Raw genomic sequence first — 72089 nt, forward strand, 5'->3', positions numbered from 1 at the left:
TGTATTTGGATCTGACATATATCAGAACTGAATCTCACAATAATGATAATAATCTACTCACATGTCTGAGCGTTTTTCGCTGTTCTCTGGGGAACACAATGAAGATGACATAGGCTTCTCTTCATTGTTCATCATTACGGTATTGGTGGTAATTAGCTAAAAGAAGCAGAGAAATATAAAATAGGTATATTTTATAACTTTTTTCTAATTACAGGTTTTAGGCCACATGCACACGTTGAGTATTTGGTGAGTTTTTTTACCTCAGCATTTGTAAGCCAAAACCAGGATTGGGTGAAAAATACAGAAGTGGTGACGGGTTTCTATTATACTTTTCCTCTCACTGTCCCACTCCTGATTTTGGCTTACAAATACTGAGGTAAAATGTCATCAAACGTTCATTGTGTTCACATGGCATTATACATTTTATTCATTACATACTTACTTTAGAAAACTTTTCAGAAGATGATACATAATTCTGGACATCTGTCCAGTCATTCTCTCCACTTGTGTCGCCCTCATCTGAATCAGTATGTTTGTATGTTCTGGAGCGAGCTGCAAAATACAATTGTTATCAGAGATTATTAGTATAAGACCAAGGTCAGACAGTCACCATGTTATCACTAATAATGATGGATAATCATTTTCACATAAAATGAAAGACAAGACACACGGCAGTTTCCTGTAGATGTAGATGACGTCTCATTTTACTTACTGGTAAAGTAGCGAGTGTCCTCATCTGACTTTAGATCAGGAACAAACAGGGGCTTCTGAGTTAGAAGGTTGTCAAAGTCTAAGTAACGCAGAAATTGATGAAATTTGACCTCATTTGCTCCTTCTGGAAAAGGAAGATAAGAAAGAAAGTGATAAAGGGATTGTAAGAGAAACTCCTCCATATCTGTATAATTTATGCTATTCTAAACTGAAGATGTAACGGAAATGTACTGAAATTAGGTAGAGTAGGGAATCTCAGTGCTGATCCCAATGGACTAGATAATTTTTCTGGTCACAGAGGTGTAATAAGTCATAAAGAATACTATTATAATATTACCTGTCCCAAGTCTATGTGTTGGATTTTTTCTGAGCAGCTCAGTTATGATGCCCCGAGCATCGCGGGGAGGAGAGTATTTATCATATGTCCAAGTTATGTCATCTGTTATATAAAAAACAAATATTACAGAAACCGTCTTCATTCATTTTCTTAAAAATCTATTTCCTTATCAAAGCTAGAACTAAACCACAGAATCAAGCAAGCTAAATAACTGTGAGATCACATAGCATTCCGATTATTTTACTTACCCCTAAGGATACTGTGATAAATCTCCTTTTTGGAAGCTCCATTAAATGGTGTAAATCCATAAAGAAATTCATATAGGATGATCCCTACTGACCACCAGTCAACAGGCCTTCCATATCCTTTCATTAAGATGACTTCTGGAGCTACGTATTTAGGGGTGCCAACAGCCTGGAAACCAACAGAACAATGAGATGATGATCAATAAATATAATTGCAACAAATACAGTAACATCAGAGGAAATATTTTCTAGCTGAGAAATTATCAGAGAAGGAGAAAGAGATGAGATGAAGTAGAAGATCCTGTAAGTAAAACCAACCTCATTATCAAGGAACTCGCTGGTGATGTCCTCAAATGGAGCCTGGTAGATGTCAGATGTTGGTCTCATGAGGCCGAGTTTTGAAAGCCCAAAATCTGTGACTTTAATATGTCCTGTTGATGTAATCAGGAGGCTGTGAAAGAAAAGATGGTGTCAGCCCCAAGTAATAACCCACAGGCTATATAACGAACTTAAACTTTCTTCCCCTGTATTATCTTACTTCTCAGGCTTCAGGTCTCTGTGCACCACACCATAGTTGTGCAGGTATTCCACAGCAAGAATAGTTTCCGCAATATACATACGGGCCAGGGGGACAGGTAAAGCACCTCTGTAATTTAAAAGCTTGCCACAGTCTCCTCCTACAGGACAAAGCAAATATGACATGTGAGGGTTTGTTACAATGTAAATTACACAGGATGAGGGTGAATGAGAAATAAACAGAGACATTGGGACAGGATCTGTTACATAAAGATATACTGTATACTGCAGAGTGACCCTATACAAAGAGACACAGCCGGGCCTCATCTACAGTACAAGCTTTTTTTCCATAGTGGATTTGGCTTCCATGCTCAGTGAGGACATACAGGGGAGATGTTCACAGAGATCACTGACTTTTCAGGCATCCTTGCAACAAATAACTCATAGTAAATACAGTGAGGACATGTACCCGTCCATGTGGGCACATTCTGGGTATATAAGGTGCTAGGATTAAGCTGGCGTGGGCTGGATATAGATACGATGGATGTGTCCTACCTGGTAAATACTCCATGACCATACACAGATGAAGCTTAGTAGGAAAGGAGCAGAACATGGAGGCCACAAAGGGACAATCAGCAAAGATTGAGATGTCCCTCTCCAAAAAGGCTCGTTCCAGTTCCTCTGGGTCTTTCAGGTTCTGCTTGTCCATTTTCTTCATAGCGCATACTTGATTTGTGTCTTTATGGCGCATTAAGTGGACGGCCCTGAGAGGAGGAAAATCCAAGATTTATTATGAATTCTTATTAACAATGAGTCTATAGACCTCATCAAGTGATCACCTGTATTAATGGTCGATATAACATGTTGGGCGTCACTAGAAATCCAGGTCTAAAATTATATAAAACAACACTCCTCAAATGATCACCTCATCCACGTCACATCCTACCTGACCTGAATAGTGATAGATGTGGACAGTGATGTGGACTCATATAATTTGTCTATGGGAACATTACATGGGCAGGTCACAGAGACATAGACATCATCATAAGGAGCCCTGGGAAATACATATTATACTAAAATAAAGCTCACCCAAAAGATCCAAAGCTGATCAGTTTGATCAGTTTATAGTCGTTCTTACAAGAAAGTCTCAAAGGGTTTAATGATCCGATCAATGTCTAAAAAGGAAAAAGAAATGACAATAAGACATTGAATCTTCAGGAGAATAAAAGCCCCAGATGCAGGAAGGTCTCACTTCTATATGATGTCCTCACTGATTACACTGCAGCAGATGTAGAGGATGCGATACAAGCCGGACTCTCCGCAGAAACTATTATATTATAGGGGGATATCCCCCATACACATATATCATTATACTGCAGGGGAGGATAAGGTACATCACACAGAGGAGGTAGAATAATAATAATGCATCATCACATACAATAGGTCTGATCTACATGAAGAACTGTGCTATCCCATTATCATATGGGGTATAATATGGGATGTGTAACTCACACCCGTCATCTGATGATCTACAGACGTCCCTCTGATACTTACACTGGCAGATTCCTGGATGATCTCTGGTGTCTCACATATTCCACCATCAGAATCTTCCGGCTCAGTTATTCCTAAAATAATGATAAAATAATGAAGAGACGTCATGTATTAGTCTATATCAGCACTTACTATATAACACATCCATGTAATGAAGGAAATGACGAGACCCCTGTACATGGAATAATACTGGGTATATGGATATTCTACACACTGTATATAATTATGGCATATCCATATATACTGTACTATAAATGTGTGATTGTTCAGGATCTGATCGAGTCACAACAATGACATGAGAAGAGCCCAGAGGAGAAGAGCAGAATTACATGAGCCCCTCCATTATAGTCTATAGGGGGCTCATGAGCCGTCAGCAGCCTCATACAGAGGATGAAGAGTAAATCTCCATATTCTCTGCCGTTCTCTATAACTTGATATCAGAATGTAGAATATTAGCTGATCGGCTTACCTTCCATCAGATCAGGGTTTAGCCCCGGCTGACTGGTCTCGGGGTCAGCGATATTTAGGTTTTTCCCCTCTTCGGAGTCGCCTTCTGATGTTTTCTGATGGATATAATATATACAATTAATATAACATTTCACAAACACTAAATTACCACAAGGCAGGATGGACTAATACTGGATGGATTTACATGATAATTTCAGTATAGGACGGCCAATACGCAGCCGCTCCCTCCAGTAAATCCACATTCATATATAAGGGACTTGTATCTACCACTGTTCTCTAATATCTTCTATCAGAACTGAAGCATTTAACAGAAGGAAGAATGTGATGATCGAGTGAGACAGAGGTGGAAATACAAACTCTGCACCGCTGAGTACAGACTGTCATCACAGGTGATGAAGCCGCAGAGACAGGCGGCCATAAAATGTCCTGTGTCTGCCTGGAGTGGACAGGGAGGCCTCTAACATCACACATCTGACCTTCTGATATATGACGGTAATCTGGAGAAGATCAGACAACAAGGACATGAGATATAGAAGATGGTGGAACCTTACCAGATGCTCCAGTGAGTAGGCCGGATACTCCAGTACAATCAGGACATTTTGGGCCAGTTGTTTAATAAAGGCCAATTCTCCACTTTGGGATTTTTCTTTGGCCTATAGAGATGAGAATAAAGAAGAAAGGAAAATCATTCGAGAACGGGCAGAATGGAGGAGGCCATTTATATCACCAAACATGTTACTCCTGCCATCTGTACAGCAAATACTAGTAAGTATCTGCACAGCAACTAATGTAGCCTGTACACCCTATTACCGCTCCCCGGGTATTCTTATCTGGGTATATGGTACAGGTTAATCTTAAACTTGTATTCCATTAATATTGCCTATTATTATTATTTTTCTATGATTTGTTCAGATTTTCCGCTACTTACCTGCTGTACTAATGTCCAAATGTTCTGCTGTAAATGCTCAAGATATTCTGAGCTTATTCGACCTTGATGGTATTTGGTCAGGCAATGTCTCACTAGCTCCATTACTAGCCGGTAAGTGAAGCTGAGGACGCCATCGGGTAGTGGTAGCACAAAGTCAGGGTCATAGGTGGTAAGAATGCCCTGGAGTAGTGCTAACACCTGAAGTCTGCCTGGAGGAATTCCAGACATTTCAACAATCCAAAATAAATCCAAGCGTAGTCAATATGTGAATAGCTATGCAGCTGATCACTGACAACAATGACACCAGGGTATCAAAGTGACGATGGGAGTGTAAACACTTGTATAAGTTCTGATGTTTAATTGTGATGTCATAATGATGTCAGAATGGAATCTTGTGTTCTTACCTTAAAGGGGCATATGACCTTATAAGGAAGTTGCCTAGAAACCCTTAAGGAGGCAACAATATAGGCTGAGCATCAGTACATGATGCAGATATGGAGGAAAGAGCCATGGGTGCTATTATTTTTTGATCAGTTAGGGTTTTGTTCTGCTGCAAGAAAAATTATTCATATCTGTTATAGATAATAAAAGTTGGGCATTACGGAAACCTGGCTGGACAAAAGCCATGACTGGGTTACAAATGTAGACAAACTGCATTCAGAAAGGGCAGGAAAGGTCAAAATGATGGAATGGTGAGTATTTTTGTTAAATTGTACTTAACCCCTTCAGCCTCCAAGCCTGTTTTCACCTTTATGATCAGGCCAAATTTTACAATTCGGACCACTGTCCATTTATGAGGTAATTACTCTGGAACGCTTCAACAGATCCCACTGATTCTGAGAATATTTTTTCGTGACATATTGTACTTTGTGAAAGCGGTAACATTTCTTCATTATGACTTGTGTTTGTAAAAAAAACAGAAATTTAATGCTAATTTTGAATATTTAGCGATTTTCAAACTTTTAATTTTAATGCCCCTGAATCAGAGAGATATGTCACACAAAATAGTTAATAAATAACATTTCCCACATGTCTACTTTACATCAGCACAATTTTGGAAACAATTTTTTTTTTTTTGGTAGGAAGTTATAAGGGTTAAAATTTGACCAGCAATTTCTAATTTCTGAAATGGCATCCTTTTTTCCGCCAGTTTATGATTATACCGTGCCATCTAAAGCATTCTGAATCTTTGTACTATTTGGTGACATAGATATGGCTGTTTTTCACGGAGGACACCTAGCACACGAGCTGTTCCTGGTATATAAAGAATGGGCTTTCTTATTATTTTATTTGGGTATTACAAAGCCTGTTATACCTGCTAAAACTATCCACATGTACCATAGCATACTGCCTCTTTATATACTCTGTAAAAGAATGGGTTGTTCTGCGCACATGGCGGTTCCTACCTTGCCGGGCAGGGACCTGTTATAGTGCGCCAGCGTTACATGGCACATTAGTCCCTCATATAGAGATTAATTGGGCTACAGAGAGGTTGTACAACAAGTCCCTTTTAAAAAGGAGAATGAATAAAAAGAAAGAGTGGCAGCAGCCCTGGATGTTCTTTTATCATGTGAACTTGCTCACCTTTGCAACATTGTTACACTCCTCCAGTTTGAAACATGTTGCCTTTCATTTCAATGCAATTTTTTTCAGCTCCTATGAAATAACAGTGGTATGTGGCTTTGTCAGCACAGCATAGTCATATTTACTGGCAAATGTGATGCTGGGGACATTGTACCCCATAGATATATATATGCATTTATGACCTAAAAAGCCTCAGGGTGCCCATCCCTTTTGGGCCTGACTGTTCAGTCAAACTATACTAATGGGGTTATATTTGAGCACAGGAGTAATTGCGCTATAAATTTTGGGGTCTATTTCCTTACCTCTCTCTACTATGTATGAAAAATTTGTCCTAAAAATGACACTTGTGTGATAAAAAATTAAAGTTTATTTTTTCACACTAATTTTGAATTAAATCCTTTAATAAAATGTGGGCTCAAAAGACTCATTAAACCAATAAATTAATTCTTTAGGGGGTGCAGTTTAGAAAATGGGTTAGTTGTGGAGTTTCCTTTGTTTTGGCATGTCAAGAACTCTATTTCAGCCAAATTGTGCTTCAAAATTCAAATAATGCTCCTTCTATTCCATGCCCTGCCGTTTGTCCAAACAGAGGTTTCTAATGACATGTGAGTAGTGTTGAGCGAGCACTAAAATGCTCAGGTGCTCGAAGCTCGGGCCGAGCTCGCTGTAATACTCGGGTGCTCGACCCGAGCAACGAGCCCAATGTTAGTCTATAGGAGACCCGAGCATTTTTGCGGCGGCACCCCCGCAGTCTTTTAAAAGCCTAACAAGTGCCCAAAGCAATAGTGACAGTGCTCAAATGACATGGGGACAGCATGGGGATCGCCCCAGGAAGCATTTCTGACTCCCAGGTTACTGCTGTCAACAACGTGGTCAGAGGTATTCAGCCACTTTTAAGGGCTCACAATAAAACGTTCAAAAACGAAACTGAAACTGCTTTCCTGTGAAATATGTTAAGGAATTTCCTTTCCAGGGTAAAGACTTGTGTATAAGGTAAAATAAATAACCCCCCAAAAAAATACTCCTCCACACCTTGGGCTATGTTCACAAATAGCATTTTTTATACGGTTTTGCACTTTTGTATTGCTTTCAACCGTGACAAATGAATTCAACGGGAAATGTCATTTTAACATTTTACAACCTTATCTGGCCATGTGCTGTGTGACACATGCTTACAGTGCTGAAAAGACATGGGAACAGCATGGGGAAGACCCCTGGAAGCATCTCTGACACCCAGGTCACTGCCTAAAAGTGTGCCCATCAGAAGTGATCCTTGCCGCATCAGAAGATGCAGACTTGCAACTATCCCCTTGCAAGTTCTTGTCCCAGGGCAGTGTTTAATTGTACCTCCCCCATTCCTTGCAATGCAAGCGCAAATATGCAGCCAACCACCCACCCATCCCCAGGCTGCAATACCATACGGCTTGCTTGCACTTGAAATTGGGCCTTTTAGGCATGTGGAGGTGGAATCTGGCCACCACGTCATGGCTGTGTTGGCGGCCTGGTATCTATACTCAGTCCCCAGCCGCCCGGCGACCGGGTGCCCACACTGGGTCCCCAGCCGCTAGGGGGCGGCCGGGTGTCCACACACGGTCCCCAGCCGCCTGGGGGCAGCTGGGTGTCCATAAATGGTCCCCAGCCGCCCCTATTTCTCCTGTCAACTTCCCCACACACACTTTTCTTAGCCCGGCCTGCTTTAGGGCAGCATTGGACGAGCCCACCAGAGAACCAGACTCCTCCGGTGGGCCCTGGCTTCTCCATCAGGGGAGTTGAGAGTGCCAAGGTGAGGACCATGATGATGATAATGATAGAAGTTATCATCTGCTTTGTTTTCTTGGAATGCAAGCGTAAGTGAGCAGCCTGCCACCCACCCACCTACAGGCTGCAATACCATACTGCTTACCTGCTTGCACTTGAAATTGGGCCTTTTAAGCATGTGGAGGTGGAATCTGGCCACCACGTCATGGCTGCGTTGGCGGCCTTGAATCCATACTCAGTCCCCAGCCGCCCGGCGGGCGGGTGTCCATACTCGGTCCCCAGCCGCCCCGCGGCCGGGTGTCCACACACGGTCCCCAGCCGCCTGGGGGCAGCTGGGTGTCCATAAACGATCCCCAGCCGCTCCCTATTTCTCCTGTCAGCTTCCCCCCACACACTTTTCTTAGCCCGGTCTGCTTTAGGGCAGCATTGGACGAGCCCACCAGAGAACCAGACTCCTCTGGTGGGCCCTGGCTTCTCCATCAGGGGAGTTGAGAGTGCCAAGGTGAGGACCATGATGATGATGATGATAGAAGTTAGCATCTGCTTTGTTTTCTTGGAATGCAAGCGCAAGTGTGCAGCCTGCCACCCACCCACCCCCAGGCTGCAATACCATACTGCTTGCTTGCTTGCACTTGAAATTGGGCCTTTTAGGCATGTGGAGGTGGAATCTGACCACCATGTCATGGCTGCGTTGGCGGCCTGGAATCCATACTCAGTCCCCAGCCACCCGGCAGCCGGGTGTCCACACTCGGTCCCCAGCCGCCAGGGGGCGGCCGGGTGTCCATACTCGGTTCCAAGCCGCCCCGCGGCCGGGTGTCCACACACGGTCCCAGCCGCCTGGGGGCAGCCGGGTGTCCATAATTGGTCCCCAGCCGCCCCTATTTCTCCTGTCAACTTCCCCCCACACACTTTTCTTAGCCCGGCCTTCTTTAGGGCAGTCCACCAGAGAACCAGACTCCTCCGGTAGGCCCTGGCTTCTCCATCAGGGGAGTTGAAAGTGCCAATGTGAGGAGCATGATGATGATGATAGAAGTTAGCATCTGCTTTGTTTTCTTGGAATGCAAGCGCATGTATGTAGTAGCGGCTAGGCCTGAGGTGGTCAGCGTTTTGGCGCATATCCTACCTCCTCCGAGGATTGCTGGATGTTTTCCTGCTACTATCCCAGTTCTATGACTCCCGTTAAAACAAAGCTTCAGGTGATAAATGATGGATGAGGTAGTGGCAAAGGAGAAAGAGGAGGAGGAACAGGGACCATTCACATCAATATCAGGCCAGTCAACCACATATGTCTTGTAGGATATGGTTCTGTAACAAAAGGAGTGGTTCGGCTACACAGTTATAGGGCATACAGTGAGTGCAATGCCTACTAAAAATTTTGAGGCACTCCAATGCCCCTTAGAAATGACATGGAGGTCAGAGGGCCTTAACTAAACCGTTTTTTCCATTTATAGCAACTGGGTCTCCTGTACACTGTTGGCCTAAGCAGTGAATGGAAGGCTTTCCAAAAATTATGAGGAACTGCAATGCCCCTTGAAATAGATGTGGATTACAGCGTACTACAAACCTTCTACCCACTCTTGGGGAGTGGGTCTCCCTTAGTTTTCACCTTTGCATTGAAAAGCAAAAGCTGACTAAAATTAGGAGGAAATGCAATGCCCGTTGGAAGAGTCGTGGAGGTTAGAGGTAATTGAAAACAACATTTCAATGCCCCTTGGAAGAGCTGTGGAGTTCAGAGTGGCTTAACAAGACGGTTTTAATGCCCCTAGAAATAGACGTGGAGGTCACAGAAGCTTAACAAGACGGTTTGAATGCCCCTTGGATGAGACATGGAGGTCACAGTAGCTTAACAAGACGGTTTTAATGCCCATCGGAAAAGTGTTGGAGATTGCAGTTGCTTAACAAGAAGGTTTTAATGCCCCTTACAAGAGCCATATGTGTCACCCCAGGCCTGGATGCCACAAATATAATAAAGCTGTGTCTGAGAGCAAGGGGGAGGTTCTCTAGTCAGGGACAATTATCATGCAGCACCTCCTGTCCCAGGCCAGTAGGGGGAGCAGGCTGCCCCTATAAAAGCTGGAACTGGGGGCAGGGTTAGAGAGTGTCTCTGGAGTGAGAGGTGTCCCAGAGAAGGGAGAGTCAGTTCAGCTATAGCTGAGGAGGTCGTGTGGCAGCAGAGGAGCCACGAGCCAGGGACGGAAGGCGAGGGGAGCCTGTCCTGGCTGAGAGAGAAACTGATCTACCGGACTTGGTGTCTGAGGCTGTTAGGATTCCAAGTCCTACAGCAAATAACCAGCCCGCAGGGGACTGTATGTCCAAGAAGCCCGGAGGTTCCGCCACAGCAGAAGGGACCAGCAAAGCTGCACCAGGCCAAGAGTAGAAAGGGACCCAAGTTGCAAGCCATACGGGCGAGAAGACACAGTGAGCTCAGGAACGTGAGCTGTTACACTACAAGGAGGGAAATAGCCAGAAAGAGCGCAGAGAATACGGTAGGCCTTCACCCTCGCCCTGACCAGGGCCAGCTTCCCACTTGTTCTCAGACATCCAGGCCCCCTGCTAGCCGGGACTGTTTTTGGGTCGTCTCACCTGTTCTAATAATGACCCTGAACTGAACTGTTTAAGAGGCCTCCGTTTCTTGGCTATTACGATCGGAATCATCCCCTCCACCATCCATTTACATACTGCCCTGGGGCCACACTCCTCCCATGGGGAGTTATACTATTTAGTGCTGCACACCTACATCTGCCCCAACGGTCTGCACTGCAGCGGCGGTTAACCCTGACCACAATCCACGGGTGGCGTAGTCGGACATTTAAAACCCTACAAATAGACTGCCACAACGTTTGGTCTGACCACCATGAGCCACGGACCGGGTTGCCATTACTACTCCCATTATTGCCCTGTTGCCCGATTCCGAGTGCCCCACGACCCAGAGGGCGAGTCAGCTTTGGCGTAGTCGGCAGGATTGTTACCAACCCGCCACAAACGGGTACTGCGTGCCTGAAAAGACTGTCTGCGTACCTTGAGAGGGAGGTTTCCCGTCACCCAGAGCCGTTTCCCGCCATTTTCAGCCGTCTCCCGCCATCTTCAGCAGTTTCCTGCCATCCTCAGCTGCTTTCTTGCCATCCTCAGCCGTCTTCCCGCCATCTTCAGCCATTTTCCCACCATCTGACGCCATCTGCAGGACGCCGCGCGGGAAGAAGAGGGGCGTGGACGTCCAACCGCGCGAGACCTGGAGCCCGCCCTACGCACCGACGCTGCGCAAGGTCCTGGGGGGGAGAGAGCGACGCTGACGTCACCAGGACGCGACGCAAGGTCCTCGCATGGAGCAGCACCAGTGGAGCAGCGTCCTACGGAAGAGGATCAACGGAAGGTAGGCCACGGTTAACTAAGGGGGAAGAAGATGACGGACGCGGAGAGACCCTCGACCAGCAGTGTGGCTGCTGCAGCGGTGATGCCGTTCTCTATGCCCTACATCCCCGGAGCAGCCTGGCTGCCCCAATACTCAGGGGAATCCCATACATTGACTGATTTTAAAGAAAGACTGCACAGTCTATTTAAAGTTTATCCCCTGACAGAGGAACAGAAAGTGAGCATTCTGACGGGGCAGCTCACCGGTGCAGCACAGCGGGAGGTGAAATCATGGTCAGATGAGGAGAAAAGGACAATAAAGGACATTCTGACCCGGCTGCGGAGTACCTTTGATACCCGTACCTCAGCAGAAATTAAAATGCGGTTCTATGGCTGTAAGCAGCGAGCCCAGGATAGTATCAGAGACTATGCCTTGAACCTGCAAAAAGCCCTGAGATCTATCAAACAAGCTGACCCTGGTAGCGTGCAGGACACCGATAAGCTCTTAACTGACCAGTTCATAGAAGGTCTGCTGTCCAGCGCCCACAGGACCCAGCTGCGCCTCATGGCCCTACAGAACCCCGATTTGACTTTTGCGCAGTTCAAGGATAGGGCCATCCGGGTGCTCCGAGAACCCCCACCAAGTGGCACTGTAGCTTCCCAGCGCCCTGTCATTACTTACCACCAGGGGGCGGCGCCCTACCCTGCAGACCTTGTGGGGGCTGATGCGCAGGTCTCAAGCCCATCCCCGCCTGCAGACCTGCACCATCAGGTCCAGGAACTAACCAGAAGTGTTGCTGCATTGACCAGGACCATACAGTCGTTACAGGTGGACCTTTCAGGACCCATCAAGCTGACTTCCAGTCCGGAGGATGTCCCGTGGCGTCGACAGAGGAGGATCCCGTCGTTCAGAGGGAGGCCCGCCGACCGATACACTGAGGATGGACAGCCGATTTGCCGCCGTTGCAGTCAGCCGGGACACCTAGCAAGGTACTGTACTTTAAATGGGCCCGACCTGGGGCAGAGGGCCAACCCCCAGGCATAAGGTCATCAGGCCCGTCTAATTGGCGTGATAAGTACGTGGGGGGACGCCCGGTCTTACCCGTAGTGCTGGACGGTATCCCCATGAGTGCACTGCTGGACTACTATCCCCTACGTACTTTTCAAGCGGTACTGGAATGACGCGGATATAACCCGTTTTCCAGACGATGACTTAGGCATCATCGCCAGTAATGGCCAACCTGTGCCGCAAGTGGGGTTCAGAGAGATGACCATCAAGATTGGTAACGTTGAACTGCCGGCACAGGGAGTGATCATTGTGGACATTGATCGCCGTGAGAGTCACCCTAAAATAACTGTGGGTACTAACGTGATTGAAAACTGTCTTTCAGAAGTAATTATGATTTTGCAGCAGGTGGCGATGAATGCGAGCTCCAGCCAACAGAGGGTCCTCCAGAAAGAGATAAGAGCCCTGATGAGACGGCAACAGGTAGAACTGTCTGGTGGTGAGATCGGTAGCGTGAGGATGAGCGACCCATTCCCCATTGCCATGCCTCCCAAAAGGGAAATGATGATCTGGTGTCGGACTGCAATCGGGTTAAGAGGGAGAGACTACCAAGCCATGGTAGAACCCGTGTACTCAGACAGCAGGCCCACCATTTTTACAGCCAGGGGGGTGGTTGATGTCCACCATGGAAGGGTGCCCGTCTGGATCTTAAACATCGGGGAAAGGGAAGTATACTTGCCCCGGTACGCTACACTAGCTAAATTGTTTGCTGTCCAACACAATGCTATCAGGGTCGTGGAACCCTTGCCTCCATCTTCCCCGGTGGAGAGTAATGGCTCACAGAAACACAAGGAGGACTGGTGCCAGGAACTCCATGTGGGTGCTGACTCCACTCCCCTGCACCAAAAACAAGGAGTCTACCGGGTGGTACAGGAGTACGAGAGAATCTTTAGTAAGCACCCGCTAGACTTCGGTAGAGTAAGAGGGAGAGAACACCACATCCCCACGGGGAGCCACCCATCAATAAAAGAGAGACACAGACCTGTACCCCCTGCACATTATCAGAACACAAAGGGCATGCTGAGAGAAATGAAAGAAGCTGGGGTCATTAGAGATAGCTGTAGCCCCTGGGCAGCCCCCTTGGTTCTGGTAAAAAAGAAAGACGGTACCATGAGAATGTGCGTGGACTATAGAAAGGTCAGTCGTATAACCCATAAAGACGTGTATCCGCTACCTAGGGTAGAGGAGTCTTTAGCAGCCCTAAAATCAGCTAACTTCTTCTCTACTTTGGACCTTACTAGCGGGTACTGGCAGGTTCCTGTGGCAGAGGCTGACAAGGAGAAGACCGCCTTCACCACCCCGATGGGACTGAGCGAGTTCAACTGTATGCCCTTCGGGCTCTGCAACGCACCAGGGACCTTCCAGAGGCTGATGGAATGTTGTCTAGGGCACCGAAACTTCGAGACGGTCCTCCTTTACCTGGACGACGTGATCGTCTATTCGAAGACTTACGAGGACCATCTAAAGCACCTGGCCGAGTTGTTCGAAGCCCTGGCAGGCTATGGCCTGAAGGTGAAACCCTCAAAGTGTCACCTGTTGAAACCGAAGGTCCAGTGCCTGGGACACGTGGTGAGTGCAGAGGGAGTAGCCCCCGACCCCGACAAAGTGACAGCCATCAAGAGCTGGCCAAGCCCCTCTAACATCAAAGAAGTGAGGCAATTCCTCGGGTTGGTAGGCTACTACCGAAAGTTCATCCCCGGGTTCGCTAAGATGGCAGCCCCTATGCAGGTCCTCCTGATAGGACAGTCTAAGTCCAAAAGCCACCCTTCAAGTGGGACAAGCCGGAAGAGGAGTCCTTCCGCCAGTTGAAGATGGCCCTCACAGTTGATGAGATCCTGGCCTACCCCGATTATGGCCAGCCTTTTATCCTCCACACAGACGCCAGTAATGTGGGGCTGGGAGCCGTACTATCACAAAACCAACAGGGCAGAGAAAGGGTGATCGCGTACGCCAGCCGGAAGCTGAGGCCCACCGAGAGAAACCTGGAGAATTACAGCTCCTTGAAGCTAGAATTCTTGGCAGTGGTGTGGGCCGTAACGGAACGTTTCAAGCATTACCTGGTCTCTCCGAAGTTCACTGTGTACACGGACAACAATCCATTAACGTATCTGGACAATGCGAGACTTGGTGCCCTAGAGCAGCGGTGGATGGCCCGTCTCTCCAATTATGACTTCACCGTGAAGTACAGGGCAGGCTGAGCCAATGCTAATGCAGATGCCCTATCGAGAATGCCCCACTTGCCCGATGAGGGAGAAGATCCGGACGAGCTGGAGGAAGTAGAGCTCCCTGCATTCCACCGGTATGGGGCCACTCAATACTCCCACCGCGTGAAGGAGGAAGACTTAACAACCATCATGATCAATCAATCCCCTACCTCACCACAGCTGGGCCGAGACCCAAGATAGTGACCCTGCAGTCCGCATGGTGAAAGACCTGCTGACCCAAGAAGACGCCCGTCTAGATCCGGATGCTCCAGAGGAAGCCAAGCAGCTATGGAAAGAGAAGAGCAGGCTGTTCCTCTATGAAGGTAAGCTGTGCAGAAGACTCGTCAACCACCGGACGCACGAGCTGAGCTGGCAAGTCATGGTCCCAAGGCGAGATGCAGCTATGGTCCTGGAGGCTTACCATGACAGAGCGGGGCACTTCGGCTGGAAGAAACTGGAGTTCCTGCTAAGAGGACGGTTCTTCTGGATCGGCATGAGAGGGGCTGTAGAGAAGTGGTGCAGAGACTGTGGCCCTTGTAATCTAAGGAGGAAGGACCGCACCAGCCAGAAGACACCCTTGAGGCCCATCGTCACCAAGCAGCCTCTTGAGCTGGTAGCTCTGGACCACGTCAAATTGGTTCCAAGCCGGTCAGGATACGTTTATGCCCTGACAATCGTGGACCACTATTCCCGATTTCTAGTGGTGGCTCCGGTAAAAGACTTGACAGCTCAAACGAGGGCCAGAGCCTTCCAGCAAAACTTCTGCCGCCCACACGGGTATCCGGAACAGGTCCTGACAGACCAAGGTCCAGCGTTCGAGGCTGAAATCTTCCAAGAGTTCTGCAACCTCTATGGCTGTAAGAAGATTCGGACAACGCCTTACCACCCACAAACCAACGGGCTGTGTGAGAAAATGAACAATATCGTCATTGATCTCCTCAAGACGTTGCCCCTGGAAGAACGCAGCCTGCGCCAGAGGAGCTGCCAGACCTGATTGACTTGTACAACCATATCCCGGTGAATGCTACAAACTGCACCCCAGCTTACCTGATGTGAGCCAGACCAGGTAAGCTGCCCATAGACCTGGAGATGGGAGTCCTAACACCCGAGGACACCTTCCCAGATGCGGACTGGGATACGGAAAGGCGACTGCAGTACAAGAAGGTACAGGAGAGTGTGGAGAAGAGCCTGGCCCAAGCGAGAGAAAAGCAAGAGAGGCTCTTCAACCAACACGCCCCTGCTGGTCCCCTGGAACCTGGTGAGCAGGTCCTGAAGCGAAAGAGAAGGCTACACAAGCTGGATGACCAGTGGGAGAGGGAACCATACACAGTACTGCAGTCTGGCCACGACAACCCAAAGGTGTGCGTGGTCACTAAGGATAGAGGAGAAACCACTAGTACCGTCTCCAGAGACCACCTAAAAAGGTGCCCCGAGCAACTACGGAGTGCAGAAGAGGATCAAAGTGACCTTGAACCCGCAGAGGACAAGGAAGAAATGATCAGCACCGTTCTCGGAGAGTTCCCCCGGACCTGGACTCGGATAAACGATGCCATAGTGGTACCCGTCCTGCATTTCCTGCAACCGGCTCAGCAACCACCTACACCAGAGCAGGAAAGCGAGGAAGAACAAGCAGCTCCAGAGGCAGAAGAGCCTGTACCAGCAGCCCAGGAGAGTCAACCCTCTGATGACAGTGAGCCTGCCATGCCTGCGGTAAGCCAGAGGACCCGCAGACAGCTGCTTGCCCTGCCTGTGAACCCAGCTAGTAGCTGTACCCTTAATACTAGTGGGGAAAGCCAGGTTAGACCACCACCAGACAGTGGGTTACGGAGGTCAACCCGGAGCACTAGGGGGCAAATGCCAGCTCGCTGGAAGATCTAAATGGATAATGTATATATTTAATGTGTTATGTTGTACCCTGGTTATTAATTATGTTTTTCTAGCTTTTCTAGCTCTTGGACTGACAGGTTATGGACGGTGAATAACCGGAACTACCATGTAGATAGTTGCACTTGGTGCCTCTTGCGAAGATGGCCACGGAAGAAAAGCCTGTCTGGCGTGGCCCCGTGTGGTCCAAAGTAGGTAGTTTCGCCTTGCAGCCACGCCCAGGGCCAACGTTTGGGGTTGCTTTGGACAGGTCCCCACATCGCTCAAAGACTTTGCCTTGTTGGATGAAATGGACACCCGGTCGCGGAAGCGCCGTGGCCTTAAGGACAAAATGCACTTGTACATATGTTATGTTGTTGTTTATAACCTGTATTTGTGTTTCCTGTTAGTCCCGGAGTACTAAACTTTACTAGGGGGGAATGTGTCACCCCAGGCCTGGATGCCACAAATATAATAAAGCTGTATCTGAGAGCAAGGGGGAGGTTCTCTAGTCAGGGACAATTAGCATGCAGCACCTCCTGTCCCAGGCCAGTAGGGAGAGCAGGCTGCCCCTATAAAAGCTGGAACTGGGGGCAGGGTTAGAGAGTTCTGGACGACCTGTCTCTGTAGTGAGAGGTGTCCCAGAGAAGGGAGAGTCAGTTCAGCTGTAGCTGAGGAGGTCGTGTGGCAGCAGAGGAGCCACGAGCCAGGGACGGAAGGCGAGGGGGGCCTGTCCTGGCTGAGAGAGAAACTGATCTACCGGAATTGGTGTCTGAGGCTGTTAGGATTCCAAGTCCTACAGCAAATAACCAGCCCGCAGGGGACTGTATGTCCATTGGCCCAAGAAGCCCAGAGGTTCTGCCACAGCAGAAGGGACCAGCAAAGCTGCACCAGGCCAAGAGTAGAAAGGGACCCAAGTTGCAAGCCATACGGGCGAGAAGACACGGTGAGCTCAGGAACGTGTGCTGTTACACTACAAGGAGGGAAATAGCCAGAAAGAGCGCAGAGAATGCGGTAGGCCTTCACCCTCACCCTGACCAGGGCCAGCTTCCCACTTGTTCTCAGACATCCAGGCCCCCTCCTAGCCGGGACTGTTTTTAGGTCGTCTCACCTGTTCTAATAAAGACCCTGAACTGTTTAAGAGGCCTCCGTTTCCTGGCTATTGCGATCGGAATCATCCCCTCCACCATCCATTTACATACTGCCCTGGGGCCACACTCCTCCCGTGGGGAGTTATACTATTTAGTGCTGCACACCTACATCTGCCCCAGCGATCTGCACTGCAGCGGCGGTTAACCCTGACCGCAATCCACGGGTGGCGTAGTCGGACATTTAAAACCCTACAAATAGACTGCCACAACGTTTGGTCTGACCACCCTGAGCCACGGACCGGGTTGCCATTACTACTCCCATTATTGCCCTGTTGCCCGGTTCCGAGTGCCCCATGGTCCAGGGGGCGAGTCAAATACAGTACAGCATCTTAAAAACATTATTCCCATTATTGGGGAGTGTGTCTCCCATAGTCTTTGCTTATGCCTTCCAAGCAAAAGCTGCCAAAAATTAGGATGAAATGCAATTCCAGTTCAAAGAGTCGTGGAGGTTAGAGTTAATTAAAAACAAAATTTCAATGCCCCTTAGAAGAGCTGTGGAGTTCAGAGTGGTTTAACAAGACGCTTTTAATGCCCTTTGGAAAAGTGGTGGAGGTCGCAGTAGCTTAACAAAACGGTTTGAATGCCCCTCGGAAAAGTGGTGGAGGTCGCAGTAGCTTAACCAGACGCTTTTAATGCCCCTTACAAGAGCTATACAGTACAGCATCTTAAAAATATTATTCCCATTACTGGGGAGTGGGTCTCCCACAGTCTTTGCTTATGCCTTTCAAGCTAAAGCTGACAAAAATAAGGACGGAGGAGCTTTCAATAATGGCAACACGGACCACGGTCACCCTGGTGGTATAGTGGTGGTGGCGGCTGAGGATAAGGAGGAGAACATAAAACAGCCGAAATGAGGAAGCGTATACCCATGTGTGGGTGTGAAGCGGTACATGTGAATACACCTCCCGAAATAACACAGTGGATTTGACTTTATGTTACTCTGCTGTCATTTGGTGGTGATGAGAAGTCTGGCCCAATCCAGCCCTTGTTCATTTTGATAAGGGTCAGCTTGTCAGCATTGTCAGTTGACAGGCGAGTGCACTTATCAGTTATAATTCCCCCAGCGGCACTAAAAACACGCTCCGATAACACGCTAGCGGCAGGGCATGCCAGGACCTCCAAGGCGTACAGAGCGAGTTCATTCCAAGTGTCCAGCTTGGATACCCAATAATTAAAAGGCACAGTGGAATCACGGAGGACGCTGGTATGGTCGGCAAGGTACTCCCTCACCATCTTTTGAAACTTTCCACTCCTTGTGAGAGTACCCCGCGCCTCAGGGTCTGTGCGAAGGGAGGGTCTGAGAAAACTGTCCCAGAATGTTGACAGTGTTCCCCTGCCTCTGCTGGATTGGAGTTGCCTCTCTCTCGCTTGTACGCCTTGGTTGGTCAACAAACTGTGACCTCTGCCGCTAGCGTGTTCAGATGGGAATTTTTTTAACAGTTCTGCAGCAAGGGCCTTCTGGTACTGCCCCATTTTTGTAGACCTCTCCACCTCAGGAATAAGAGAGTGAAAGTTCTCCTTGTAGCGGGGGTCTAAAAGTGTCATCAACCAGTAATGACTGTCACCCAACATTTTGACAACGCGAGGGTCACAGTTAAGGCAGCGTAACATAAAGTCAGCCATGCGTGCCAGACTGGTAATGGGCAAGACTTCCATGTCCTCACCAAGATGACGACTGACCATGCACTCCCCCTCCTCCTCTTCCTCCCCCCTGTCCTCAGGCCACCCACGCTGAACCGACGGTATGACAGTTGTACAGGTACTACCGTCTACAGCGCATGATACAAGCTCCTGTTGTTCCTCCTCCTCCTCTCCCTCATTGTCCCCCAATGCATGTTGGGATGAGATGAGGCAGGGCTGTGTGTAATCGACCGCTACGGCTTCTTGATCCATCTCATCATAATCTGGCTGCAATACCTCCTCTTTAATTCTCTGCAGAGAGCATTGCAAACGACAGACAAGTGGAATGCTGATGCTAATGATGGCATCATCGCCACTCACCATCTTGGTGGACTCCTCAAAGTTTGTCAAGATGGTACATATGTCAGACATCCAGGTTCACTTCTGAGGTCATATGTGTAGAGTCTGACCTGAATATCGACGGCCTTGTTGCAGCTGGTACTCCACAACTGCTCACAAATCCTTTGCAACATGTGGAGGGTAGAGTTCCAACAAGCGGGGACATCACACACCAGTCGGTGTGACGGAAGCTGCAAACGCTGCTGCAACACAGCAAGGGCAGCGGAAGCTGTAGCCGACTTGCGAAAATGAGCTGACAGGCAGCGTACTTTGACGAGCAGATCTGGCAACTCGGGGTACGATTTAAGAGACCGCTGAACCACGAGGTTAAGCACATGAGCCAGGCATGGTACGTGTGTGATCTCGCCTCGCCTCAGAGCCGCCACCAGGTTACGGCCATTGTCACACACGACCAAGCCTGGATGTAGGTTCAGCGGTCTCAGCCACAGATCTGCCTGCTCTTTCACAGCTTTCCACAACTAGCAACCAGTGTGAGGTTTCTCACCTAAGCTTACGAGTTTCAGCACAGCCTGTTGCCGCTTGGCGGAGGCAGTAATGCAGTGCTTCCAGCTTGTAACTGATGTGGTGATATCTGAGATGGAGGCTGAACATGAGAAGGAGGAGGATGATGCGCAGGAGCTGTACACTGTGGGGGCAACTCTGACTGACCTATGGCCCGCAATCCTCAGTGTAGGAAGGATGTGTTCCGTCCCAAGGTCCGACTGGGTCCTGGCTTCCACTATGTTTACCCAGTGTGCCATCAGGGAGAAGTAACGTCCCTGGCCACAAGCACTTTTCCACATGTCGGTTGTCAGGTGGACTTTCCCAGTAACTAGGTTGTTGAGGGCACGGCAGATGGTTTGGGACACGTGCTTGTGTAGTGCGGGGATGGCACACCAGGCAAAATAGTGTCGGTTGGGGACCGAGTACCGAGGGACGGCCACCGCCATAAGGTTGCGGAAGGATTCCGTCTCCACCAGCCTAAAAGGCAGCATTTCCAATGCAAGCAGTCGTGAAAAGTGCGAATTTAGGACTGTGGCTTGTGGGGCGTTAGCTGCGAATTTCCACTTTCGTTCAAAGGTCTGGGATATGGACAAATGAACACTGCGGTGGGACGTGGACATGGACGTTGATGCTGTTTCTTGAGAAACTGCCATAACAAGTGAAGACTGAGAGGAGGGGGCATCTTTGCATGCAGTATGGAAAGGGGATTGCCTTGCACACACAACAAGGGGGTCTATTGCACGCACAACAGCGGACACCCGCTGACACTGGTCGTGGACCCTGTGGTTCGCCCCACAAATTCAAGTGCTTTGCTGCCATGTGCCTGATCATGCTGGTTGTGGTCAGGCTGGTAGTTTTGTCACCCCTGCTGATGCTGGCATGGCAGGTGGTACAAATGGCCCTTTTGGGGTTATCAGTAGAGTCTTTAAAAAAATTCCAGACTCTGTAAGACCTACAGATTGTACTGGCAACGTCCCTCGTGTTGGTGTTACGGGGAACTTTTGCCCGCCTTCTGTGTGCGGCCACCACACTGCTTCTTCCTGCCTCTTGGGGTACTCTGCCTCCCTCACCCTGTGTGCTGCTGGCCTCGCTCTGCATGTCCTCCTGCCACGTTGGGTCAGTTACTAGATCATCCACCACCTCCTCCTCTTCCACTTGCACACCACGATCCTCCTCCTCACTTCCTGGCAATTGTGTCTCGTAATCGTCCATCTCTTGTGACAAATTGCCAGCGTCGACTTCCTGTGGCCGTGGCTGTTCAAATATTTGGGCATCGCTACATGGGATCTCCTCTTCCACCACTTCAAGCGGAGCAGGCGAGGGGTACAAATCTGGAAATAGACCAGTTAACAGCTCTTCAGAATGTCAAAGTGTGGGATCAGTTGCTGTCTGACGACACTCGGCATGGTGGGAGGAAGGAGCATCAGGGTGAGGAGGAGTATGCGGTCGAGATTCACGGCTACTAAGAGTTGACCGTGTGGAAGACAGACCGGAGGTGGTGGTGCCCAGGTAACTGGAAGTATTATCTGCTATCCAATTAATAACCTGTTCACACTGATCAGTTCACAATACTGGTGTTGTTCTGTGCTTCCCTAGTAATTCGGTCAAGAAGTGGGAGCGAGAAGATGTGGCTGTTGGTTGTGGCACATTTTCACCTTGGCCACGGCCCCGTCCTCTGCACGCACCATCACAAGAACATCCAGCTCCACGTCCCTTGCCACGCGCCTTGCCCTTTGTAAAGGAAGTAAAATAGCTTACACTCACACTATCAATGGAAAAAGGGTAATAAAAAGTAGATTAGAACCGTGGAAGAGGAAAACCACAGTTCTATTTCTCTGGCCTACACCCGACTCTTTTAAACAATCAGGGAGAAACTAGCACTGTTTTTCTTTACAGAAAAAATACCAAAAGCTGAATTATAGAGATTTTTTACCGTGGAATGGCAAAACCACAGTTATTGTTTACTGGGGTATACCAGAAAATTTGAAATAGATATATTTGCGGCTGAACAGTGAGCGACACACTCAAACTGTTTTTTTTTTAGGTAAAAATGGCCCGAAAATGGATAATACAGAGATTTGACCCGTGGAACTGCAAAACCACACTTGTATTTCTCGGGCCTACACCAGACTATTTTCAACAGATATATTTGTGTCTGAACAATCAGGAGACACTACTGTTTTTCTTTATGGCAAAAAATGCAAAAAAGCAGGATAATACAGAGATTTGACCCGTGGAACTGCAAAACCACACTTGTGTTTCTCGGGCCTACACCAGACTATTTTCAACAGATATATTTGTGTCTGAACAATCAGGAGACATTACTGTTTTACTTTACAGAAAAAAATGCAAAAAAAGCAGGATAATACAGAGATTTGACCCGTGGAACTGCAAAACCACACTTGTATTTCTTGAGCCTACACCAGACTATTTTCAACAGATATATTTGTGTCTGAAAAATCAGGGAGACACTATTAGTTTTTTTATTACGGTAAAAAATGCCAAAAGCTGGATAATAGAGATTTTTTACCGTGGAAGAGCAAAACCACAGTTATAATTTACTGGTGTATACCAGACTATTTTCAACAGATATATTTGTGTCTGAACAATCAAGACACACTAATATTTTTTTTTTACGGCAAAAAATGCCAAAAGCAGGATAATAGAGATTTTTTACCGTGGAACAGCAAAACCACAGTTATAATTTACCGTTGTATGCCAGACTATTTTCAACAGCTATATTTGTTTCTGAACAATCAGGAGACACTAATATTTTTTTTTTTGCGGCAAAAAATGTCAAAAGCAGGATAATAGAGATTTTTTACCGTGGAAGAGCAAAACCACAGTTATAATTTACTGGTGTATACCAGACTATTTTCAACAGATATATTTGTGTCTGAACAATCAGGAGACACTAATATTTTTTTTTTACGGCAAAAAATGCCAAAAGCAGGATAATAGAGATTTTTTACGGTGGAACAGCAAAACCACAGTTAGAATTTACTGGTGTATACCAGACTATTGTCAACAGATATATTTGTGTCTGAACAATCAGGAGACACTACTACTGTTTTTCTTTACGGCAAAAAATAGCAAAAGCAGGATAATACAAAGATTTGACCCGTGGAACTGCAAAACCACACTTCTATTTCTTGGGCCTACACCAGACTATTTTTAACAGATATACTTGTGTCTAAAAAATCAGGGAGACACTATTAGTTTTTTTTTACGGTAAAAAATGGCAAAAGCAGGATAATAGAGATTTTTTACCGTGGAACAGCAAAGCCACAGTTATAATTTACTGGTGTATACCAGACTTTTTTAAATATATGTATTTACGGCTGAACAGTGAGCGACACACTGAAACTGTTTTTTTTGGATACAAATGCCCAAAACTGGATAATACAGAGGTTTGAACCGTGGAACTGCAAAACCGCACTTCTATTTCTCTAGCCTACACCAGACTATTTTCAACAGATATATTTGTGTCTGAAAAATCAGAGACACACTTTATTTTGGGGGGGGGGGGGGCACCAAAAGGTTAATAAGATGGGTATTTGTATAGTGTGAAGGAGGAAAAAAAAAGAGGATTTAGATGAAAAAAAAGGATTTTTCCTGGCCTCCGAGACCTGGAGCTAAGTCCAGCAATTTCAGCAACAGGAGCACACAGGACTGTAATGCAGAATTTGCTGGTATAACTACTGCGTCTCCTATACAGCCTGCCTGCCTGCTTGATATCTGGGATTGATATTAGTCCTGAGAAGGACTGTTTGTTTGTTCTGGCAGCCTTTTCAGACCCTACACTAACTATTTTGCAATATATATCTCTCCCTAAATCAGCAGCGCTGTCCCTACACTGTCTGATCCAGAGCGACTGTGTCCAAGATGGCGGCGCCCGGTTTTAAATGCTGCGGTCAGCCAATCACTGTAATGTCCATAAACAACATGGCTGCAGCATTACAGTGACTGGCTGGCAATCCCTGCATGTTCATTGGCTCTGTAAAGAGCGCCAACATGCAGGGCGGAGACCCGAGCTCCCGTCCGAGTAACCCGGAAATGCTCGGTGCTCGCCGAACATTCCGAGTAGCGTGATGCTCGGGCGAGTACCGAGCAGTGTCGAGCATGCTCGCTCAACATTACATGTGAGGCATCGCCACGCTCAGAAGAAAGAAGGCAACAAACAGAGTAGTAAATTTTTACCGCTTGCAAAAGTGAACATATTGGGGCTAAAAAAAGTTTTTGTGAAAAAATTTATATATTACTATATGACGATCTAATGTTAACAAATTTTGCGTAGTATCTGTGTGTTCAAAATGCTCACTATACCCCTGGATAAAATCTTTGCTAGGTGTAGTTTCCAAAATGGAGTCACTTGTGGGGCTTTCCACTGTTTAGGTACATCAGGGGTCTTCAAACGCGTTATGATTAGTGTTGAGCATTCCGATACTGAAATATCGGGTATCGGCCGATATTCGCGGTATCGGAATTCCGATACTTAATTCCGATACTTTTACAATATCGAATACCGGAATCGGAAGTTCCCATAATGCCTGCGCTCTGCAGTGTCTCTGAAGGATGACAAGCTGGATGGCAGCGCTCAGCTGCGATCCAGCCTGTCATCAGAATGCCATCCCAGCGTGGGAGAATTCTCCTGATTGTTTAAAAGCCGGCAGGCGGTAAAAAGCCGCCGGCTTTTAAACAATCACACAGCCCCATACTGCTTCCCCGCAGCCTCCCACCCCAATCCTCCGCTCCCCTCGCCACCTCCCATCCCGATCGTAAGTTAGGACCGGGCGGGGAGCACAGCACCAAGGAGCGGGGAGCGGAGGACCCGGGCGGGGAAGCCGGCAGTGAAAAGACTTCACCGCCGGCTTTCCCATTCTGTGCTGCGCTTTCCCGCCGGTTATTTCAAATGAACAGCTGAGGTATCAGGTGATGCCGATCAGCTGTTCATTTGAAGTAGCCGCGGTGCCCTCAGAGGGTTCATGTGAGTTCATGCTTGACTACATTGCATGAACTCACATGAACTTTCCCACGGCCACACAGGTCAGCCTCACCTCCCAGACCATCAGCCTGTCATGATTAGTGTGTGCGCGGTGTCTGTGCGATGTCTGCGGGTGTGTGCGGTGTCTGTGCGATGTCTGCGAGTGTGTGAGTGTGTGCGGGTGTGCGCGGTGTCTGTGCGATGTCTGCGAGTGTGTGCGAGTGTGTGCGAGTGTGTGCGTGTGTGTGCGCGGTGTCTGTGCGATGTCTGCGGGTGTGTGCGGGTGTGCGCGGTGTCTGTGCGATGTCTGCGAGTGTGTGCGAGTGTGCGGTGTCTGTGCGATGTCTGCGGGTGTGTGCGGGTGTGCGCGGTGTCTGTGCGATGTCTGCGAGTGTGTGCGAGTGTGTGCAAGTGTGCGGTGTCTGTGCGATGTCTGCGGGTGTGTGCGTGCAGGCAGACATAGGCCGATGTGACACTACTACTCCCATCGGCCTATGTCTGTCCCCCGTCCACTCGTGTCAGCAGGATCAGCTCGATGGGAGCAGTAGTTCCCATCACCCTGATCCTGCTATTTAAATTGCCCTACTGTGTCCCCAATAAATTTTAAATACATGTCATTGGTGGCCAGTGGTTACCTACAATAAATTAGTTTATACATTACCTGTCCCCGCCGATCGCCACCTAAAATAAAGTAAAAAATAAAAAACTACACCTATACTCACCTAGACACCTAATTCCCCAAAGCCATCGATCTCCTGTAATAAAATATAAAATAATAAACCACAACCTTATCCTTACCCCTCCGTAGTAGTCCACAAGTGTCCCACGAAGATCTCCAGTTTAGAGCAGCCACATAGAATGTGACCGCTCTGAACCGCTGCCGCCGCTAGAATGACGGGGCCGTAAAGCAGCTCCGTCATTGCATAAGCGGGTTCGCCGGAGTTCAGGCAGCGCTGCTCCGGTTAGCTGCTTTACGGCCCCGCTGTATCGTGAGAAATTCCCACGGTACAGCAGTGCCGTAAAGGAGGTCTCCGGAGCTGCGCTGACTGAATGCACTCCGGTGACCTAAGTCAGTGGCTCCCGCTGCCGGGAGCGGACGTGTTCCCGGCAGTGTGAGCTTACAGCAGCCTTGCACAGCTGTCACCATCTCCAGATGTGACAGCTGTGCATGGGAGATCAGCGCAGGAACGTGGACAGGTAACTATTTTTTTTTAGTAAACTAAGAATTAAATAAAATGGTGTGTTTTATTTCAAATAAATTATTTTTTTCTGGGTGTAGTGTGTGTTTTTTCTTTTTAACACTTTGTAGGTTAGTAATGGGGGTGTATTATAGACGCCCATCATTACTAACCTGGGCTTCATGGCAGCTGGCGCTGACATGAACCCCACCACTATTACCCCCTGCCACCGCACCAGGGCAGCGTGGAAGAGCGAGGCTAAGTGCCAGAATTGGCGCATCCTGTGGATGCGCCATTTCTGTGGCGGCTGACGGCTGGTGTTTCTAGCCTGGGAGGGGGCCAATATTCATGGCACCCTTCCTGGGCTATTAATATCAGCCCCCAGCTGTCTGCCTAGCCTTTGCTAGCTATTAAAATAGGGGGGACCACACATCATTTTTTGGGGGTCCCCCATTTTAATAGCTAGTAAAGGCTAGGTATTCAGCTGGGGGCTGATATTAGTAGCCTGGGAAGCTCCGTGGGTATTACCCCCTTCCCAGGCTTCAAACATCTGCCCCAGCCTTCTGCTTAACCTCCGCTAGAGACTAAAATTAGGGGGAACCCCACGCCAATTTTTTTTTAAATAAATCCTTTATTTTAACACTAAATGACAAGTACAGTAATCAACACTATCACTGAACTTATTATATATGTGACTGACATGTTTCTATCTATCTAATCTATGTGTGATTCTCTATTCTTTCTATTCTAAATTGTCGGGTACAGATGCTGAATTGCCGGCTGGCTTTTTTAAAGAGACGGTGCATGAAAACACTAATATTTTTTTAAATAAATCCTTTACACTAAATGACAAGTACAGTATGCAACACTGTCACTGTACTTCATATATATGTGACTGACATGTTTCTATCTATCTAATCTATGTGTGATTCTCTATTCTTTCTATTCTAAATTGTCGGGTACAGATGCTGAATTGCCGGCCGGCTTTTTTAAAGAGACGGTGCATGAAAACACTAATATTTTTTTAAATAAATCCTTTACACTAAATGACAAGTACAGTATGCAACACTGTCACTGTACTTCATATATATGTGACTGACATGTTTCTATCTATCTAATCTATGTGTGATTCTCTATTCTTTCTATTCTAAATTGTCGGGTACAGATGCTGAATTGCCGGCCGGCTTTTTTAAAGAGACGGTGCATGAAAACACTAATATTTTTTTTAATAAATCCAATACACTAAATGACAAGTACAGTAAGCAACACTGTCACTGTACTTCATATATATGTGACTGATATGTTTCTATCTATCTAATCTATGTGTGATTCTCTATTCTTTCTATTCTAAATTGTCGGGTACAGATGCTGAATTGCCGGTCGGCTTTTTTAAAGAGACAGTGCATGAAAACACTAATATTTTTTTTAATAAATCCTTTACACTAAATGACAAGTACAGTAAGCAACACTGTCACTGTACTTCATATATATGTGACTGACATGTTTCTATCTATCTAATCTATGTGTGAAGCTCTATTCTTTCTGTTCTAAATTGTCGGGTACCGGTGTATGCCGCTGCTGAATTGCCGGCTTTTCATGTTTCACTGTGAGCACTGTTCCCATCGATTTGGGCAACCACCTCCCCCAATACTTTCTACATTATTGTTAGTTGTTTTCCTTCATGTAGAATTAACCTACAAGGAAAGAAAGGGTTTATTTTCATTCCGATATTTGTGTCCCATTGACTTGCATTGGTTTCCGGTATAGGAATCGGCGATATCCGATACTTTTTGGGTATCGGCCCGATCCAATCCGATCCGATATTTCCTGATATCGGAAGGTATCGCTCAACACTAGTTATGAAGTCTGTTATCCGATTCCAACCAATTTTGTGTTCCTAGTCGAATGGTGCTCCTTCCTTCCCTTACAAGCCCTGCTGTGCACCCAAACAGTAGTTTTCCACCACATATGGGGTATCAGCATACTCAGGAGAAATTGAACAACAAACTGTATGGGGAATTTTCTCTTTTTATCCCTGTGAAAATGCAATATCTTGGGCTAAAACAAAATTTTTGTGGGAAAAATATGATTTTTTATTTTCTTGGCTCAGCGTTATAAAATTCTGTGAAGCACCTAAGAGTTCAAGGTGCTCACCACATATCTGGATACATTTCTTGAAAATGAGGTCCTTTGTGAGAGGTTTCCACTGTTTAGGCACATCAGTGGCTCTCCAATTGTGACATGATGTCTGCTATTGATTCCAGTCAATTTTGAGTTTCAAAAGTGGAATGGTGCTCCTTCCCTTCTGAGCCTTGCCGTGGACACAAACAATAGGTTTCTACCACAAAAGGGGTATCAATGCACTCAGGAGAAATCGCACAACAAATTATATGGTCCACTTTCTCCTGTTACCCCTGTGAAAATGCAAAATTTGGGGCTAAAGTAACATTTTTGTTGGAAAAAGTAAAAAGTTACGTTTTCATTTTTATCAGAATCCAAGGAGTAACGTTTCTCTTTCGGAGAGTGACATGTCAAGCCTGACATGCCAAGGTGAGAAGACTTTTAGGCCACAATGCTCCTCTGAGAAATAAGCAAATTATCTCTTCAGTAAGGAAGAGGACTAGAACTCTAGTGCTACCTATAGGAAGTAGCAATCCTAAAAGTCAATATCGACTCTCTAACCAGCCTTTTCACATGACTTAATATAAAAGCCAAAACAAAAATCTCAATTTGCAGATACTGTTTCAGGGTACTGCCCCTCGTCAATCCTAAGTCATGTGACAAGGCTCAAAAATAACTAAGTTTCAAAAATTGTGATGATGTAAAGTAGACATGAGGGAAATGTTATTTATTAACTATTTTGTGTGGCATAACTATCTGGTTTATGGCCATAAAAATTCAAAGTTTTAAAATAGTGACATTTTAAATTTTTTTGCAAAATTTTTCATTATTTTCATAAATAAACCCAAATAATATAGACCAAAATGTACCACTAATATTAAGTAAAACATGTCACAAATAAAGCATTCCTAGAATCAATGGGATAAGTTGAAGCATTCCACAGTTATTACCTCATAACGTGACGCTTTAAAAAATTAGGCTCGGTCATTAACATACAAAATGGCTTAAGGGATTAATCAATTTTAAATTTGTATCTATTTATATTTATTTAAAATAAGAATTGCAGGAAAGAATGAAGAGATGTTATTAAAGGGGTCTTCAGCTTTTGCAGATGTTTCTTGCAGGTCAGAAGGCCACAGATAAATGTACAAGTCTTTCCATACAGGTACAGCATTGATGGAGGATGTGCTGCACGTTCTTCAGGGAGCTAGATGTCGGGGTTTTCTGTCCTTGGGATGTCTATGGTGCCCTGTTGACAGCAGGCAAAAATACAGCTCTCTCTGACAGCGCGAGCAGCCCTGGACAATCCACGCCGGCAGGATGATATCATCCGGCGGAAGAGAGAACCTATGAGAAAAGATGTAAAACTAATGTAAGTAATGGAAGTCCATATTACAGGATACTACTGTGGTGTCACTGTGGGAGGACGGGAGAGGAATCTTCTCCATACAGAGGTACGGGATCAGTGTCAGCCATCATACATGTGACAATCCCACCACTGACAGATAACATCTGCTCCACATGAATCCTTCTCACTGACATCATATAACATGGAGCTTATTGTCACACTTACCTCGCCTACGTTCCCCCTCTTCTACTTTCTCAGTTTTGTCTTGTTTTCTCAGATTCAGAAAACATTTTCTTCTCTTCTGAACAGGAGATTCTAATGAAAAAGTCAGAAACAGATGCTGATTATAAAGTTCCAGAGATACGGGCCTTTTTATTCAGTGCTAATTGTAATCATCTGTACCATGGGGGCATGGCTCACAGTTTAATATTGCAGAGCAGCCCGAAGATACGCGCCCAAAGAATTCTGTGAGCCACGCCCCATTGGTAAAGACCATAAAGGTTAGCACTAAATAAAAGAGGCCCATAACTGTAGAATCATATGGGGGGTTTTAACAAAGCAAAAAACAGAATAATCAGGGGGGCAGCGGGAATAAAGTAATAGTAATAAGGAATTTCCTGAGTCTTCATGTGCAGATTCACATTACACTTTTGCATTATAGACTATAATAGGATGGCCTATAAACCTGTACATACCTGACACTGAGGACGAGGATGACTCGCTGGTTTTAGCAGGAAAACACTGATTGTCATCATCAGTTTTGGAAGATGAAGACTCTCTCTGCCTGTTTTGTAGAAGAAAGACAAATAAATTACAAGGAAAAACAATAGAAAAATGGAAGAACATCTGTCTGTAAGGCCAATTAGGACACAATGAAGGGGGCACCCTGCTCAGGACCCCATTCTACCATCAAGAATACAGTATAACTAGTAATATTGGCCGTAGTGAACTGGAAATGAATGGCTGGTCACATTGATCAGTTGTTACTGAAGTGTTATCACAAGCCAGATCCACAGAGATCAGCAATCATGGGGTGGTGGATCCTGGATTTAGATTTGTGTTACTCGTGTCTTGTATTTGGATCTGACATATATCAGAACTGAATCTCATAATAATGATAATAATCTACTCACATGTCTGAGCGTTTTTCGCTTTTCTCTGGGGAACACAATGAAGATGACATAGGCTTCTCTTCATTGTTCATCATTACGGTATTGGCGGTAATTAGCTAAAAGAAGCAGAGAAATATAAAATAGGTATATTTTATAACTTTTTTCTAATTACAGGTTTTAGGCCACATGCACACGTTGAGTATTTGGTGAGTTTTTTACCTCAGCATTTGTAAGCCAAAACCAGGAGTGGGTGAAAAATGCAGAAGTGGTGACGTGTTTCTATTATACTATTCCTCTGACTGTCCCACTCCTGATTTTGGCTTACAAATACTGAGGTAAAATGTCATGAAACACTCATTGTGTTCACATGGCATTATACATTTTATTCATTACATACTTACTTTAGAAAACTTTTCAGAAGATGATACATAATTCTGGACATCTGTCCAGTCATTCTCTCCACTTGTGTCGCCCTCATCTGAATCAGTATGTTTGTATGTTCTGGAGCGAGCTGCAAAATACAATTGTTATCAGAGATTATTAGTATAAGACCAAGGTCAGACAGTCACCATGTTATCACTAATAATGATGGATAATCATTTTCACATAAAATGAAAGACAAGACACACGGCAGTTTCCTGTAGATGACGTCTCATTTTACTTACTGGTAAAGTAGCGAGTGTCCTCATCTGACTTTAGATCAGGAACAAACAGGGGCTTCTGAGTTAGAAGGTTGTCAAAGTCTAAGTAACGCAGAAATTGATGAAATTTGACCTCATTTGCTCCTTCTGGAAAAGGAAGATAAGAAAGAAAGTGATAAAGGGATTGTAAGACAAACTCCTCCATATCTTTATAATTTATGCTAATCTAAACTGAAGATGTAACGGAAATGTACTGAAATTAGGTAGAGTAGGGAATCTCAGTGCTGATCCCAATGGACTAGATAATTTTTCTGGTCACAGAGGTGTAATAAGTCATAAAGAATACTATTATAATATTACCTGTCCCAAGTCTATGTGTTGGATTTTTTCTGAGCAGCTCAGTTATGATGCCCCGAGCATCGCGGGGAGGAGAGTATTTATCATATGTCCAAGTTATGTCATCTGTTATATAAAAAACAAATATTACAGAAACCGTCTTCATTCATTTTCTTAAAAATCTATTTCCTTATCAAAGCTAGAACTAAACCACAGAATCAAGCAAGCTAAATAACTGTGAGATCACATAGCATTCAGATTATTTTACTTACCCCTAAGGATACTGTGATAAATCTCCTTTTTGGAAGCTCCATTAAATGGTGTAAATCCATAAAGAAATTCATATAGGATGATCCCTACTGACCACCAGTCAACAGGCCTTCCATATCCTTTCATTAAGATGACTTCTGGAGCTACGTATTTAGGGGTGCCAACAGCCTGGAAACCAACAGAACAATGAGATGATGATCAATAAATATAATTGCAACAAATACAGTAACATCAGAGGAAATGTTTTCTAGATGAGAAATTATCAGAGAAGGAGAAAGAGATGAGATGAAGTAGAAGATCCTGTAAGTAAATCCAACCTCATTATCAAGGAACTCGCTGGTGATGTCCTCAAATGGAGCCTGGTAGATGTCAGATGTTGGTCTCATGAGGCCGAGTTTTGAAAGCCCAAAATCTGTGACTTTAATATGTCCTGTTGATGTAATCAGGAGGCTGTGAAAGAAAAGATGGTGTCAGCCCCAAGTAATAACCCACAGGCTATATAACGAACTTAAACTTTCTTCCCCTGTATTATATTACAGGGGTCACTTACTTCTCAGGCTTCAGGTCTCTGTGCACCACACCATAGTTGTGCAGGTATTCCACAGCAAGAATAGTTTCCGCAATATACATACGGGCCAGGGGGACAGGTAAAGCACCTCTGTAATTTAAAAGCTTGCCACAGTCTCCTCCTACAGGACAAAGCAAATATGACATGTGAGGGTTTGTTACAATGTAAATTACACATGATGAGGGTGAATGAGAAATAAGCAGAGACATTGGGACAGGATCTGTTACATAAAGATATACTGTATACTGCAGAGTGACCCTATACAAAGAGACACAGCCGGGCCTCATCTACAAGCTTTTTTTCCATAGTGGATATGGCTTCCATGCTCAGTGAGGACATACAGGGAAGATGTTCACAGAGATCACTGACTTTTCAGGCATCTTTGCAACAAATAGCTCATAGTAAATGCAGTGAGGACATGTACCCGTCCATGTGGGCACATTCTGGGTATATAAGGTGCTAGGATTAAGCTGACGTGGGCTGGATATAGATGCGATGGATGTGTCCTACCTGGTAAATACTCCATGACCATACACAGATGAAGCTTAGTAGGAAAGGAGCAGAACATGGAGGCCACAAAGGGACAATCAGCAAAGATTGAGATGTCCCTCTCCAAAAAGGCTCGTTCCAGTTCCTCTGGGTCTTTCAGGTTCTGCTTGTCCATTTTCTTCATAGCGCATACTTGATTTGTGTCTTTATGGCGCATTAAGTGGACGGCCCTGAGAGGAGGAAAATCCAAGATTTATTATGAATTCTTACTAACAATGAGTCTATAGACCTCATCAAGTGATCTCCTGTACTAATGGTCGATATAACATGTTGGGCGTCACTAGAAATCCAGGTCTAAAATTACATAAAATAACACTCCTCAAATGATCACCTCATCCACGTCACATCTTACCTGACATGAATAGTGATAGATGTGGACAGTGATGTGGACTCATATAATTTGTCTATGGGAACATTACATGGGCAGGTCACAGAGACATAGACATCATCATAAGGAGCCCTGGGAAATACATATTATACTAAAATAATGCTCACCCAAAAGATCCAAAGCTGATCAGTTTGATCAGTTTATAGTCGTTCTTACAAGGAAGTCTCAAAGGGTTTAATGATCCGATCAATGTCTAAAAAGGAAAAAGAAATGACAATAAGACATTGAATCTTCAGGAGAATAAAAGCCCCAGATCTAGGAAGGTCTCACTTCTATATGATGTCCTCACTGATTACACTTCAGCAGATGTAGAGGACATGATACAAGCCGGACTCTCCGCAGAAACTATTATATTATAGGGGGATATCCCCCATACACATATATCATTGTACTGCAGGGAGGATAATGGACATCACACAGAGGAGGCAGAATAATAATAATGCATCATCACATGCAATAGGTCTGATCTACATGAAGAACTGAGCTATCCCATTATCATATGGGATATAATATGGGATGTGTAACTCACACCCGTCATCTGATGATCTATAGATGTCCCTCTGATACTTACACTGGCAGATTCCTGGATGATCTCTGGTGTCTCACATATTCCACCATCAGAATCTTCCGGCTCAGTTATTCCTAAAATAATGATAAAATAATGAAGAGACGTCATATATTAGTCTATATCAGCACTTACTATATAACACATCCATGTAATGAAGGAAATGACGAGACCCCTGTACATGGAATAATACTGGGTATATGGATATTCTACACACTGTATATAATTATGGCATATCCATATATACTGTACTATAAATGTGTGATTGTTCAGGATCTGATCAAGTCACAACAATGACATGAGAAGAGCCCAGAGGAGAGGAGCAGAATTACATGAGCCCCTCCATTATAGTTTATAGGGGGCTCATGAGCCGTCAGCAGCCTCATACAGAGAATGAAGAGTAAATCTCCATATTCTCTGCCGTTCTCTATAACTTGATATTAGAATGTAGAATATTAGATGATCGGCTTACCTTCCATCAGATCAGGGTTTAGCCCCGGCTGACTGGTCTCGGGGTCAGCGATATTTAGGTTTTTCCCCTCTTCGGAGTCGCCTTCTGATGTTCTCTGATCGATATAATATATACAATTAATATAACATTTCATAATCACTAAATTACCACAAGGCAGGATGGACTAATACTGGATGGATTTACATGATAATTTCAGTATAGGACGGACTATACGCAGCCGCTCCCTCCAGTAAATCCAAATTCATATATAAGGGACTTGTATCTACCACTGTTCTCTAATATCTTCTATCAGAACTGAAGCATTTAACAGAAGGAAGAATGTGATGATCGAGTGAGACAGAGGTGGAAATACAAACTCTGCACCGCTGAGTACAGACTGTCATCACAGGTGATGAAGCCGCAGAGACAGGCAGCCAGAAAATGTCCTGCGTCTGCCTGGAGCGGACAGGGAGGCCTCTAACATCACATATCTGACCTTCTGATATATGACTGTAATCTGGAGAAGATCAGACAATAAGGACATGAGATATAGAAGATGGTGGATCCTTACCAGACGCTCCAGTGAGTAGGCCGGATACTCCAGTACAAGCAGGACATTTTGGGCCAGTTGTTTAATAAAGGCCAATTCTCCACTTTGGTATTTTTCTTTGGCCTATAGAGATGAGAATAAACAAGAAAGGAAAATCATTCGAGAACGGGCAGAATGGAGGAGGCCATTTATATCACCAAACATGTTACTCCTGCCATCTGTACAGCAAATACTAGTAAGTATCTGCACAGCAACTAATGTAGCCTGTACACCCTATTACCGCTCCCCGGGTATTATTATCTGGGTATATGGTACAGGTTAATCTTAAACTTGTATTCCATTAGTATTGCCTATTATTATTAGTTTTCTATGATTTGTGCAGATTGTCTGCTACTTACCTGCTGTACTAATGTCCAGATGTTCTGCTGTAAATGCTCAAGATATTCTGAGCTTATTCGACCTTGGTGGTATTTGGTCAGGCAATCTCTCACTAGCTCCATAACCAGCCGGTAAGTGAAGCTGAGGACGCCATCGGGTAGTGGTAGCACAAAGTCAGGGTCATAGGTGGTAAGAATGCCCTGGAGTAGTGCTAACACCTGAAGTCTGTCTGGAGGAATTCCAGACATTTCAACAATCCAAAATAAATCCAAGCGCAGTCAATATGTGAATAGCTATGCAGCTGATCACTGACAACAATGACACCAGGGTATCAAAGTGATGATGGGAGTGTAAACACTTGTATAAGTTCTGATGTTTAATTGTGATGTCATAATGATGTCAGAATGGAATCTTGTGTTCTTACCTTAAAGGGGCATATGACCTTATAAGGAAGTTGCCTAGCAACCCTTAAGGAGGCAACAATATAGGCTGAGCATCAGTACAGGATGCAGATATGGAGAAAAGAGCCATGGGTGCTATTATTTTTTGATCAGTTAGGGTTTTGTTCTGCTGCAAGAAAAATTATTCATATGTGTTATAGATAATAAAAATTGGGCATTACGGAAACCTGGCTGGACAAAAGCCATGACTGGGTTACAAATGTAGACAAACTGCATTCAGAAAGGACAGGAAAGGCCAAAATGATGGAATGGTGAGTATTTTTGTAAAATTGTACTTAACCCCTTCAGCCTCCAAGCCTGTTTTCACCTTCATGATCAGGCCAAAGTTTACAATTCGGACCACTGTCCATTTATGAGGTAATTACTCTGGAACGCTTAAACGGATCCCACTGATTCTGAGAATATTTTTTCGTGACAATTGTACTTTGTGAAAGCGGTAACATTTCTTCAATATGACTTGTGTTTATTTGTGAAAAAATTTGTGAAATTTAACGCCAATTTTGAATATTTAGCGATTTTCAAACTTTTAATTTTAATGCCCCTGAATCAGAGAGATATGTACAACTAGTCCCTTTTAAAAAGAAGGAGAATGAATAAAAAGAAAGAGTGGCAGCAGCCCTGGATGTTCTTTTATCATGTGAACTTGCTCACCTTTGCAACATTGTTACACTCCTCCAGTTTGAAACATGTTGCCTTTCATTTCAATGCAACTTTTTTCAGCTCCGATGAAATAACAGTGGTATGTGGCTTTGTCAGCACAGCATAGTCATATTTACTAGCAAATGTGATGCTGGGGACATTGTACCCCATAGATATATATGCATTTATGACCTAAAAAGCCTCAGGGTGCCCATCCCTTTTGGGCCTGACTGTTCAGTCAAACTATACTAATGGGGTTATGTTTGAGCACAGGAGGAATTGCGCTATAAATTTTGGGGTCCATTTCCTTACCTCTCTCTACTATGTATGAAAAATTTGTCCTAAAAATGACACTTGTGTGATAAAAAAATTAAAGTTTATTTTTTCACACTAATTTTGAAGTAAATCCTTTAATAAAATGTGGGCTCAAAAGACTCATTAAACCAATAAATTAATTCTTTAGGGGGTGCAGTTTAGAAAATGGGTTAGTTGTGGAGTTTCCGTTGTTTTGGCATGTCAAGAACTCTATTTCAGCCAAATTTGTGCTTCAAAATTCAAATAATGCTACTTCTATTCCATGCCCTGCCGCTTGTCCAAATAGAAGTTTCTAATGACATGTGAGTAGTGTTGAGCGAGCACTAAAATGCTCGGGTGCTCGAAGCTCGGGCCGAGCTCGCTGTGATACTCGGGTGCTCGACCCGAGCAACGAGCCCAATGTTAGTCTATGGGAGACCCGAGCATTTTTGCGGCGGCACCCCCGCAGTCTTTTAAAAGGCTAACAAGTGCCCAAAACGATAGTGACAGTGCTCAAATGACATGAGGACAGCATGGGGATCACCCCAAGAAGCATTTCTGACCCCCAGGTCACTGCTGTCAACAACGTGGTCAGATGTATTAAGCCACTTTTAAGGGCTCACAATAAAACGTTCAAAAACGAAACTGAAACTGCTTTCCTGTGAAATATGTTAAGGAATTTTCTTTCCAGGGTAAAGACTTGTGTATAAGGTAAAATAAATAACCCCCCCAAAAAATACTCCTCCACACCTTGGGCTATGTTCACAAATAGCATTTTTTATACCTTTTTGCACTTTTGTATTGCTTTCAACCGTGACAAATGCATTCACCGGGAAATGTCATTTTAACATTTTACAATCTTATCTGGCCATGTGTTGTGTGAAACATGCATACAGTGCTGAAAAGACATGGGAACAGCATGGGGAAGACCCCTGGAAGCATCTCTGACACCCAGGTTACTGCCTAAAAGTGTGCCCATCAGAAGTCATACTTGCCGCATCAGAAGATGCAGACTTGCAACTATCCCCGTGCAAGTTCTTGTCCCAGGGCAGTGTTCAATTGTACCTCCCCCATTCCTTGCAATGCAAGCGCAAATATGCAGCCAACCACCCACCCACCCCCAGGCTGCAATACCATACTGCTTGCTTGCACTTGAAATTGGGCCTTTTAGGCATGTGGAGGTGGAATCTGGCCACCACGTCATAGCTGCGTTGGCGGCCTGGTATCCATACTCAGTCCCTAGCTGCCCAGCGGCCGGGTGTCCACACTCGGTCCCCAACCGCCAGGGGGCGGACGGGTGTCCATACTCGGTCCCCAGCCGCCCCGTGGCCCGGTGTCTACACACGGTCCCCAGCCGCCTGGGGGCAGCCGGGTGTCCATAAACAGTTCCCAGTCGCCCCTATTTCTCCTGTCAGCTTCCCCCCACACACTTTTTTTAGCCCGGCCTGCTTTAGGGCAGCATTGGATGAGCCCACCAGAGATCCAGACTCCTCCGGTGGGCCCTGGCTTCTCTATCAGGGGAGTTGAGAGTGCCAAGGTGAGGAGCATGATGATGATGATGATAGAAGTTAGCATCTGCTTTGTTTTCTTGGAATGCAAGCGCATGTATGTAGTCGCGGCAAGGCCTGAGGTGGTCAGCGTTTTGGCGCATATCCTACCTCCTCCGAGGATTGCTGGATGTTTTCCTGCTACTATCCCAGTTCTATGACTCCCGTTAAAACAAAGCTTCAGGTGATAAATGATGGATGAGGTAGTGGCAAAGTAGAAAGAGCAGGAGTAACATGGACCATTCACATCAATATCAGGCCAGTCAACCACATATGTATTGTAGGATATGTTTCTGTAACAAAAGGAGCGGTTCGGCTACACAGTTATAGGGCATACAGTGAGTGAAATGCCTACTAAAAATTTTGAGGCACTCCAATGCCCCTTGGAAATGACATGGAGGTCAGAGGGCCTTAACTAAACCGTTTTTTCCATTTATAGCAACTGGGTCTCCTGTACACTGTTGGCCTAAGCAGTGAATGGAAGGCTTTTATGAAGAACTGCAATGCCCCTTGAAACAGATGTGGATTACAGCGTACTAAAAACCTTCTACCCACTATTGGGGAGTGGGTCTCCCTTAGTTTTCACCTTTGCATTGAAAAGCAAAAGCTGACTAAAATTAGGAGGAAATGCAATGCCCGTTGGAAGAGTAGTGGAGGTTGGAGGTAATTAAAAACAACATTTCAATGCCCCTTGGAAGAGTTGTGGAGTTCATAGCGGCTTAAGAAGACGCATTAAATGCCCCTTTGAAGAGACGTGGAGGTCACAGTAGCTTAACAAGACGGTTTTAATGCCCCTAGGAAAAGACGTGGAGGTCCCAGAAGCTTAACAAGACGGTTTGAATGCCCCTTGGAAGAGACATGGAGGTCACAGTAGCTTAACAAGACGGTTTTAATGCCCCTTACAAGAGTCATACAGTACAGCATATTAAAAACATTATTCCCATTATTGGGGAGTGTGTCTCCCATAGTCTTTGCTTATGCCTTCCAAGCAAAAGCTGCCAAAAATTAGGAGGAAATGCAATGCCCGTTCGAAGAGTCGTGGAGGTTAGAGTTAATTAAAAACAACATTTCAATGCCCCTTGGAAGAGCTGTTGAGTTCAGAGTGGTTTAACAAGACGCTTTTAATGCCCCCTTGGAAAAGTGGTGGAGGTCGCAGTAGCTTAACAAGATGGTTTGAATGCCCCTCGGAAAAGTGGTGGAGGTCACAGTAGCTTAACAAGACGCTTTTAATGCCCCTTACAAGAGCCATACAGTACAGCATCTTAAAAATATTATTCCCATTATTGGGGAGTGGGTCTCCCACAGTCTTTGCTTATGCCTTTCAAGCAAAAGCTGACAAAAATAAGGACGGAGGAACTTTCAATAATGGCAACACGGACCATGGTCACCCTGGTGGTATAGTGGTGGTGGAGGCTGAGGATAAGGAGAAGAACATAAAACAGCCGAAATGAGGAAGCATATACCCATGTGTGGGTGTGAAGCGGTGCATGTGAATACACCTCCCGAAATAACACAGTGGATTTGACTTTATGTTACTCTGCTGTCATTTGGTGGTGATGAGAAGTCTGGCCCAATCCAGCCCTTGTTCATTTTGATAAGGGTCAGCTTGTCAGCATTGTCAGTTGACAGGCGAGTGCGCTTATCAGTTATAATTCCCTCAGCGGCACTAAAAACACGCTCCGATAACACGGTAGCGGCAGGGCAGGCCAGGACCTCCAAGGCGTACAGAGCGAGTTCATTCCAAGTGTCCAGCTTGGATACCCAATAATTAAAAGGCACAGTGGAATCACAGAGGACGCTGGTACGGTCGGCAAGGTACTCCCTCACCATCTTTTGAAACTTTCCACTCCTTGTGAGAGTACCCCGCGCCTCAGGGTCTGTCCGAAGGGAGGGTCTGAGAAAACTGTCCCAGAACGTTGACAGTGTTCCTCTGCCTCTGCTGGATTGGAGTTGCCTGTCACTCGCTTGTATGCCTTGGTTGGTCAACGAACCGTGACCTCTGCCGCTAGCGTGTTCAGATGGGAATTTTTTAAACAGTTCTGCAGCAAGGGCCTTCTGGTACTGCCCCATTTTTGTAGACCTCTCCACCTCAGGAATAAGAGAGTGATAGTTCTCCTTGTAGCGGGGGTCTAAAAGTGTCACCAACCAGTAATGACTGTCACCCAACATTTTGACAACGCGAGGGTCACGGTTAAGGCAGCGTAACATAAAGTCAGCCATGCGTGCCAGACTGGTAACGGGCAAGACTTCCGTGTCCTCACCAAGATGTCGACTGACCATGCTCTCCTCCTCCTCCTCCTCCTCCTCCCCCCTGTCTTCAGGCCACCCACGCTGAACCGACGGTATGACAGTTGTACAGGTACTACCGTCTACAGCGCATGATACAAGCTCCTGTTATTCCTCCTCCTCCTCCTCTCCCTCATTGTCCCCCAATGCACGTTGGGATGAGATGAGGCTGGGCTGTGTGTAATCAACCGCTACGGCTTCTTGATTCATCTCATCATAATCTGGCTGCAATACCTCCTCTTTAATTCTCTGCAGAGAGCGTTGCAAACGACAGACAATTGGAATGCTGACGCCAATGATGGCGACATCGCCACTCACCATCTTGGTGGACTCCTCAAAGTTTGTCAAGATGGTACAAATGTCAGACATCCAGGTCCACTTCTGAGGTCTTATGTGTAGAGTCTGACCTAAATATTGACGGCCTTGTTGCAGCTGGTACTCCACAACTGCTCTCTTCAGCTCACAAATCCTTTGCAACATGTGGAGGGTAGAGTTCCAACAAGTGGGGACATCACACACCAGTCGGTGTGACGGAAGCTGCAAACGCTGCTGCAACACAGCAAGGGCTGCGGAAGCTGTAGCCGACTTGCGAAAATGAGCTGACAGGCAGCGTACTTTGACGAGCAGATCTGGCAACTCGGGGTACGATTTAAGAAACCGCTGAACCACGAGGTTAAGCACATGAGCCAGGCATGGTCCGTGTGTGATCTTGCCTCGCCTCAGAGCCGCCACCAGGTTACGGCCATTGTCACACAGGACCATGCCTGGATGTAGGTTCAGCGATCTCAGCCACAGATCTGCCTGCTCTTTCACAGCTGTCCTCAACTAGCAAGCAGTGTGAGGTTTCTCACCTAAGCTTATGAGTTTCAGCACAGCCTGTTGCTGCTTGGCGGAGGCAGTACTGCAGTGCTTCCATCTTGTAACTGATGTGGTGATATCTGAGATGGAGGCTGAACATGAGGAGGAGGATGATGCGCAGGAGCTGTACGCTGTGGGGGCAACTCTGACAGACCTAGGGCCCGCAATCATTGGTGTGGGGAGGATGTGCTCTGTCCCAAGGTCCGACTGGGTCCCGGCTTCCACTATGTTTACCCAGTGCGCAGTCAGGGAGATGTACCATCTCTGGCCACAAGCACTTGTCCACGTGTCCGTTGTCAGTTGGACTTTCCCAGTAACTGCGTTGTTGAGGGCATGGCAGATGTTTTGGGACACGTGCTTGTGTAGTGCGGGAATGGCACACCGGGCAAAATAGTGTCGGCTGGGGACCGAGTACCGAGGGACGGCCACCGCCATAAGGTTGCAGAAGGATTCCGTCTTCACCAGCCTAAAAGGCAGCATTTCCAAAGCAAGCAGTCGTGAAATGTGTGAATTTAGGACTGTGGCCTGTGAGCGCTAGCTGCGAATTTCCGCCTTCGTTCAAAGGTCTGGGATATGGACAATTGAACACTGCGGTGGGATGTGGACATGGACGTTGATGCTGTTTCTTGAGAAACTGCCATAACAAGTGAAGACTGAGAGGAGGGGGCATCTTTGCATGCAGTATGGACAGGGGATTGCCTTGCACACACAACAGGGGGTTCTATTGCACGCACAACAGCGGAAGTAGCAGTGGTGACACCCGCTGACACTGGTGTGGACCCTGGGGTTCGCCCCACAAAGTCGAGTGTTTTGCTGCCATTTGCCTGATCATGCTGGTGGTGGTCAGGCTGGTAGTTTTGTCACCCCTGCTGATGCTGGCATGGCAGGTGGTACAAATTGCCTTTTTGGGGTTATCAGTAGAGTCTTTAAAAAAATTCAAGACTCTGGAAGACCTACAGGTTGTACTGGCAACGTCCCTCGTGTTGGTGTTACGGGGAACTTTTGCCCGCCTTCTGTGTGCGGCCACCACAATGCTTCTTCCTGCCTGTTGGGGTACTCAAATAGTTCACTAAGTGCCCTATATTTCATATGCAACTTTGCTTTACATTTATATATAATGATGGTAGGGTATGAGATATATTTTTTGTCTTTTGTAGGTTTTTCATCTTTTTGCTAGTGTGAACATGCTCCTATTTCTTGCATGTGTACCATCTTAGACCTCAGTTCACATTGCTTGGTTTTTGTCTTGTTTGCATTCTGTGCAAATTAGGGGTGTGGCATCCCCCTTGTTGAGCTGGTTCGTATATATGTAGCTTACCACGGGCTTAGGTGGTCTGATATTGGGACCCGGTTCTATTTGTCTACCCTTTTATATGCATTACTTCAACTTTGATATACAGTTATTTTTTTAACATAGACAGTGTAGGACCGTCCCAATTTAGGGTCACCTTGTCGCTGGTGGGACGGCTTGTATACTTTTTTTGATCAAAAATAGTTCACTAAGTACCCTATATTTCATATACAACTTTGCTTTACATTTATATATAATGATGGTAGGGTATGAGATATATTTTTTGTCTTTTGTAGGTTTTTCATCTTTTTGCTAGTGTGAACATGCTCCTATTTCTTGCATGTGTATCATCTTAGACCTCAGTTCACATTGCTTGGTTTTTTGCCTTGTTTGCATTCTGTGCAAATTAGGGGTGTGGCATCCCCCTTGTTGAGCTGGTTAGTATATATGTAGCTTACCACGGGCTTAGGTGGTCTGATATTGGGACCCGGTTCTATTTGTCTACCATTTTATATGCTTTACTTCAACTTTGATATACAGTAAGGTTTTTAATATAGACAGTGTAAGACCGTCCCAATTTAGGGTCACCTTGTCGCTGGTGGGGCGGCTTGTATACTTTTTTTGATCAAAAACAGTTCACTAAGTACCCTATATTTCATATGCAACTTTGCTTTACATTTATATATAATGATGGTAGGGTATGAGATATATTTTTTGTCTTTTGTAGGTTTTGCATCTTTTTGCTAGTGTGAACATGCTCCTATTTCTTGCATGTGTACCATCTTAGACCTCAGTTCACATTGCTTGGTTTTTGTCTTGTTTGCATTCTGTGCAAATTAGGGGTGTGGCATCCCCCTTGTTGAGCTGGTTAGTATATATGTAGCTTACCACGGGCTTAGGTGGTCTGATATTGGGACCCGGTTCTATTTGTCTAACCTTTTATATGCATTACTTCAACTTTGATATACAGTAAGGTTTTTAATATAGACAGTGTAAGACCATCTAAATTTAGGGTCACCTTGTCGCTGGTGGGACGGCTTGTATACTTTTTTTGATCAAAAACAGTTCACTAAGTACCCTATATTTCATATGCAACTTTGCTTTACATTTATATATAATGATGGTAGGGTATGAGATATATTTTTTGTCTTTTGTAGGTTTTGCATCTTTTTGCTAGTGTGAACATGCTCCTATTTCATGCATGTGTACCATGTTAGACCTCAGTTCACATTGCTTGGTTTTTTGTCTTGTTTGCATTCTGTGCAAATTAGGGGTGTGGCATCCCCCTTGTTGAGCTGGTTAGTATATATGTAGCTTACCACGGGCTTAGGTGGTCTGATATTGGGACCCGTTCTATTTGTCTACCCTTTTATATGCATTACTTCAACTTTGATATACAGTAAGGTTTTTAATATAGACAGTGTAGGAGCGTCCCAATTTAGGGTCACCTTGTCGCTGGTGGTACGGCTTGTATACTTTTTTTAATCAAAAATAGTTCACTAAGTACCCTATATTTCATATGCAACTTTGCTTTACATTTATATATAATGATGGTAGGGTATGAGATATATTTTTTGTCTTTTGTAGGTTTTTCATCTTTTTGCTAGTGTGAACATGCTCCTATTTCTTGCATGTGTACCATCTTAGACCTCAGTTCACATTGCTTGGTTTTTGTCTTGTTTACATTCTGTGCAAATTAGGGGTGTGGCATCCCTCTTGTTGAGCTGGTTAGTATATATGTAGCTTACCACGGGCTTAGGTGGTCTGATATTGGGACCCGGTTCTATTTGTCTACCCTTTTATATGCATTACTTCAACTTTGATATACAGTTATTTTTTTAACATAGACAGTGTAGGACCGTCCCAATTTAGGGTCACCTTGTCGCTGGTGGGACGGCTTGTATACTTTTTTTGATCAAAAATAGTTCACTAAGTACCCTATATTTCATATACAACTTTGCTTTACATTTATATATAATGATGGTAGGGTATGAGATATATTTTTTGTCTTTTGTAGGTTTTTCATCTTTTTGCTAGTGTGAACATGCTCCTATTTCTTGCATGTGTATCATCTTAGACCTCAGTTCACATTGCTTGGTTTTTTGCCTTGTTTGCATTCTGTGCAAATTAGGGGTGTGGCATCCCCCTTGTTGAGCTGGTTAGTATATATGTAGCTTACCACGGGCTTAGGTGGTCTGATATTGGGACCCGGTTCTATTTGTCTACCCTTTTATATGCATTACTTCAACTTTGATATACAGTAAGGTTTTTAATATAGACAGTGTAAGATCATCCCAATTTAGGGTCACCTTGTCGCTGGTGGGACGGCTTGTATACTTTTTTTGATCAAAAACAGTTCACTAAGTACCCTATATTTCATATGCAACTTTGCTTTACATTTATATATAATGATGGTAGGGTATGAGATATATTTTTTGTCTTTTGTAGGTTTTGCATCTTTTTGCTAGTGTGAACATGCTCCTATTTCATGCATGTGTACCATGTTAGACCTCAGTTCACATTGCTTGGTTTTTTGTCTTGTTTGCATTCTGTGCAAATTAGGGGTGTGGCATCCCCCTTGTTGAGCTGGTTAGTATATATGTAGCTTACCACGGGCTTAGGTGGTCTGATATTGGGACCCGTTCTATTTGTCTACCCTTTTATATGCATTACTTCAACTTTGATATACAGTAAGGTTTTTAATATAGACAGTGTAGGAGCGTCCCAATTTAGGGTCACCTTGTCGCTGGTGGGACGGCTTGTATACTTTTTTTGATCAAAAATAGTTCACTAAGTACCCTATATTTCATATGCAACTTTGCTTTACATTTATATATAATGATGGTAGGGTATGAGATATATTTTTTGTCTTTTGTAGGTTTTTCATCTTTTTGCTAGTGTGAACATGCTCCTATTTCTTGCATGTGTACCATCTTAGACCTCAGTTCACATTGCTTGGTTTTTGTCTTGTTTACATTCTGTGCAAATTAGGGGTGTGGCATCCCCCTTGTTGAGCTGGTTAGTATATATGTAGCTTACCACGGGCTTAGGTGGTCTGATATTGGGACCCGGTTCTATTTGTCTACCCTTTTATATGCATTACTTCAACTTTGATATACAGTTATTTTTTTAACATAGACAGTGTAGGACCGTCCCAATTTAGGGTCACCTTGTCGCTGGTGGGACGGCTTGTATACTTTTTTTGATCAAAAATAGTTCACTAAGTACCCTATATTTCATATACAACTTTGCTTTACATTTATATATAATGATGGTAGGGTATGAGATATATTTTTTGTCTTTTGTAGGTTTTTCATCTTTTTGCTAGTGTGAACATGCTCCTATTTCTTGCATGTGTATCATCTTAGACCTCAGTTCACATTGCTTGGTTTTTTGCCTTGTTTGCATTCTGCGCAAATTAGGGGTGTGGCATCCCCCTTGTTGAGCTGGTTAGTATATATGTAGCTTACCACGGGCTTAGGTGGTCTGATATTGGGACCCGGTTCTATTTGTCTACCATTTTATATGCTTTACTTCAACTTTGATATACAGTAAGGTTTTTAATATAGACAGTGTAAGACCGTCCCAATTTAGGGTCACCTTGTCGCTGGTGGGGCGGCTTGTATACTTTTTTTGATCAAAAACAGTTCACTAAGTACCCTATATTTCATATGCAACTTTGCTTTACATTTATATATAATGATGGTAGGGTATGAGATATATTTTTTGTCTTTTGTAGGTTTTGCATCTTTTTGCTAGTGTGAACATGCTCCTATTTCTTGCATGTGTACCATCTTAGACCTCAGTTCACATTGCTTGGTTTTTGTCTTGTTTGCATTCTGTGCAAATTAGGGGTGTGGCATCCCCCTTGTTGAGCTGGTTAGTATATATGTAGCTTACCACGGGCTTAGGTGGTCTGATATTGGGACCCGGTTCTATTTGTCTACCCTTTTATATGCATTACTTCAACTTTGATATACAGTAAGGTTTTTAATATAGACAGTGTAAGACCATCCCAATTTAGGGTCACCTTGTCGCTGGTGGGACGGTTTGTATACTTTTTTTGATCAAAAACAGTTCACTAAGTACCCTATATTTCATATGCAACTTTGCTTTACATTTATATATAATGATGGTAGGGTATGAGATATATTTTTTGTCTTTTGTAGGTTTTGCATCTTTTTGCTAGTGTGAACATGCTCCTATTTCATGCATGTGTACCATGTTAGACCTCAGTTCACATTGCTTGTTTTTTTGTCTTGTTTGCATTCTGTGCAAATTAGGGGTGTGGCATCCCCCTTGTTGAGCTGATTAGTATATATGTAGCTTACCACGGGCTTTGGTGGTCTGATATTGGGACCCGGTTCTATTTGTCTACCCTTTTATATGCATTACTTCAACTTTGATATACAGTAAGGTTTTTAATATAGACAGTGTAAGACCGTCCCAATTTAGGGTCACCTTGTCGCTGGTGGGACGGCTTGTATACTTTTTTTGATCAAAAACAGTTCACTAAGTACCCTATATTTCATATGCAACTTTGCTTTACATTTATATATAATGATGGTAGGGTATGAGATATATTTTTTGTCTTTTGTAGGTTTTGCATCTTTTTGCTAGTGTGAACATGCTCCTATTTCTTGCATGTGTACCATCTTAGACATCAGTTCACATTGCTTGGTTTTTTGTCTTGTTTGCATTCTGTGCAAATTAGGGGTGTGGCATCCCCCTTGTTGAGCTGGTTAGTATATATGTAGCTTACCACGGGCTTAGGTGGTCTGATATTGGGACCCGGTTCTATTTGTCTACCCTTTTATATGCATTACTTCAACTTTGATATACACTAAGGTTTTTAATATAGACAGTGTAGGACCGTCCCAATTTAGGGTCACCTTGTCGCTGGTGGGACGGCTTGTATACTTTTTTTGATCAAAAATAGTTCACTAAGTACCCTATATTTCATATGCAACTTTGCTTTACATTTATATATAATGATGGTAGGGTATGAGATATATTTTTTGTCTTTTGTAGGTTTTTCATCTTTTTGCTGGTGTGAAAATGCTCCTATTTCTTGCATGTGTACCATCTTAGACCTCAGTTCACATTGCTTGTTTTTTGTCTTGTTTGCATTCTGTGCAAATTAGGGGTGTGGCATCACCCTTGTTGAGCTGGTTAGTATATATGTAGCTTACCACGGGCTTAGGTGGTCTGATATTGGGACCTGGTTCTATTTGTCTACCCTTTTATATGCATTACTTCAACTTTGATATACAGTAAGGTTTTTAATATAGACAGTGTAGGACCGTCCCAATTTAGGGTCACCTTGTCGCTGGTGGGACTGCTTGTATACTTTTTTTGATCAAAAATAGTTCACTAAGTACCCTATATTTCATATGCAACTTTGCTTTACATTTATATATAATGATGGTAGGGTATGAGATATATTTTTTGTCTTTTGTAGGTTTTTCATCTTTTTGCTAGTGTGAACATGCTCCTATTTCTTGCATGTGTACCATCTTAGACCTCAGTTCACATTGCTTGGTTTTTGTCTTGTTTGCATTCTGTGCAAATTAGGGGTGTGGCATCCCCCTTGTTGAGCTGGTTAGTATATATGTAGCTTACCATGGGCTTAGGTGGTCAGATATTGGGACCCGGTTCTATTTGTCTACCCTTTTATATGCATTACTTCAACTTTGATATACAGTAAGGTTTTTAATATAGACAGTGTAGGACCATCCCAATTTAGGGTCACCTTGTCGCTGGTGGGACGGCTTAAATACTTTTTTTGATCAAAAATAGTTCACTAAGTACCCTATATTTCATATGCAACTTTGCTTTACATTTATATATAATGATGGTGGGGTATGAGATATATTTTTTGTCTTTTGTAGGTTTTGCATCTTTTTGCTAGTGTGAACATGCTCCTATTTCTTGCATGTGTACCATCTTAGACCTCAGTTCACATTGCTTGTTTTTTTGTCTTGTTTGCATTCTGTGCAAATTAGGGGTGTGGCATCCCCCTTGTTGAGCTGGTTAGTATATACGTAGCTTATCAAGGGTTTAGGTGGTCTGATATTGGGACCCGGTTCTATTTGTCTACCCTTTTATATGCATTACTTCAACTTTGATATACAGTAAGGTTTTTAATATAGACAGTGTAAGACCATCCCAATTTAGGGTCACCTTGTCGCTGGTGGGATGGCTTGTATACTTTTTTTGATCAAAAATAGTTCACTAAGTACCCTATATTTCATATGCAACTTTACTTTACATTTATATATACTGATGGCAGGGTATGAGATATATTTTTTGTCTTTTGTAGGTTTTGCATCTTTTTGCTAGTGTGAATATGCTCCTATTTCTTGCATGTGTACCATCTTAGACCTCAGTTCACATTGCTTTGTCTGTTGGGGTACTCTGCCTTCCTCACACTGTGTGCTTCTGGCCTCGCTCTGCATGTTCTCCTGCCACGTTGGGTCAGTTACTAGATCATCCACCACCTCCTCCTCTTCCACTTGCGCACCACAATCCTCCTCCTCACTTCCTAGTAATTGTGTCTCGTCATCGTCCACCTCTTGTGACAAATTGCCAACGTCGACTTCCTGTGGCCGTGGCTGTTCAAATATTTGGGCATCGCTACATGGGATCTCCTCTTCCACCACTTCAAGCGGAGCAGGCGAGGGGTACAAATCTGGAAATGGACCAGTGAACAGCTCTTCAGAGTGTCCAAGTGTGGGATCAGTTGCTGTCTGACGACACTCGGCATGGTGGGAGGAAGGAGCATCAGGGTGAGGAGGAGTATGCGGTCGAGACTCACGGCTACTAAGAGTTGACCGTGTGGAAGACAGACCGGAGGTGGTGGTGCCCAGGTAACTGGAAGTATTATCTGCTATCCAATTAATAACCTGTTCACACTGATCAGTTCACAATACTGGTGTTGTTCTGTGATTCCCTCGTAATTCGGTCAAGAAGTGGGAGCGAGAAGATGTGGCTGTTGTTTGTGGCACATTTTCACCTTGGCCATGGCCCAGTCCTCTGCACGCACCATCACCAGAACGTCCAATTGCCACGCGCCTTGCCCATCGTAAAGGAAGTAAAATAGCTTACACTCGCACTAGCAATGGAAAAAGGGTAATAAAAAGTAGATTAGAACCGTGGAAGAGGAAAACCACAGTTCTATTTCTCTGGCCTACACCCGACTCTTTTAAACAATCTGAACAATCAGGGAGAAACTATTACTGTTTTTCTTTACGGAAAAAATACCAAAAGCTGAATAATAGAGATTTTTTTTACCATGGAATGGCAAAACCACAGTTATTGTTTACTGAGGTATGCCAGAAAATTTTAACTAGATATATTTGCAGCTGAACAGTGAGCGACACACTCAAACTGTTTTTTTTTAGGTAAAAATGGCCTGAAAGTGGATAATACAGAGATTTGACCCGTGGAACTTCAAAACCACACTTGTATTTCTCAGGCCTACACCAGACTATTTTCAACAGATATATTTGTGTCTGAACAATGAGGAGACACTACTGTTTTTCTTTACGGCAAAAATGCAAAAAAGCAGCATAATACAGAGATTTAACCCGTGGAACGGCAAAACCACACTTGTATTTCTCGGGGATACACCAGACTATTTTCAACAGATATATTTGTGTCTGAACAATCAGGAGACACTACTGTTTTTCTTTACAGCAAAAATGGAAAAAATCAGGATAATGCAGAGATTTGTTACCGTGGAACAGCACAACCACAGTTATAATTTACTGGTGTATACCAGACTATTTTCAACAGATATATTTGTGTCTGAACAATCAGGAGACACTCCTACTGTTTTTTTTTTATGGCAAAAAATGGCAAAAGCAGGATAATACAGAGATTTGACACGTGGAACTGCAAAACCACACTTCTATTTCTTGGGCTTACACCAGACTATTTTCAACAGATATATTTGTGTCTGAAAAATCAGGGAGACACTATTAGTTTTTTTTTTACGACAAAAAATGCCAAAAGCAGGATAATAGAGATTTTTTACCGTGGAAAAGCAAAACCACAGTTATAATTTACTGGTGTATACCAGACTTTTTTAAATATATATATTTGCGGCTGAACAGTGAACGACACACTCAAACTGTTTTTTTTTTAGATACAAATGGCCCAAAAGTGGATAATACAGAGGTTTGAACCATGGAACTGCAAAACCACATTTCTATTTGTCGGGCCTACACCAGACTATTTTCAACAGATACATTTGTGTCTGAAAAATCAGGGAGACACTATTAGTTTTTTTTTACAGCAAAAAATGCCAAAAGCTGGATAATAGAGATTTTTTACAGTGGAACAGCAAAACCACAGTTATTATTTACTGGTGTATACCACACAATTTTCAACAGATATATTTGTGTCTGAACAATCAGGAGAAACTAATATTTTTTTTTTACGGCAAAAAATGCCAAAAGCAGGATATTAGAGATTTTTTACCGTGGAGCAGCAAAACCACAGTTATAATTTACTGGTGTATACCAGACTATTTTCAACAGATATATTTGTGTCTGAACAATCAGGAGACACTACTGTTTTTCTTTATGGCAAAAAATGCAAAAAAGCAGGATAATACAGAGATTTGACCCGTGGAACTGCAAAACCACACTTGTATTTCTCGGGCCTACACCAGACTATTTTCAACAGATATATTTGTGTCTGAACAATCAGGAGACACTACTACTGTTTTTCTTTACAGCAAAAATGGAAAAATCAGGATAATACAGAGATTTGTTACCATGGAACAGCAAAAACACAGTTATAATTTACTGGTGTATACCAGACTATTTTCAACAGATATATTTGTGTCTGAACAATCAGGAGACACTATTATTTTTTTTTATGGCAAAAAATGCCAAAAGCAGGATAATAGAGATTTTTTACTGTAGAACAGCAAAACCACAGTTATAATTTACTGGTGTATACCAGACTATTTTCAACAGATATATTTGTGTCTGAACAATCAGGAGACACTACTACTGTTTTTCTTTACGGCAAAAAATGCAAAAAGCAGGATAATACAGAGATTTGACCCATGGAACTGCAAAACCACACTTGTATTTCTCGGGCCTACACCAGACTATTTTCAACAGATATATTTGTGTCTGAACAATCAGGAGACACTACGGTTTTTCTTTATGGCAAAAAATGCAAAAAAGCAGGATAATACAGAGATTTGACCCGTGGAACGGCAAAACCACACTTGCATTTCTCAGGCCTACACCAGACTATTTTCAACAGATATATTTGTGTCTGAACAATCAGAAGACACTGCTGTTTTTCTTTATGGCAAAAAATGCAAAAAAGCAGGATAATACAGAGATTTGACCCGTGGAACGGCAAAACCACACTTGTATTTCTCGGGCCTACACCAGACTATTTTCAACAGATATATTTGTGTCTGAACAATCAGGAGACACTACTGTTTTTCTTTATGGCAAAAAATGCAAAAAAGCAGGATAATACAGAGATTTGACCCGTGGAACTGCAAAACCACACTTGTATTTCTCGGGCCTACACCAGACTATTTTCAACAGATATATTTGTGTCTGAACAATCAGGAGACACTACTGTTTTTCTTTATTGCAAAAAATGCAAAAAGCAGGATAATACAGAGATTTGACCCGTGGAACTGCAAAACCACACTTGTATTTCTCGGGCCTACACCAGACTATTTTCAACAGATATATTTGTGTCTGAACAATCAGGAGACACTACTACTGTTTTTCTTTACAGCAAAAATGGAAAAATCAGGATAATACAGAGATTTGTTACCATGGAACAGCAAAAACACAGTTATAATTTACTGGTGTATACCAGACTATTTTCAACAGATATATTTGTGTCTGAACAATCAGGAGACACTATTATTTTTTTTTATGGCAAAAAATGCCAAAAGCAGGATAATAGAGATTTTTTACCGTAGAACAGCAAAACCACAGTTATAATTTACTGGTGTATACCAGACTATTTTCAACAGATATATTTGTGTCTGAACAATCAGGAGACACTACGGTTTTTCTTTATGGCAAAAAATGCAAAAAAGCAGGATAATACAGAGATTTGACCCGTGGAACGGCAAAACCACACTTGCATTTCTCAGGACTACACCAGACTATTTTCAACAGATATATTTGTGTCTGAACAATCAGAAGACACTGCTGTTTTTCTTTATGGCAAAAAATGCAAAAAAGCAGGATAATACAGAGATTTGACCCGTGGAACGGCAAAACCACACTTGTATTTCTCGGGCCTACACCAGACTATTTTCAACAGATATATTTGTGTCTGAACAATCAGGAGACACTACTGTTTTTCTTTATGACAAAAAATGCAAAAAAGCAGGATAATACAGAGCTTTGACCGATGAACTGCAAAACCACACTTATATTTCTCGTGCCTACACCACACTATTTTCAACAGATATACTTGTGTCTGAACAATCAGGAGACACTACTGTTTTTCTTTATGGCAAAAAATGCAAAAAAGCAGGATAATACAGAGATTTGACCCGTGGAACTGCAAAACCACACTTGTATTTCTCGGGCCCACACCAGACTATTTTCAACAGATATATTTGTGTCTGCACAATCAGGAGACGCTACTACTGTTTTTCTTTACAGCAAAAATGGAAAAAATCAGGATAATACAGAGATTTGTTACCGTGGAACAGCAAAACCACAGTTATAATTTACTGGTGTATACCAGATTATTTTCAACAGATATATTTGTGTTTGAACAATCAGGAGACACTACTACTGTTTTTCTTTACGGCAAAAAATGGCAAAAACAGGATAATACAGAGATTTGACACGTGGAACTGCAAAACCACACTTCTATTTCGCGGGCCTACACCAGACTATTTTCAACAGATATATTTGTGTCTGAAAAATCAGGGAGACACTATTAGATTTTTTTTACGGCAAAAAATTTCAAAAGCTGGATAATAGAGATTTTTTATCGTGGAACAGCAAAACCACAATTATAATTTACTGGTGTATACCAGACTATTTTCAACAGATATACTTGTGTCTGAACAATCAGGAGACACTATTGTTTTTTTTTTTACGGCAAAAAATGCCAAAAGCAGGATAATGGAGATTTTTTACCGTGGAACAGCAAAACCACAGTTATAATTTACTGGTGTATACTAGACTATTTTCAACAGATATATTTGTGTCTGAAAAATCAGGGAGACACTATTAGTTTTTTTTTATGGCAAAAAATGCCAAAAGCAGGATAATAGAGATTTTTTACCGTGGAAAAGCAAAACCACAGTTATAATTTACTGGTGTATACCAGACTTTTTTAAATATATATATTTGCGGCTGAACAGTGTGCGACACACTCAAACTGTTTTTTTTTTAGATACAAATGGCCCAAAGGAGGATAATACAGAGTTTTGAACCATGGGACTGCAAAACCACACTTCTATTTCTTGGGCATACACCAGACTATTTTCAACAGATATATTTGTGTCTGAACAATCAGGAGACACTACTACTGTTTTTCTTTATGGCAAAAAATGGCAAAAGCAGTATAATACAGAAATTTGAAACGTGGAACTGCAAAACCACACTTCTATTTCTTGGGCCTACACCAGACTATTTTCAACAGATATATTTGTGTCTGAAAAATCAGGGAGACACAATTAGCTGTTTTTTACGGCAAAAAAATGCCAAAAGCAGGATAATAGAGATTTTTTACCGTGGAACAGCAAAACCACAGTTATAATTTACTGGTGTATACCAGACTATTTTCAACATATATATTTGTGTCTGAAAAATCAGGGAGACACTAATAGTTTTTTTACGGCAAAAAATGCCAAAAGCAGGATAATAGAGATTTTTTACCATGGAAAAGCAAAACCACAGTTATAATTTACTGGTGTATACCAGACTTTTTTAAATATATATATTTGCGACTGAACAGTGAGCGACACACTCAAACTGTTTTTTTTTTTAGATACAAATCGCCCAAAAGTGGATAATACAGAGGTTTGAACCATGGAACTGCAAAACCACACTTCTATTTCTCGGGCCTACACCAGACTATTTTCAACAGATATATTTGTGTTTGAAAAATCAGGGAGACACCATTAGATTTTTTTTACGGCAAAAAATTTAAAAAGCTGGATAATAGAGATTTTTTACAGTGGAACAGCAAAACCACAGTTATAATTTACTGGTGTACACTAATATTTTTTTTTTACGGCAAAAAATGCCAAAAGCTGGATAATAGAGATTTTTTACCATGGAACAGCTAAACCACAGTTATAGTTTGCTGCAGTATAGCAGACTATTTTCAACAGATATATTTGTGTCTGAACAATCAGGAGACAATACTACTGTTTTTCTTTATGGCAAAAAATGCCAAAAGCAAGATAATACAGAGATTTGACCCATGGAACTGCAAAACCACACTTGTATTTCTCAGGCCTACACCAGACTATTTTCAACAGATATATTTGTGTCTGAACAATCAGGAGACACTACTGTTTTTCTTTATGGCAAAAAATGCAAAACAGCAGGATAATACAAAGATTTGACCCTTGGAACTGCAAAACCACACTTCTATTTCTTGGGCCTACACCAGACTACTTTTAACAGATATACTTGTGTCTGAAAAATCAGGGAGACACTATTAGTTTTTTTTTACGGCAAAAAATGCCAAAAGCAGGACAATAGAGATTTTTTACCATGGAACAGCAAAACCACAGTTATAATTTACTGGTGTATACCAGACTTTTTAAAATATATATATTTGCGGCTGCACAGTGAGCGACACACTCAATTTGTTTTTTTTAGATACAAATGGCCCAAAACTGGATAATACAGAGGTTTGAACCGTGGAACTGGAAAACCACACTTCTATTTTTCTAGCCTATACCAGACTATTTTCAACAGATATATTTGTGTCTGAAAAATCAGAGACACACTTTTTTTTTTGGTGGGGGGGGGGGGACACCAAAAGGTTAATAAGACGGGGGTATTTGTACAGTGTGAAGGAGGAAAAAAAAAAAGAGGATTTAGATGAAAAAAAAAAGATTTTTCCTGGCCCCCGAGACCTGGAGCTAAGTCCAGCAATTTCAGCAACAGGAGCACACCGGACTGTAATGCAGCGTTTGCTGGTATAAGCACTGCGTCTCCTCTACAGCCTGCCTGCCTGCCTGCCTGATATCTGGGATGGATATTAGTCCTGAGAAGGTCTGTTTGTTTTGGCAGCCTTTACAGACCCTACACTAACTATTTTGCAGGATATATCTCTCCCTAAATCAGCAGCACTGTCCCTACACTGTCTGATCTGGAGCGACTGTGTCCAAGATGGCGGCGCCCGGTTTTAAATACTGCGACCAGCCAATCACTGTAATGCCCACAAACAACATGGCTGCGGCATTACAATGACTGGCTGGCAATCCCTGCATGTTCATTGGCTCTGTAAAGAGCGCCAAACATGCAGGGCGGAGACCCGAGCTCCCGCCCAAGTAACCTGGAAATGCTCGGTGCTCGCCGAACATGCCGAGAAGCGTGATGCTCAGGCGAGTACCGAGCAGTGTCGAGCATGCTCGCTCAACACTACATGTGAGGCATCGCCACGCTCAGAAGAAAGAAGGCAACAAACAGAGTAATAAATTTTTACCGCTTGCAAAAGTGAACATATTGGGGCTAAAAAAAGTTTTTGTGAAAAAATGTATATATTACTATATGACGATTTAATATTAACAAATTTTGCATAGTATCTGTGTGTTCTAAATGCTCACTATACCCCTAGATAAAATCTTTGCTAGGTGTAGTTTCCAAAATGGAGTCACTTGTGGGGGTTTCCACTGTTTAGGTACATCAGGGGCTCTTCAAACGCGTTATGATGTCTGTTATCCGATTCCAACCAATTTTGTGTTCCTAGTCGAATGGTGCTCCTTCCTTCCCTTACAAGCCCTGCTGTGCACCCAAACAGAAGTTTTCCACCACATATGGGGTATCAGCGTACTCAGGAGAAATTGAACAACAAACTGTATGGGGAATTTTCTATTTTTATCCTTGTGAAAATGCAATATCTTGGGCTAAAACAAAATTTTTGTGGGAAAAATATGATTTTTTATTTTCTTGGCTCAGCGTTAGAAAATTCTATGAAGCACCTAAGAGTTCAAGGTACTCACCACATATCTGGATAAATTTCTTGAAAATGAGGTCCTTTGTGAGGGGTTTCCACTGTTTAGGCACATCAGTGGCTCTCCAATTGTGACATGATGTCTGCTATTGATTCCAGTCAATTTTGAGTTTCAAAAGTGGAATGGTGCTCCTTCCCTTCTGAGCCTTGCAGTGGACCCAAACAAAAGGTTTCTACCACAGATGGGGTATCGGTGTACTCAGGAGAAATCACACAATAAATTATATGGTTCATTTTCTCCTGTTACCCCTGTGAAAATGCAAAACATTTTTGTTGGAAAAAGTAAAAAGTTACTTTTTCATTTTTATCAGAATCCAAGGGGTAACGTTTCTCTTTCAGAGAGTGACATGTCAAGCCTGACATGCCAAGGTTAGAAGACTTTTAGGACGCAATGCTCCTCTGAGAAATAAGCAAATTATCTCTTCAGTAAGGAAGAGGACTAGAACTCTAGTGCTACCTATAGGAAGTAGCAATCCTAAAAGTCAATATCGACTCTCTAACGAGCCTTGTCACATGACTTAGGATAAAAGCCAAAACAAAAATCTCAATTTGCAGATACTGTTTCAGGGTACTGCCCCTCGTCAATCCTAAGTCATGTGACAAGGCTCAAAAACAACTAAGTTTCAAAAATTGTGCTGTTGTAAAGTAGACATGAGGGAAATGTTATTTATTAACTATTTTGTGTGGCATAACTATCTGGTTTATGGCCATAAAAATTCAAAGTTTTAAAATAGTGACATTTTACATTTTTTTACAAAATTTTTCATTATTTTCATAAATAAACCCAAATAATATAGACCAAAATGTACCACTAATATTAAGTAAAACATGTCACAAATAAAGCATTCCTAGAATCAATGGGATAAGTTGAAGCATTCCACAGTTATTACCTCATAACGTGACGCTTTAAAAAATTAGGCTCGGTCATTAACATACAAAATGGCTTAAGGGATTAATCAATTTTAAATTTGTATCTATTTATATTTATTTAAAATAAGAATTGCAGGAAAGAATGAAGAGATGTTATTAAAGAGGTCTTCAGCTTTTGCAGATGTTTCTTGCAGGTCAGAAGGCCACAGATAAATGTACAAGTCTTTCCATACAGGTACAGCATTGATGGAGGATGTGCTGCACGTTCTTCATGGAGCTAGATGTCGGGGTTTTCTGTCCTTGAGATGTCTATGGTGCCCTGTTGACAGCAGGCAAAAATACAGCTCTCTCTGACAGCGCGAGCAGCCCTGGACAATCCACGCCGGCAGGATGATATCATCCGGCGGAAGAGAGAACCTATGAGAAAAGATGTAAAACTAATGTAAGTAATGGAAGTCCATATTACAGGATACTACTGTGGTGTCACTGTGGGAGGACGGGAGAGGAATCTTCTCCATACAGAGGTACGGGATCAGTGTCAGCCATCATACATGTGACAATCCCACCACTGACAGATAACATCTGCTCCACATGAATCCTTCTCACTGACATCATACAACATGGAGCTTATTGTCACACTTACCTCGCCTACGTTCCCCCTCTTCTACTTTCTCAGTTTTATCTTGTTTTCTCAGATTCAGAAAACATTTTCTTCTCTTCTGAACAGGAGATTCTAATGAAAAAGTCAGAAACAGATGCGGATTATAAACTTCTAAAAGATTAGCTTTGTGTCTTTATAGAGTTATGTAAACTGATTATTATGCACCTGTAGGGTTTCTATGTGCCGTCATGTAGGGTCTCCCAAAGGGAATATGTTCCCCTATTAACATGACGTTACATTCAGCAAGCCGCAGTGTTATTATATAATCAGTTACATAAAACTTCAGTGTAACTTTAAAGAGGAGCCGTCACCAGATCAAAAGAGTCCAGGATCCACTCTTACTTTATTCCTGCTGATACCCAGAGTATTCTGCTTTTGGATTTGTTAAAATCTGCCATACAGTTCCAGAGATATGGGCCTTTTTATTTAGTGCTAATTGTAATCATCTGTACCATGGGGGCATGGCTCACAGTTTAATATTGCAGAGCAGCCTCAAGATACGTGCCTAGAGAATTCTGTGAGCCACGCCCCCTTGGTAAAGACCATAAAGGTTAGCACTTAATAAAAAGGCCCATAACTCTAGAATCATATGGGGGGTTTTAACAAAGCAAAAAACAGAATAATCAGGGGGGCAGCGGGAATAAAGTAATAGTAATAAGTAGTGTTGAGCGAGCACTAAAATGCTCGGGTGCTCGAAGCTCGGGCTGAGCTTGCCGTGATACTCGGGTGCTTGACCCGAGCAACGAGCCCAATGTTAGTCTATGGGAGACTCGAGCATTTTTGCGGTGGCACACCCGGCAGTCTTTTAAAAGCCTAACAAGTGCCCAAAACGATAGTGACAGTGCTCAAATGACATGGGGACAGCATGGGGATCGCCCCAGGAAGCATTTCTGACCCCCAGGTCACTGCTGTCAACAACGTGGTCAGAGGTATTAAGCCACTTTTACGGGCTCACAATAAAACGTTCAAAAACGAAAGTGAAACTTTTTTCCTGTGAAATATGTTAAGGAACATCCTTTCCAGGGAAAAGACTTGTGTATAAGTTAAAATAAATGACCAAAAACAAAAATACTCCTCCACACCTTCGGCTATGTTCACAGGTAGCATTTTTTATGCGTTTTTGCACTTTTGTATTGCTTTCAACTATGACAAATGCATTCACCGGGAAATGTCATTTTAACATTTTACAACCTTATCTGGCCATGTGCTGTGTGACACATGCATAAAGTGCTGAAAAGACATGGGAACAGCATGGGGAAGACCCCTGGAAGCATCTCTGACTCCCAGGTCACAGTCTAAAAGTGTGCCCATCATAAGTGATCCTTGCCGCATCAGAAGATGCAGACTTGCAACTATCCCCATGCAAGTTCTAGTCCCAGGGCAGTGTTCAATTGTACCTCCCCCATTCCTTGCAATACAAGCGCAAGTATGCAGCCTGCCACCCACCCACCCCCAGGCTGCAATACCATACTGCTTGCTTCCTTGAACTTGAAATTGGGCCTTTTAGGCATGTGGAGGCGGAATCTGGCCACCACGTCATGGCTGTGTTGGCGGCCTGGAATCCATACTCAGTCCCCAGCCGCCCAGCGGCTGGGTGTCCATACTCGGTCCCCAGCCGCCCCGCGGCCGGGTGTCCACACACGGTCCCCAGCCGCCTGGGGGCAGCCGGGTGTCCATAAACGGTCCCCAGCCGCCCCTATTTCTCCTTGGAACATCCCCCCACACACTTTTCTTATCCCTTCCTGCTTTAGGCAGCATTGGACGAGCCCACCAGAGAACCAGACTCCTCCGGTGGGCCCTGACTTCTCCATCGGTGGAGTTGAGAGTGCCAAGGTGAGGAGCATGATGATGATGACAGAAGTTAGCATCTGCTATGTTTTCTTTTAATGCAAGTGTAAGTGTGCAGCCTGCCACCCACCCACCCCCAGACTGCAATTCCATACTGCTAGCTTGCACTTGAAATGGGGCCTTTTAGTTTGGAGGAGGCCGAAGCTGGCCACTACCTCATGGCTGCTTCGGCAGCGAGGTATCCATACTCAGTCCCCAGCCGCCCCTATTTGTCCTGGTGTGCCTTATGCATAAGATTAAGCGCGTATACCAAAACATTACCTGTGCCCTCCCCAGTGCATTTAGTGGGAACGAGAGCCTATTCCGCTGTAGTGTGTGCATGCCAAACCCCTGTTCATGGTACATGCGAAGATGCCTCCCACCTTGCACCTGTCGTTGCAGACTTGCAACTATCCCCATTCAAGTCCTTGTCCCAATTGTACCTCTCCCATTCCTTGCTATGCAAGCGCAAGTATGCAGCCTGCCACCCACCCACCCCCAGGCTGCAATACCATACTGCTTGCTTGCTTGCACTTTAAATTGGGCCTTTTAGGCACGTGGAGGCGGAATCTGGCCACCACGCCAAGGCTGTGTCGGCGGCCTGGTATCCATACTCAGTCCCCAGCCGCCTGGTGGCCGGGTGTCCCCGCTTGCTCCCCAGCCTCCAGGGGGTGGCCGGGTGTCCATACTCGGTCCCCAGCCACCCCTATTTGTCCCGGTAACCTTTCCCACACTTTTCTTAGCCTGACCTGCTTTAGGGCAGCATTGGCCGAGCCCACCGGACTATCAGACTCCTCCGGTGGGCCCTGGCTTCTCCATCAGGGGAGTTGAGAGTGCCAAGGTGAGGAGCATGATGAGGATGATAGAAGTTAGCATCTGCTTTGTTTTGTTGTAATGCAAGCGCATGTATGTAGTAGCGGCTAGGCCTGAGGTGGTCAACATTTTGGCGCATATCCTACCTCCTCCGAGGATTGCTGGATGTTTTCCTGCTACTATCCAAGTTCTATGACTCCCGTTAAAACAAAGCTTCAGGTGATAAATGATGGATGAGGTAGTGGCAAAGGAGAAAGAGCAGGAGGAACAGGGACCATTCACATCAATATCTGGCCAGTCAACCAGATATGTCTTGTAGGATATGTTTCTGTAACAAAAGGAGCGGTTCGGCTACACAGCTATAGGGCATACAGTGAGTGCAATGCCTACCAAATATTTCGAGGCACTCCAATGCCCCTTGGAAATGACATGGAGGTCAGAGGGCGTTAACTAAACCTTTTTTTCCATTTATAGCAACTGGGTCTCCTGTGCACTGTTGGCCGAAGCAGTGAATGGAAGGCTTTCCAAAAATTATGAGGAACTGCAATGCCCCTTACAAGAGCCATGTGTGGCACCCCAAGGGTCTGGTCACCACAGTAATAGAGATATTACGTCGGAGAGCAAGTGGGAGGTTTCCTGGTCAGGATCCCTTAAACATGCAACATCCTCCTGCCCCAGTCCTGGGAGGGGAGAATTCTGTCCTTATAAACTGGATCTGGGGTGGGGTTGAGTGAGTCAGAGAACAGAGAACAGTCAGAGTCAGAGTGAGAGCAAGGGAAAGTAACAGCAAGGAGCTCTGTAGGAGCTAGGAGCTAAAGACCAGGGGCTGGAAGCTGAGCAGAGCTCACCCTGGCAGAAGACAATAGGAACCGGACACAGGAGTCCGAGGCTGCGAGGACTTATATATCCAGCAGCAGAAACCAGCCGCCACAGGATTTCAGGTCCTCTGGCCATAGAAGCCCGGAGGCTCAGTCACAAGCAAGGGACCAGCACCGCCGTCGTGGAGCGGAGGCTAACAGAAGGCCCCAAGTCACCAGCCATACGGGTGAGCACTACACGGTACACTCAGGGACGTGGGCTACTTCTACCCGCTTACAGCAAGGTAGCCAGGAAGAGTGCAGACAGACGGGTAGGCCTACAACTCCACCTGGCCAGGGGAACTCCTGCTTGCTCACAGACTGACCAGGCCTCTTATGCTAGCCAGTTCTCCCGGGAGAGTCTACCTTATAATCATCAGTAAAGACCCTGAACTGCACTGCAAAGACTCTGAGTCGTTCCTGCTGCGCTCGTGCACCATCACCCCCATCATCCACACTCACTGCCCTGAGGCTATACTCCTCCCGTGGGGAGTTATCCAATTCTCTGCTGCGCACACAACACCAGCCTCAGTGGTCTGCCTCGCAGCGGTGGTACTCCCTGACCGCAATCCACGGGTGGCGCAGTCGGACAATTAACCTCAAAACCTAAGAAAGACTGCCACTGGTTTGACCAGCCTGAGCCACGGGACCGGGTCCCCGCCACGGAGACTAAAGACCCCAGAGACCCGGCACCGGGTATCCCACACACGTGTACACACGGCCCAGGGGGACCATTACATGCAGTACAGCATATTACAAACATAAGTCCCATTATTGGGGAGTGGGTGTCCCATAGTATTTGCTTTTGCCTTGCAAGCAAAAGCTGCCAAAAATTAGGACGGAGCAACTTGCAATGCCCCTTACAAGAGCCATGCAGTACAGCATATTACAAACATAAGTCCCATTATTGGGGAGTGGGTCTCCCATAGTATTTGCTTATGCCTTGCAAGCAAAAGCTGCCAAAAATAAGGACGGAGGAACTTGCAATGTCCCTTACAAGAGCCATGCAGTACAGCATATTACAAACATAAGTCCCATTATTGGGGAGTGGGTGTCCCTTAGTATTTGCTTATGCCTTGCAAGCAAAAGCTGCCAAAAATTAGGACGGAGCAATTTGCAATGCCCCTTACAAGAGCCATGCAGTACAGCATATTACAAACATAAGTCCCATTATTGGGGAGTGGGTGTCCCATAGTATTTGCTTATGCCTTGCAAGCAAAAGCTGACAAAAATTATGACGGAGGAACTTGCAATGCTGGCACCCTGGTGGTATAGTGGTGGTGGAGGCTGAGGATAAGGAGAAGAAGATAAAACAGCCGAAACGAGGAAGCGTATACCCATGTGTGGGTGTGAAGCGGTGCATGTGGATACACCTCCTGAAATAACACAGTGGATTTGACTTTATGTTACTCTGCTGTCATTTGGTGGTGATGAGAAGTCTGGCCCAATCCAGCCCTTGTTAATTTTGATAAGGGTCAGCTTGTCAGCATTGTCAGTTGACAGGCGAGTGCGCTTATCAGTTATAATTCCCCCAGCGGCACTAAAAACACGCTCCGATAACACACTAGCGGCAGGGCAGGCCAGGACCTCCAAGGCGTACAGAGCGAGTTCATTCCAAGTGTCCAGCTTGGATACCCAATAATTAAAAGGCACAGAGGACTCACGGAGGATGCTGGTACGGTCGGCAAGGTACTCCCTCACCATCTTTTGAAACTTTCCACTCCTTGTGAGAGTACCCCGCGCCTCAGGGCTTGTAAGCTGGGCGGGTGTCAGAAAACTGTCCCAGAACGTTGACAGTGTTCCCCTGCCTCTGCTGGATTGGAGTTGCATCTCTCTCGCCTGTACGCCTTGGTCGGGCAATGAACTGTGACCTCTGCCGCTAGCGTGTTAAGATGGGAATTTATTTAGGAGTTCTGCAGCAAGGGCCTTCTGGTACTGCCCCATTTTTGTAGACCTCTCCACCTCAGGAATAAGAGAGTGAAAGTTCTCCTTGTAGCGGGTGTCTACAAGTGTCACCAACCAATAATGACTGTCACCCAACATTTTGACAACGCGAGGGTCACGGTTAAGGCAGCGTAACATAAAGTCAGCCATGCGTGCCAGACTGGTAACGGGCAAGATTTCCGTGTCCTCGCCAAGATGACGACTGACCATGCTCTCCTCCTCCTCTTCCTCCTCCCCCCTGTCCTCAGGCCACCCACGCTGAACCGACGGTATGACACTTGTACAGGTACTACCGTCTACAACGCATGATAGAAGCTCCTGTTCTTCCTCCTCCTCCTCCTCCTCTCCCTTATTGTCCCCCAATGCACGTTGGGATGAGATGAGGCTGGGCTGTGTGTAATCGCCCGCTACGGCTTCTTGATCCATCTCATCATACTCTGGCTGCAATGCCTCCTCTTTAATTCTCTGCAGAGAGCGTTGCAAAAGACAGACAAGTGGGATGGGGACACTAATGATGGCGTCATTGCCACTCACCATCTTGGTGGCCTCCTCAAAGTTTGTCAGGATGGTACATATGTCAGACATCCAGGTCCACTCCTGAGGTCTTATGTGTGGAGTCTGACCTGAATATTGACGGCCTTGTTGCAGCTGGTACTCCACAACTGCTCTCTTCTGCTCACTAATCATTTGCAACATGTGGAGGGTAGAATTCCAACGTGTGGGGACATCACACACCAGTCGGTGTGCCGGAAGCTGCAAACGCTGCTGCAACACAGCAAGGGCGGCAGAAGCTGTAGCCGACTTGCGAAAATGAGCTGACAGGCGGCGTACTTTCACGAGCAGATCTGGCAACTCGGGGTATGATTTAAGAAACCGCTGAACCACGAGGTTAAGCATATGAGCCAGGCATGGTACGTGTGTGATCTCACCTCGCCTCAGAGCCGCCACCAGGTTACGGCCATTGTCACACATTACCATGCCGGGATGTAGGTTCAGCGGTCTCAGCCACAGATCTGCCTGCTCTTTCACAGCTGTCCACAACTCACAAGCAGTGTGAGGTTTATCACCTAAGCTTATGAGTTTCAGCACAGCCTGTTGCCGCTAGGCGGAGGCAGTACTGCAATGCTTCCAGCTTGTAACTGATGTGGTGATATCTGAGATGGAGGCTGAACATGAGTAGGAGGAGGAGGATGCGCAGGAGCTGTACACTGTGGGGGCAACTCTGACTGACATAGGGCCCGCAATCCTCGGTGTGGGGAGGATGTGTTCCGTCCCAAGGTCCGACTGGGTCCCGGCTTCCACTATGTTTACCCAGTGTGCCGTCAGAGAGATGTACCGTCCCTGGCCACAAGCACTTGTCCACGTGTCCGTTGTCAGGTGGACTCTCCCAGTAACTGCGTTGTTGAGGGCACGGCAGATGCTTTGGGACACATGCTTGTGTACTGCGGGGATGGCACGCCGGGCAAAATAGTGTCGGCTGGGGACCGAGTACCGAGGGATGGCCACCGCCATAAGATTGCGGAAGGATTCCGTCTCCACCAGCCTAAAAGGCAGCATTTCCAACGCAAGCAGTCGTGAAATATGCGAATTTAGGACTGTGGCCTGTGGGGCGTTAGCTGCGAATTTCCGCTTTCGTTCAAAGGTCTGGGATATGGACAATTGAACGCTGCGGTGGGACGTGGACGTGGACGTTGATGCTGTTTCTTGAGAAACTGCCATAACAAGTGAAGACTGAGAGGAGGGGGCATCTTTACATGCAGTATGGACAGGGGATTGCCGTGCACATACAACATAGGGTTCTATTGCACGCACAACAGTGGAAGAAGCAGTGGTGACACCCGCTGACACTGGTCGTGGACCCTGGGTTTCGCCCCACAAAGTCGGGTGCTTTGCTACCATGTGCCTGATCATGCTGGTGGTGGTCAGGCTGGTAGTTTTGTCTCCCCTGCTGATGCTGGCATGGCAGGTGGAACATATGGCCTTTTTGGGGTTATGAGCAGAGTCTTTAAAAAATTCCAGACTCTGGAAGACCTACCGCTTGTACTGGCAACGTCCCTCGTGTTGGTGTTAAGGGGAACGGTTGCCTGCCTTCTGTCTGCGGCCACCACACTGCTTCTTCCTGCCTGTTGGGGTACTCTGCCTCCCTCCCCCTGTGTGCTGCTGGCCTCACTCTGCATGTCCTCCTTCCACGTTGGGTCTGTTACTAGATCATCCACCACCTCCTCCTCTTCCACTTGCGCAACACGATCCTCCTCCTCACTTCCTGGCAATTGTGTCTCGCCATCGTCCACCTCTTGTGACAGATTGCCAACGTCGACTTCCTGTGGCCGTGGCTATTCAAATATTTGGGCATCGCAACATGGGATCTCCTCTTCCACCACTTCAAGCGTATCAGGCGAGGGGCCCAAATATGGAAATGGACCAGTGAACAGCTCTTCAGAGTGTCCAAGTGTGGGATCACTTGCTGTCTGACGACACTCGGCATGGTGGGAGGAAGGAGCATCAGGGTGAGGAGGAGTATGCGGTCGAGACTCACGGCTACTAAGACTTGACCGTGTGGAAGACAGACCGGAGGTGGTGGTGCCCAGGTAACTGGAAGTATTATCTGCTATCCAATTAATAACCTGTTCACACTGATCAGTTCTCAATACTGGTGTTGTTCTGTGCTTCCCTAGTAATTCGGTCAAGAAGTGGGAGCGAGAAGATGTGGCTGTTGGTTGTGGCACATTTTCACCTTGGCCACGGCCCCGTCCTCTGCACGAACCATCACCAGAACTTCCACTTCCACGTCCCTTGCCACGCGCCTTGCCCATTGTAAATGAAGTAAAATAGCTTACACTTGCACTATCAATGGAAAAAGGGTAATAAAGAGTAGATTAGAACCGTGGAAGAGGAAAACCACAGTTATTGTTTACTGGGGTATACCACACTTTTTTAAATAGAGATATTTGCGGCTGAACAGTGAGCGACTCACTCAAACTGCTTTTTTTTTAGATACCAAAGGCCCAAAACTGGATAGTACAGCGATTTGACCCGTGGAACTGAGAAACCACACTGGGATGTCGGGCCTACACAAGACTATTTTCAACAGATATATTTTTGTGTCACAACAGTCAGGAGACACTACTGTTTTTCTTTATGGAAAAAACTACCAAAAGCTGAATAATAGAGATTTTTTACCGTGGGATGGCAAAACCACAGTTATTGTTTACTGGGGTATACCACACTTTTTTAAATAGAGATATTTGCGGCTGAGCAGTGAGTGACACACTCAAACTGCTTTTTTTTAAGATACCAAAGGCCCAAAACTGGATAGTTCAGCGATTTGACCCGTGGAACTGCGAAACCACACTGGGATGTCGGGCCTACACAAGACTATTTTCAACAGATATATTTTTGTGTCACAACAGTCAGGAGACACTACTGTTTTTCTTTACGGAAAAAACTACCAAAAGCTGAATAATAGAGATTTTTTACCGTGGGATGGCAAAACCACAGTTATTGTTTACTGGGGTATACCACACTTTTTTAAATAGAGATATTTGCGGCTGAACAGTGAGCGACACACTGAAACTGCTTTTTTTTTAGATGCCAAAGGCCCAAAACTGGATAGTTCAGCGATTTGACCCGTGGAACTGCGAAACCACACTGGGATGTCGGGCCTACACAAGACTATTTTCAACAGATATATTTTTGTGTCACAACAGTCAGGAGACACTACTGTTTTTCTTTACGGAAAAAACTACCAAAAGCTGAATAATAGAGATTTTTTACCGTGGGATGGCAAAACCACAGTTATTGTTTACTGGGGTATACCACACTTTTTTAAATAGAGATATTTGCGGCTGAACAGTGAGCGACACACTGAAACTGTTTTTTTTTAGATACCAGAGGCCCAAAACTGGATAGTTCAGCGATTTGACCCGTGGAACTGCGAAACCACACTGGGATGTCGGGCCTACACAAGACTATTTTCAACAGATATATTTTTGTGTCACAACAGTCAGGAGACACTACTGTTTTTCTTTACGGAAAAAACTACCAAAAGCTGAATAATAGAGATTTTTTACCGTGGGATGGCAAAACCACAGTTATTGTTTACTGGGGTATACCACACTTTTTTAAATAGAGATATTTGTGGCTGAACAGTGAGCGACACACTCAAACTGCTTTTTTTTTAGATACCAAAGGCCCAAAACTGGATAGTACAGCGATTTGACCCGTGGAACTGCGAAACCACACTGAGATGTCGGGCCTACACAAGACTATTTTCAACAGATATATTTTTGTGTCACAACAGTCAGGAGACACTACTGTTTTTCTTTACGGAAAAAACTACCAAAAGCTGAATAATAGAGATTTTTTACCGTAGGATGGCTAAACCACAGTTATTGTTTACTGGGGTATACCACACTTTTTTAAATAGAGATATTTGCGGCTGAACAGTGAGCGACACACTCAAACTGTTTTTTTTTTTTATACAAATGGCCCAAAATGGATAATACAGAGGTTTGAACCGTGGAAGTGCAAAACAACACTTCTGTTTCTCTAGCCTACACCAGACTATTTTCAACAGTTATATTTGTGTCTGAAAAATCAGAGACACGCTTTTTTTTGGGGGTGGGGGGACACACCTAAAGGTTAATAAGACGGGTATTTGTACAGTGTGAAGGAGGAAAAAAAAGGAGGATTTAGATGGAAAAAAAAGGATTTTTCCTGGCCCCCGACACCTGGTGCTAAGTCCAGCAATTTCAGCAACAGGAGCACACAGGACTGTAATCCAGCGTTTGCTGGTATAACCACTGTGTCTCCTATACAGCCTGCCTGCCTGGTATCTGGGATGGATATTAGTCCTGAAAAGGACTGTTTGTTTGTTCTGGCAGCCTTTACAGACCCTACACTAACTATTTCGCAGTTTATATCTCTCCCTAAATCAGCAGTGCTGTCCCTACACTGTCTAATCCGGAGCGACTGTGTCCAAGATGGCGGCGCCCCGTTTTAAATACTCGAGGTGACGCTGTGCGGCCAGCCAATCACTGTAATGCCCACAACCAACATGGCTGCAGCATTACAGTGACTGGCTGGCAATCCCTGCATGTTCATTGGCTCTGTAAAGAGCGCCAAACATGCAGGGCGGAAACCCGAGCTCCCACCCGAGTAACCCGGAAATGCTCCGTGCTCGCCGAACATCCCAAGTAGCGTGATGCTCGGGCGAGTACCGATCAGTGTCGAGCATGTTCGCTCAACACTAGTGATTATGAAAGGTGATGAAAATGTTCTGACGCACCCCCTGGGCCTTGGGACACCCGGAGCCGGACCCTTTTTGGTGGATGCTGGTGGTTGTAGTCTCCGTGGCGGCGACCTGGTTCCGTGACTCAGGGCGGTCAAACCAGTGGCGGAACTATTTATGTGGTTTTGATGTTCAAATGTCCGACTACGCCACCCATAGATTGCGGTCAGAGTGAACCGCCGCTGCAGGGCAGACCGCTGAGGCTGGTGTTGTGGGTGCAGCAGAGCGTAGTATAACTCCCCACGGGAGGAGTATAGCCTCAGGGCAGTTTATGCGGAGGATGGGGGTGATGGTGCAGGGCAGCAGCAGTAACGACACGGAGTCAGTGATGCAGTCCAGGGCCTTTACTCACAGTTCTTATTATCCAGACCACTTCTGCAGGTAACCGCTGCCCACGTCATACTGTGCTCACCAGGTGAGGGGCTCAGACAACTCCCAGATAACTTTGGAGCACTTCACAGGACCCCCTTTGTGTGTCCTTTGTCTGGCCATTCTTACCAACGCTTCTGTCCGGCTGCCTCGGGCCTCCTCTTGGTAAACTTGGCGCCAGTTTCCCTGACCCTATGTGGTGCCTTCCTAGCGGGTGTAGCGAGGGGCTGCGCCACATAAAATGTCACAGCCTCCGGTTTCTAGCTGAGGGTCGTTTCCCGCCTCCACTAGTTTCGGGGACCGGTCTCCCCCTTTGGCCTGACCCCTCCACGCAGGTGGATTCGGGCGTGCGGTGGCGACTCGCCCGTCCACACCCCTGGGATCCCTTTGTTCCTCGCTCCTGGAGCCTTCTCCGCTCCTCTTCCTTCCTTCTCCCTCTTCCAGGCCTGGGCCTCTGTTACTAGGCCCACCTCCGGAGCAGAGCTCATGCAGAGCCCCTGCTCCCTGTCACTTCTGCTCAAACTTCTCTGCACTGAACTAAGATGGTGCCCACCTTTTATACTCCCTTCTCAATGCACCCAGGAACTGCTTCCTCCCTGCTCCTGCACTACAGGGTTCCCCTTCCTCGGTGTTCCCTCCCCCCACTCCAGCCAGGGACAGGGACTGTCGTGCCCATCTCAGGGGCATATTGGTCGCCCTGCCCCACGGCAATGTGGTGTAATGCATGCAGGTGTCGGGGTCCTGATCCACACTCCATCCTTACCTGAGAGTGAGATATCACACCTCTGGGTGAGGTGCAATACCTCTGTAGCAACCGAGCCCTCGGGGTGCTACAGTTCCATTTATCTTCTTCCTAGGTGACGTATTGCGATACAGGGCCGTGATTTTGGCTATAAAAGGGTCCCCTAGACCCCTACCCCAAGCTTTTTAAGAGAATAATATATGGCGTGCCAGGAGACTCTATGGAATGCTTTTTCAGCATCCAACGAGAGTATCTAATTACAAATTTTTAACTGCATCTAGCCCAGGAAACACTTTGTGCCTAGTAGCAGTGTCTGCTAGTCAGCGGATTACCCCAGCTGTTAAGCAATCTACACCACCTGTAGTTTGGACACTTAATTTTTTCAAAGGAAATGCTTCGGGACCCCGGGACACTCAGTGAAGAGCATCAGGAGGCACCCCAAGGCATAGGGGCTGGGACTGGCGGTAGGACGCCTTGCGGTGGACCGCTGAGCTCGATCCTTATAAAAGCTTTTTAACTGCAGCAGCTTTAGTGGACGCTACTGGAGCTGGAATTACGCGGCTGCTGGCATGAGACTTGCCCTCCAATAGATCCTTGTAAAAGAATTTAAAGTGTACTCATTCAAATTAGAGAGACAATTTAAATTAAAAAGCTTAGAGCTGCCTCCACCACAGGGGGGTTCACTCGACCCACCAGCGGACAGGCACCAGTATTGGGAGAGAGGGGCTGGCCGTCAGGGTCCACCGCGGCTCTGGCACAAACCCGGCGACACGGAGGTGGCACGGGCAGGAACGGACTGGCCGTGTCGGCTTCTCACTTTTTGGATTTTAGAAGGGCATGACATCCCTATATCTGTGTCTCCCCCTCCTTTTACTCCTTCACCTCTTTTCTTTTCGCATGACTATATGTACTTGTCACTTTTCCATGTGTTAGTTATGTCTTCTGAGCAGTTTGTCAGCTTTTGGACTCCTTTGAAGGTGTTTTCTATGTGTTTCTATGTGTTTTTGTTTGCCTGCCATTGGTTTTAACGGTGTTCAAAGGTGTTCGACGAACAGTTCGACGAACAGTTCGGCGAACACAAGGGTGTTCGACGAACCAAACCGAACTCGAACACTACGGGGGTGGCTCAACACTAGTGTGGATCTTGCGGACCAGATGCTACAGCTATACATTGCTGTTTACAAGTCTTGCATACGGTACAAAAATCTTACGATCTGATGGCCATATATAACGCATTTGTGCTGTACCAAAAAACTGGGAAACGAGGATCTTACCTTGAGTTCCAAGAAAAAGTGATAGAACATTTCATATTTGGTGACCAAGGGAGGCTGAGGTGAGAATTATCTAGTAAGTCTAGCAGAATTGTCCCCAATCAGCATTTTCCCTCACAAGTTCCACCTACAATCAAAAAAGACAGACCCCAAAAGAGCTACAGGG

Source organism: Phyllobates terribilis, unplaced genomic scaffold (assembly GCF_046119375.1).
Source record: "Phyllobates terribilis strain yellow unplaced genomic scaffold, ASM4611937v1 Scaffold_100__1_contigs__length_5926523, whole genome shotgun sequence".
Lineage (NCBI taxonomy): Eukaryota > Metazoa > Chordata > Amphibia > Anura > Dendrobatidae > Phyllobates > Phyllobates terribilis.